Genomic DNA, 72,089 nt, shown 5'->3' with positions numbered 1-72,089 from the left:
ATTTTTATCTATATTTAATTATTTTTTAATTATCACTACAAGAAATTCATTAAATAATAACCAAATTTAAAGACAAAAATAGTTAGTTAATATATTAATTAAATTATATATTATTTTAGAAATTAAAAACTTATTATATCTAAATTAATTTCTATTATTAATAAAAATTTATGAAATGATTTATAAATTGATATATAAATTAGCTATCAAGGTTTTTTAGCTATTATTATTTTAGATTCTTAGTCTTAATTAACTTTTTAAAGACTAATTTAAAATTTAAAATATTAATAACTTTAATAGCTAATAGTTAGATACTAATTTAAAAACTATTTTATATAAATTTTTATTAATAATAGAAACTACTTTTGATACTAATAACTTTTTTAGTCTATGAAATTATCTCTAATTTAATTCAATAATAACTAATTATTTTAATCTCTAAAATTAGTTCCAATTTGATGATTATTTTTGTAATTGATATAATATTTATAATTTTTACATTATTTTTTTTTAAGCATTTGAATCTCGGAAGTTTTCGAATCTTTATCATGTTATTCAATAATAGTAATTTGAATATCCTTAACTTATATGATTCACTAAAGAGAGCACATTCTGAAATTACGAAATTTAAAAACCTACATTAACAGAATATTCACTAAATAAATGTGCTATACTCATTAGAAAAAAAAAATATCAAAATACTTAATAGAATGATTTTAGGTGTACAAAATTAATTTCTTATACAAGAGATTACTTTCATTGAAAAAAAGGTAAATACCTAAACGAATTTAAAATGACTAAGCAAATTACATAAAAATATTCAATATTTTTTTCTACATAATTTTGACTAAACGAAATCAAATTGACTAAACAAAGGGAATACATTCTAAATCTGAACTTGAAAAAAACCAACTATATTTTTTATAGAAAGTGTTAGAAAATACTCTAAAGATTACACAATACACTTAAATAAATACTTGTTTTAGAAGTTTTCTTTCATAAATAATTAGTCACTCAATGCATAAATTATGCCATTGTTAAAAATAATTATTCCCCTATATAAATTAAAATAATTATTTAAATAAAAGTACTTTTAGAAGTTATTATTCAACAAAAGTGTTTCTATGGTATTTTCTTTAATAAAAGTGTTTTTGAAAAGACTTCTTAACTTTTTCGTGACCTTCAATCTATTCATTATATTTTGATTTTTTTAAATTTTAATATATTTTAAATTTTATTATTAATTAATGTATTATTAAATCAACTTTAATTAATATGAGAAGTGGTGGGACTTGTGTGTTCAATCAATTAGTTCAAGATTTGAATCTTGATCTTTTAAGGAGTAAATAAATCAATTAGTTCAAAATATTTATATATTCTAAAATATTTTTTTATAAAAGCTTTCATGTTAAATATCACTATCCAACTTGATATCTCAGCTAGGCTGATACCAAAAGTAACAACAATCAGTCATCACATGAAAAAAGAAAAAAAGATATGGAGGACTAGACCAAAACCCATATATTAACAAAAATGATACATAGGTAAACTATACCTATTCATAAATAATTTCTAAGAACAAAAGGGATGGAAAGCTATTATACTAATGAAATGATTCTCTATGAATAAATCCTAAATTAGTCAACTTATCAACACACATATTCTCTTCACGAAAAATATGAGTAACCCTAAACCTGATTTTCACATAGTAATTAAGACAACTATTTCATTGATTATGAAACACAAATCAAGGCAGAATCACATTCAAGCCAGACATTAGTAAACCTCATCTTTTAAGCTTCTTGCATAGCATGTATAACTCCATAAAACTCAGCAACCTTAGCAGTCTGAACTCCAAGAAACACAAAGAAAGCACCAATAAACTCCCTCATACTCCCACGAAAAATACCTCCACAAGTAGCAAGATCAGGATACCCCTGACAACCCCATCAGTGTTAATTTTAACCCAGTCTGATGAAAAAACTCTCATCTAACAGGAAGAGCACAAAGAACTTTACCACTACGAGTATTAATACCAAAAAACTTAATCACGTTGAAATTAACATATCATTCTTCATTGAAGCTTTAGAAAAAATTTCCACTAGTTAAGTTAAATCTTTAATTACTAAAATAGTCCTAGAAACCTCAATCTTATCATGAAATCTAGCATAATTTCACATACGCCATATCATTCAAATAGAAAAAGTTATCACAACAAGCTTAATCAATTTAACCAAAGGACTATCATCACTCTTACTAAAAAAAATAAAAAAAAATCCTTATTAGAGAAATGAGAAGTAAGAAAAGTCTATCGAATCCAACTCCAAATATGAAAAACATTAGAACATTCAAAAAATAAATGTTGAATAGATTCTTCATGCTTTTCACAAAGCGCACACATAGAACATATATGCAAACCTTTATTATGAATATGTTGATCTGTAGGAAGTCGCCTTTGAAAATCTTTCCAGAGTACTAGAGTTTTGGAATGCGGAATAGATGAAGACCAAATGAATTTGCCCCAACCATAGGGAACTCCTGGTTCAAAGAAAAAAAGTCCTAGCCAGTTTAAGAGTGAAACAAGCATACTCATCTAGAATCCAACTAAGAATATCATGTTCCTCCCTAACCATGATATGATTAAAAAATGAGACATGTGTTGTAAAGATAAGGGAATATTTCAATCACAACATGTCCAAAACTGAGAGACTGTATCCGAAATGTTAACACCATTAGATAACATTGCAATATTTGCTAAAGAGGTAGTAGAACACCATTTATCATTCCAGAAATTAATAAAAGAACATGTACCAACAATCTAAGAAGTATAATCAAGTATAATAAAATAAAACTGCTTAATTCCAGACCAAAGAGATGAGAATCTATAAACCATTCTAAACTCATATTTTGATTTAAGAACCCATATATTCTAAAATATTTATTTATTATAAATATTTAAAACAACATAATGTAAGTATCCCTTTGAATCATCTTATTTTTTCTCTCTCACACAAATTATTACCATCATGTTTCACAAGAAATTTGACTCTATATGTGGAAGAAATCTTTAGTCCAATATACATATGTTTCTCCATTTATAGCTTGAGGGCACCACCCTTTTGTTGACCTTTTATGCATGTGATAAATCATCCGCAGTTTAAATTCACATTGTGTTAGTCATAATTTAAGAAAGAAGTTGTATAGTAAAGTTTAGAAGTTTAAGAAAAACAAGAAAACCACTCCATACTATAGTGGTATGAAAGAAAGAGATAAGTCATATTGTTAAAGACCATGTCTTAAATAGTTTGGAGGAATGTTAATGATAATTTTGTATGATAATATGTAGGATCAATTCTTAAATTTATACTATGTGTTTAAATATTTGTTAATGTTTAAAATGTATGTAAAAAAAATGAACGTTCTATATATAAATAGACAATCTACAATTGGTTACTGTGTCTACTTTGGTTCCCACATCATTTCATGATCATCCCACAAACAAAAGGTTATTTCTCGAAGTAGCATGGAGACTGAATATCGTGGGATCGCTGCAGTTCTCACTGATATCATTTGGCTTTAATCTTTACTCTCAAAGCTTCACATCTCCACTTCTATTCCCCAAATTCTAATAATCTTGGAGCTTTTTTCCCTATACAAATCCCTTTATACACTTCAAAACCAAACATTTTGAGTTGGACCTCCATTTCGTAGAGTGACCACGTTCAACATCAACATGCATGTCTCACTCACATTCCAGCACAGTTCCAACTTGCTGATATTTTAACTAAACCCACTTCTACGTCCAATTTTACTATGTTCATAGATCAACTTATGGTTTTGGATAATCCAAACCTAAGTTTAAGGAAGTATGTTAATCATACTTTTCACAACATAATCAAAACACATAAATAATTGTTTATTTAAAGGAGGAGTTGTTGATCATACTGAAGTATTTTTCCTGGCATAGGTTAAAGTTTGATCTTGGATCGATTCAAAGATATCATCAGTGAGTTTATCGTTCTCTAAATGATGTCTTAAACCCTTCGCATGTATATATTCGATTTAATGTTGTTTTATTGTTTTTCTTGGGAAAGACAGTAAGAGATTTTTTATGGATTTTAGATGTGAATGTGGAAAGTATCTTTTTTTAATTCTCTGTAAGAGGGTTGGATCACCCTTTGAGTGAGCCGATTTAATTTAATTTAATTTAATTGCTTATTGCTTATTGCTTATTGCTGATAAAAAACAAAATCTAAAAATACCAAAAGTAAAAGTAAATTTACATTTTTAAAAATAAAAAGATTTTATCCTTTGTAAAAACATAATAATCAATAAAGGTCATATTCCAAATAGAATTAGAGAATATAAAAAATTAATATTTTAATAAGAATATAAAGGAATTGGAAGACAAAACAAGACCTAAAAATACTAAAAATAATTCTTATAATCTAACTCATAGGCAAGTTAGCCATACATTATTTGAGTACAATGATAGAAAAGTGGAAACATACTAATGTTAGTATATAAGTTAGTAAATTTAGATTGATTATATCCTCTATTTTTGTTTTTACAAGTTTTCTTTTTCTGCACATACATGTTTTTATAAAAAAAATTAAAATCTTAACTTTTTTAATATTTTACTATCTTAATTTTGTTACAAGATTTTATCATAATTTATGTTTTGTTATTATATTATGCAATGAATAAATATGTATTTTTTTACTTAAGCTTTTATAAAGTTCAAACTATGGTAAAAGTGTAAATATAATTTTTAAAAAATATAAAACTATTAATTTTTTTTGGCAGTTGTTATGAAAATTTTGAGATAAAAAAAATATATCCAAAAAACATTAATAATTATTTTACAATGAATTTATAGTCATCTCTGTGATAAAAATACACAGTGACAAATAATAGACATCCATGACTAAGATTATATTATTTTATGACTCTTTTTTATAACAATTTCAGGGTAGTTTCTATCTCAAAAAACATAAGTGAAAGTTCATCCCATTTAATTAATGTTTATTGAACCAATTGAGTTATCTATCTTAATAATCTTATTTAATTAAAATTTGCAATGATTTTGTGTTTGGATAAACGCATTTTAATTTATAGTGGGAAATGCCCATTCTTTAAAAAAAATCTTAAATTTGAATTTACTTTTTAATTGTGCAAGACTTTACCTTTAAATTTATTAAATTTTAAAAAATAATAAACAATTACATATTTATTCTTAAATTTGAATATGAATGTTTTTTAGTCTATAAAAGTTTAGAATTCAACTTAAATAATTGTTCAGCAGTAAGTTTACCTTCTTTTACAGCAAAGTATATATAATTCAAAATAATATAGATTAATAAATTGATTTGTTTTAATTAACTTTATGCATTGTTTTATATATATATATATATATATATATATATATATATATATTGAAAATTATCTGTACACTTTATTGATCACAAATCAATATTTTTTTTTTATAATTTGAATTTTATACTTTTACATGGAGTTTATATTCTAAAAATTTATGTTTTATATGGTTTTCCTTAATTTTTATTATATTCTATTTTGTGGTATTCTTTGTATATTCCTGCAAGTTAATATAAATTTTATTACTCTTATTTATTATTCTATAATTAAATTGTTTTATAAGGTTTAAAAACTTAGAGAAAAAACTGTTTGAGCCAATAAAGACATTTCAGTTTAATCTTGTTAAACGTCAAGTAGATTAATCACATTATTTAATAATTAACAGTTTCAAATTTCAAATATTAATATTTATTACCATTCCATTAATAATTAATAATCACTGAGTGAAAACGCTTTAGGTTCTAGAACATGTATTTGGTGACTCACTTCAAAAAAATCTCCCTAAACTTTTTATCTTTTGGTCAACAATTTCCAGTTTCAACAGATTTCATGTGATACCAAAGATGTTACAGCAATATATATTTTTAATAAATTTAGCGTTTAATGATAACTGTACTAATTATATTAACTTATTATTTATACGGTTATCTAATTAAAGATTATAAATTATTAGTCGTTAAATAATTATTTAAAAACTTATGCCCTAGAAATATAAGTTTTTTTGTGGAGAATTCCTAGCAAAATATCTTTAACCTTTGCATTTCTTCATTAAGTTACAAACTTAATCTTAATTAACTTAACTGTAATTTTTTTTTAACATACCAAAACATCTTATAAACCATGTGCATGTGTTAGGGTCTGAAGGTATAAACATATGTTCCAAAGATAAAACTGAGAAAACATCATTGAATTTAACCTTAGTACATAACCAACATCTCAGAATACTCAAAATACAAATAAAGGAGAATCCATGCTACAAACTCAAACTCAAACTCAAACATAAACACAAACACAAGCAAACTTAAACTTACAAACACAAATGAAAGCACAACCAACATCCTCGTTTTCTGCAACAAATTAAAGACTCAACGAAACTAAATTACCACCTTCATTCTTATCCCAGTTACATATCAGAGTTTCTTCTAGGGATCAACTCGGTGGAAGATGCACTGCTGCTGTTCTTCCTTCCAACATTCTTCCTCTTCATTCTGATGTACATGCCAAACACATAAGAGCAGAAACCCCAAATGCACAAAACGGTTGAAACGGCCTTGAAACCTCCAAAGGGATCTTTATAAACCGCCACCCCACCCAACACGTTTATGGACAACAACGCCGTGGAACAAATCCCACCGGTAAGAGAAGATGTCAGAAAAACCATTCCTGCAGTTCCCATAAAGCAACACTGCCACGTCACCACAGTAGACACAATGGTTACCCAATAAACGGTGGTGCCCTTATCGAAACCTCCCTCGGCCTCTCTCTTCATGTCAGAAAACCCTTTGTCGCACGCCATGCCCACAGTGGCCAATACAGTTGCTGCAATCTCCATTATGAGCTGCATCTCCATCACCATCTGGTAGCAGTTCACGCTCTGGTAGATCTTCTCCATCACTGGCAAATACAAAGAAAACAACAAACCTGCACCGATGGTGGAAGAGAACCCTATGAAGTACTCTCTGTCTGTGAGACCCTGTGGCTTCTCGTGGCTAGAATCCAAGGCTAGAATGATGGAGCTAATGGTGATGAGGATCACACAATTTAGGTTTGAAAAGGTTATTTTTTGTTTGACAATGATGGAGGAGAGAATGAGAGTGAAAACTAACTGGGAGGACAAGAGAAGTGCTGAGGTTGAAACTGGAAGGTATGCAACTCCCCATGATATCAAAAGGTTGTTAAACCCTAACATAAGGCCAACCAAAACTGAAAACCAAAACAGCTTTTGACCAAAACCAGTGAAAGGTTTTCTCTTTGTGTAGTTAAGGAGGACAGGGAGAAAAATGGGAAAGAGTAGGAGGGGAAAACCTGCACTCTGAACCCAAGTAGACACCCATTTGCTAGAGCCTTTGTGAATAAAGTAGTATTTTGAAAGCAAACTTGCTGAGAGTGACCCAACAAAAAGTAGAACGTAGTTAAGAACTAGAAGAGGCAAGTACCTCTTGTTGGTGGTGGATTTTTGATCCTCAGCATTGTTCTCTTCTTTGTGGTTGTTCTCCATGAATGAGTTGAGATTTGGAAGAGTTTCCTCCACAAAAACTATCTCACTCTCAGCATCAACATCGTTTGTGCCGTTCTGGTTAGGGCTTGCCAGAAACTGGCGATGCAATGCTGCTGCTGTGGATGGCGATGTGGTTGCCATGGATGCTGCTAGATTGAGAAGAGAAAGATTTTTTTTTGTTTCTTTGATCAACAAAGATAGAGAATTGGTTTGGAATAGGTAGAACCAGCTCTTCTCTTATATAGAGTAATGAACAGCTTTTATTGTGTATATTCATTTATGGTTAATTAATAAACTAGCATTTATGAATTTATGAATTAAACATTTCACTGCATAAAGACAGAAAATATGACAGCTAATAACATGCGTTAAAGTTTATTCTATAAAGTTATACTTGATGGATTGATACGTTTGAGTTATGCTATTACTATGTATTAAGTTTTTAAATAATTTTAAAAAATATTATATTAAATGTTTAGGGGTTTAGGGTTCTAAAAAGTATCAATTGATTCTTCAAATTGTAAATTTTTTGCAAACTTGATCTATTTTCATAATTTTAAGGTGTGGTTTTATTAAATTTGATTTTTTTTATGTCCAAAGAGCTCATGGAAATATTGTAACTAAATTTAAGAAGATTAACATAATTAAATTATCTCTTCTTTCCAACTATCTTATCTTTAATATGTATTTATTATATTATAATAAAAGCAATTTAATATGTCAATAGAATTAATGTTATGCATAAACTTGTATCACACATTAAACTAATAACAATGATATTTATTAGCATTCCCAGATAGGCATCATCAAATGTGGTATATTCATATTTTGATTTTCATCTAATAAAAGTTTACAAATTTATAACACTTCTACATGTGAAATATTTTAATTTGTGTTAATAAATAATAAATCATAGTTTGAATTTTTTTTGAAAAATCTGAAAAGGAATGGAATGGTATGTTAAGAAAAATATAGTTTGCAACAATTTATATACCTGCATTATTTGTACATATTTGTGCATGTATTTTTATGGGCAAAAATTTATACTTTTTAATAATAGTTTTGTTATAATTTTGAAAATTTGGCCTTGTATAAATTTTTGAAAAAATGCATGTGGTAAGATACATGAGAATGAACAAAAAAATGAGAGTGATTATTACACAATTCCAAAACAGATGTGGCAGTAAAATTGGTATGAAAAAGCTGAACCAGTAATTGAATTACAATTAGCAGGAAGCTATTGGTGTTTGGATCATGCATGCGAGGTGTTCGGTCAATGTTGAAAGCAATCACTCCAAATTCTTATCTGTCTCTTCAACTTTAACGTGGGTGCGCAAAAAAATTTATTTCTTCACGTGAGTTTCATTACCATTAGGTTTAATTTTCTTGATAAGTCCAAAAACAAAATTAAAAGTTTTATGCAATTATTTAATAAAAAATATTTATCTATATCTTAGTTGGCAATAAAACTACTTTGTTTTTAATGTAAAGCCTGCTCTTCAATTATAGGTTGTGAGATTTTGCAGATAAATATTTAATTACGTGTCGTTTTCATTAAAAACTTGATTTTTTTTACTTACACTATATGTAATTTTAACAAAATTTTACATTTATCAAATCATACCCATATATATGTTAATTTAATTATTCAGAAGAAAAGGAAGTCATATGATGGATTTTAATGATTTTGGGATTGATTTTGAATGTTACTGTTATTAAAATTTATGTAATGCTTATATGATAAAAAATCAACTCAGTTATAAATCTTTACAGTAAAATATGAATGGTAAACGAATGAATAACTAAGTACACAAATTTATATTTAATGTTTGAATAGCATTGGGTGAAATTTGGAGAGATAAGAATAATTGTTTATTTAAAGTTGGTGTGATTGATTATTCTGAAGTTTTTTTCCTAACATAACTTAAAGTTTGGTTCTGGATTGTTTCAAAAATACATCTTTTGTTATCTGACTGGTGTCTAGAACCCTATTCGATTGAATGTTCTTTCTTCAAATGGTAGTGTAGGGGAATGTTTTTGTTTATTCTTACTCTATATGAGGGTTGGACCATCCCTTAAGTGAGCCGATTTAATTTAGTTGTTTCTTTATGATAAAATAAAAAAAATTGATTGAGCATATAAATTATATAAATTAAAATATTATGTAATAAAATATTGAGAGATAGTTTATAACATATATGAAACACATGTAATAAACCTGGATATATGTCTAGTCTGATATTTCCTTTGGAAACAATAATAATCTATATGATTTTTTTTAGAGGTTAAGTTTCAAGTTCTAGGGTTGGTATGTTTTCAATAAAGTGATCTTTTATAAGAGTTATTCCTTCAGTTGGGTTGTTTCTTGCTCTTTTTGCCCTTGTTGTGGTTGCAAAGAGATTGTATTGGGTTTGGGTTTGGGTTTGAGTTTGTACGGATTATATTTGAATTTGTACGGGTTAGTTTTGAATTTGTACGAGTTAGTATAAAAAAAAAAGTTTCAAGTTCTAGGGTTTAATATTAAGATTTTGGAGAAGGTTCTAGAGTATAATATGAATGTATGTGTTATGTTGAAAATGTTTAATTTTGTTCTTGTGTATGATGTGTGAATTGGAGGTCAAAAGTTTGTTATGGTTTATTAATTATGGTTGTTCATGAGTATTAAGAAAAAGTGTATGTTATAACATCAATTATGTAGCTTCACAAATGGTATAAGTTACATTGAATAAAACATCTAATTTTTTTTTATCAGCAAAAAAAGAATAAATAATGGAGATATTTCAGGGATACATCAACCCTTATACAAAAACCTCAAACCACTCACAGAACCTCAAGAATAGCATCATACTCTTAACTAACCTGAATTTTTAATAACAAACTTCATGCACACTAGTGTTTCGAGACACCAATCAGAATCAGAATAAGAAAAACATGCTAGTCTAACCTCTGCAGTTACCATGACCAAACTTTCAGCTGAACCATCAGGAAGATTTTACCATGATCTATAGTACCGTTCCTAAAAAATCTTTTCGTTCCATTGTTTCCAAAATTCTCCAACGACAGTTATCCATACACAAAACCATATGTTATTGATGACTTCACTTTCCTTGGTCAACCTAAACTGGGTGAAGTGCTTGGTCAATCAGAATAAAACATCTAGTGGTAAGAAGTTCAATGAGGTTTGTTGTTTCATTAGATTCACATGTTTTGGAGTCTAAATAAAAACACATGTTGAAGTTTGTGTGAGAATATACTTTGATTCATGTAGTCGAGATTGTGTACCTTAGGAGCTAAAATGAGTCAGGTGTTAAATTTCTAGTGGTGAATGCTTAATATGGATATTCCAAAAGATGTCAATAGACATTACTTGATGAATATACTAAGTATGTGGATCCATGAGTGATCTGTAAGTATGCATGCATGTGTATGATGAATAAAAACATGAATTGTGTGTGTGATTATCTGTTCCAACATTATTAGAATAAACTTAGACGGTATGGATTTTATTTAGTTCATTTTTTTTAGCTTATCTTTGCATTATTTCCTATGTGATGATTAGTTAGGAATGAATAGGTATAAATACCTTTTTGGTCCCAACATTTAGGTTAATATTTAATTTACTATAATGGTTTTTAAAAAAAATCATTTTCTCCACGTCAGAGTCTCGTCATCATCCTCAACCCTAAACCCTCTTTTTTTCCCTCTCTCTCAACCCTAATCATCTTCCTTTGCAAATGCAACCTTTCTCCGGCCTCACATTACCCTAGGGCTTCCGTTAATCACTTTAATAAAAGGTTGTTGTTCGGTGCAGTGGAAACACACAAGGTTGCTTTTTCACTGGAGTTTCTCAACTATTCAAAAGATTTCAATTCTCTTTGTCGTGATCTACATGTTTTAATTTTCCTTCCATGTTAGAATTAAGTCTTTTGTAAAGATTAGATTAGAGGTAATATGGTCAGCTTTAGGTAATATGTGAGGATTAGGGTTGTGTTTGAGAATGGGCAGGTAGATCTAGTGGAGGTTTTTACTGTGGTACAAAGGAAGACTTGGTCTTGGGTCACAGTAAAAGAAAAATTGGTTGTTTTCTCCAACTCAAACTGGTGTTTGGAACCTCATTGTTGTGTCAGGTATTTGAAAGATTGATTGTTTGGTTTTATTAACTAATGTTTTTGCCCAGACTTGGAAGTGGTGGCATGTTTTGTGCAGGTTTCATCGGGTCCTCCCACCTGGTAAGGTTGGATTGAGGTTTGGAAGGTATAATGTGTTTGTGCAGGTTTTTTTTTTGTCTTTCCTACTTGGCAGGGTAGGGTTGATTATTTTGATCTGGTGGTGGAATCTTTATGGTGTTTGAACTTTGGGAGATTGATATGTTGCGTTTTTGGTACTGATATGTCCAGTTTTGGGAAGGTGTTGTGTGCTTTTTATAGGATATATCTGGTTTATGTATCCTCATCATAGGATCGGTTTGTTGATGTTGGCGTACTTCAGCCTGCTGCAAAGTTATTGTTTAGTTGTTGGATGTATGTCCTATATTGAGGGTGTGATCTCTTTGGTGGGTATATGTTGGGTTTCTATATCTTGAACTGGTTTTTTATTTTGGTTTGTAGTGTAATGTTTGTTGGATCCTTAGTTGGTAGGGTGCTAGGAAACTTGTTTTGGGTGTTTTGTATAAGGGTTGTGACACTCCTGAAGTGTCTCATTTTATTTTATTTATTCTGATAAAAAAAAGGTAATATGTGAGGATACAAGCTATGAGGTAATAGCTTTGGTACCTAGGTAGGCTTCAAGTAAGTTGTTTTTGTGTCTTTCTTCACATCTAATAACATTTCTTGTATAAGGTTAAAACATCCTTTCAACTCTCTTATTTATTTATTTATAAAAATATACATCAAGACATCTATAAAATTTTATTTGGATTAATCATAAAATAAATACAATCAATCATAAAATAAATACAATATACAGTGGAATGGAAAGATACATTTTGGGAACATGACCTATTGAAGATTAATAATATCTAACACATTTTAAGTACTTTAAGTTTCTAAACTCAACTCCATGAATTTATTGCACAAGAGTGTATATCAATTTTATGTTCTATGACTTAAACCTTAATTGAAGTAAGAATATATTTTTTTGGTAATAGGTTATGTGATTAATACTTCAAATAAACAACATATCATCATATTATTTCAAACATGTAATTTCAAACTATTGGAATCAACATTCATAATCTTTTATATATATATATATATATATATATATATATATATATATAATACCATACAAAATTCAACACTGTGCACGATCATATCTACTAAATTTAGAATCATTACATGTAAACATGAGTACATAGGAATTTGTACAAGAATTCACTATAAATTTTGTTGAGTGAAATTTATTTATTTTTTAAATAAGTCATTTTTTTCTCATTCTAATTAGTTCAAAAGTTACTAACTACAGAGACAATTTCTCTAGTCTCCCAAACCAGCAGATAGAACATACAGATCTACCACAAAAAATCCGTACAGCCCGTACAATTTCAAAAATCAACCCGTACAAAATCAAAATTAACCTGTACAAAATCAAACCTAACCCGTACAAACCCAAATAGACTCAAGACCAAACCCAATACAATCTCTTTGCACCCACAACAAGGGACAAAAAGAACGACAGAAGCTTAGAACAACAAATAGCCCAACCGAAGGAGTAACTCTTATAAAAGCTCACTTTATTGAAAACATACAAGTTTTAGGATCAATGCACCACTCAGAGTAAGTAAAACTAGCAGAAACAGTTTTAGAAGTTACCCAAGACCAAGCCTTTAATTGTGCCAAAGTGAACGCTTCCGAAGGATCGATCACCCCTCCTTGAAATATATGTTTATTCCTGTGCTTCCATAATTCACTAACTATAGCAATCCAAACACAATTCCATACTACATTAACCAATTAATTTGCTTTCAAAGTTGTATATCTATACATGCTACCAAATAATTAATAAAAAAAGTTATAATTCTATCTATTATAGAACAACATCCTCAAGTAACCTGTCCATTTCAATATACTTTAAAAATAATTATTATTTTTATATAAAATTTACTTGTAATCAAAGTAACAAACTAACCTAGCAGAAAACTTTCACTCCTAGTCACTTGAAAATCTAATATAAAACAATGTAAGAATTTAAACAGTAAAGGGATTAGGTTGAAAGAGACTGAGATAAAAAATAAAAATAAAAGGTAAAAAAAAAAAAACGAGAGGAGGGAAAAGAATGTGCTTTGGACCAGTGTACAACTTCTCACAACTATAATCTCTAAATTTTTTTAACTTTTACATTTAAAATAATTTGTATTAAATTAAATAATTTAATTATAATTGTTCAAAATATTTTTAATTCTAGAATGATCTATTTAATATAATATTTTAATGTTACAAAATGTATTTTAATTAAATGTAAACAAATTCTCATAATTGTCATTAATTATTTGTATTGTATTTATTATTATTTGAAAACAATTTTCAAAGTTTTGTACTTTTTTATTGTAATGTGTTATATAACTAAATATGAACTTACTAGTTATTTTATAAAATACATTAATTTTTTTAACACGAAGAAAATTAATATTTTAGTCAGATTTTCAACTGGTTCTGTAAAATAAAAATAAATTAAAAATATTTTATTATTTAAAGATAAAGTCTTATGTGATTAAAAAATTTAATGATCACTTAACTCTTTTATTATATATATTGTATATGTAAATTGAACCGAGTAGTTCTTACTCTTAAATTTAAAGTTATCTTCTCGATTCCTAGATTATTAATTTATTTTGACTTCATAGTCTATCAGATATTGATAAAGACAATCTTCGTGATGTTGACCATAAATGGTTTAAGATGAGCGTGATAAGACTAAAATCAAATATGGATTACTTGTTAATTAATGATAAGTTAACGAAAAAAAGACTTGAACCTATTATTATAAATAGTATAAAGAGATGGCCCAATAAAACTAAAAAAATTCATTATCTAATAATATAAATAAGTGATGAAGTGAACAAGTAGGTGAATTTCATTTATGACATATTTAATACTGAAACTAACTTAGATCATCAAGTAGTCATGATGAATAGAAGTTGAAGACTTGAAGGAGAATTAATTGTTGTCATCTTCAAATAAGTCCCATAAAAATAAAAACACAAACAATAAAACTATAAAATAACTAAATTTTTCAATTAATTTTCAATTACTTTTACCAAACACATAAGTTAATACTAATAGTTAATTTATCATTATTTTACAACCTTTCTTTGACAAAAAAATTATTTTTTATTTTTATTATTTTAATAGTGAATTGAGTTCGTGTTGAAATTAATATGGTAGAGGGATAATTTGCCAGTCATTTGTACCTTTTGCTTTCATAGTACAAAATATTTGTGAGCTCTGACTTTGGGTGTAAGATTTTGTTCTCTTTTTAATGAATATGTGGATAATTTTTTTTGTATTGAAGAAATATGCATGATAGTGGAGTTTGACATAGGGAAAATACTAAAGTTAGTGTCTTAGAATGAAATTAGAGAGAATCTAAATAAAAAAGTAACTCTTTAATTTGAGCATGTTTACGGAGGAGAAAATAAAATAAACTATATATAAACTAAAAATAAAAATTTAGAAAATTATACACTTGAGTATCTATAAGATAGTTTATATATAAACTAATTTTAACTTACAACATCATAAATAGCATTTGTTTACAATATTTGCTTATAAACAAAATTATTATTTTAATGAATCTCACGTATATAGGTATATAGGTGGATTAAAATTAAAGAGAGTGAAATTTATATTAAAATAATATTTTTATTCATATTGAAATACTTATTTCTCACAATATAGGTTGTGAGATTTTGCAGTTCAGATAATCTAATAATCTTATATTTGAATTTTAAAATATACAAATATATAAAAATAAATATTTAATTACTTCTACCGTATGTGTTGTTTTTTTTTTCTTAAAACACTATTTATTTATTTACTTTCCAGAATATGTGATTCTAACAAAATTTTATATTTATAAAATCATATCCATATATATGTTAATTTATATTCAGTAAAGGAAGTGATATGATGAATTTTAGTGATATTGAGATTGATTTTTAATGTTACTGTTATTAAAAAATTTATGTAGTGTTTATATACACAATTTTTACCTTTAATCTCTCCTCTTAAAAATATTATAAGCTGAATTAAACCAAAACTCAAGAGATTCATCACTTTGTCAAGTCTATTTATCATTAAAAGTCGAAATCGGCCTCGAACCTTGCACTACCTCCAGAAGTTGACACACCTGAAGCCTCTCCCACTCAAAGAGACCCCTTCTCCAAAAAAAATTTCATCTTCAAACATTGTTACTCAAAACCCCACAAAGACTCAACGAAATATCTTTATCAACGCTAAGAAAGTAAAATCTCGAAAATTTACTCTTCAAAGTAACATTATCCACCCATTTGTCTGTCTTCTTAGAAAGAAATACCATTCCCGCTACCAACTTCCCACTTAAAGCAGTCTTCAAAACTCCTACCCCATTCTTCCAACTTCCAAATCTCCTTCAAGTCCCTCCACCAGAGATATTCACAACTATTCATCCTAGGTTGTTTCAGAAATATCCAACCTCCATACTTAGACTCTACAATCTCATTCCATAAACCACCCTTGGACGAACCTATGCCAAATCCATTTTTCAACAAGGTTGTGTTAAAGACCTTAATATCAATAATGTCAAGATCTCCAACATCACGAGACTCAAACTCCCAACCCCAAAGAAAGTCCCTCTAATTTTTTTCGATCTTCTTTAATACAACTGAAGGAATTCTGAATAAGAATAAGAAACTAAACCCTTGATTATTTTAACTACCAATTATTTAGTTTCTAAATTTGGTAGCAAAAATCTTGATTGCTAATTAGATACCGATTTAAAAACTTTAACAATAATAGAAATTAATTTAGAAACCATTTTTCTTTTAGTTTTTAAAATGGTTTCTAATTTAGTTAGTATTGCAACTAATTATTTTAGTCTATAAAAATTAGTTTCTATTTCATGATTTTCTTGTAATGATAAGTTACATACACCAAATTGGAACTCAGACTCATAGGTCCCTAGCAAGATTGGCACATGAATATGGTCCACTCGTGTATCTGCAGCTTGGAGAGCTAGGGTGCATGGTGGTACCTTCACCAGAAATGGCCAAAGAAGTGATGAAAACACATGATGTCATCTTTGCAAATAGGCTTCGTGTGCTTGTTGTTGATGCTATCACTTATGGCTCTAAGGGCATGACCTTCAGCTCTTATTGGAGGCATATGAGAAATATTTGCACCATGGAACTGCTAGCACCAAAGCATGTTGACTCCTTCAGATCAATCAAGCAGCAAGAGTTGTCAAATTTTGTCAAGAAGATATCTTTGAGTGAAGGGTCACCTATTAATCTCACTGAGAAGATTAGTTTTTTGTCATATGGACTTATATCTCAGATTCTTTTTGGTACAAAATCCCAAGACCAAGAGGCTTACGTGGAACATATGAAGGGTGTTGTTGAGACAATTGCAGGGTTCTCTGTGGCTGATCTGTATCCTTCTATTGGAATTCTTCAAGTTATTATTGGGATTAGGATCCATCAGGTACTTCAGAACATTGTCAAGGATCACAGAGACAAAACTTTGGACACACTGGCTTTTGGTGAAGAAGATAGGGAAGATCTAGTTGATGTTCTCTTAAGGCTTTAGAAAAATGGTGATCTCGAACACCCCTATCAGACAACTCTGCAAAATAAATACAAAATGGCCATGAACACCCCCTATCAAAGCAACCTTTTGGTATGTTTCAGTTATCTCTGCAAAATTGTCTATATAAAACTAATACTTTGTATGTATGATGTTTTTTGCTCGTTTGGTTGATGATTGATAGAGTCCAAGTAGATCGATAATACAAGTTTATGGATATGACAGAAACACATTTTTTATTATTGATTGAAATTTATTAAAAATAAATACTTATCAGATAAAATTTAATGAAAATCACTGAAATATCAGTAAAAGCATGTTGTTAGCCGTTTTTAAGTTATTTACATTAACTGATAGATTTGACTGTGATGAACTTTTTGGTGATTATTGAACTTGTTAGAAGTGTAACACACCCTGATATTTCTTTCAGGACATATTCAGTGCTGCAAGCACACTTCATCCACAATCTTGGAGGGTTAATTGATGTGTTTTTATATCTTGTTGTGGTATGTTAATGTGGCTGATGTGTTCTAATGTTTGTTGGATTCCCAGTTTATTGGATGACAAGAAGCTTATGTTAAGATATTAGTATAAGAATTAAGATACTTTTGAAATACCTCATTTTATTTTAGTATAAGAATTAAGATACTTTTGAAATACCTCATTTTATTTTATTTATTCTTTAATGATAAATAAAACTTCATCAATAATTATGGATAATGTCAGAATTAGTGAAGAACCCTGGGGTGATGTTGAAAGTGCAAACTGAGGTAAGAAAGAACTTTGATGGAAAAGGATATGTGGATGAAACAAGTATTCATGAGCTGAAATACTTGAGATCGGTTATCAAAGAAACATTGCGTGTGCATCCACCTGCTCCATTGCTGCTTCCAAAGGAATGCAGTGAGAAATGGGAGATTAATGGGTATGAGATACCAGCCAAAAGCAAAGTGATTGTTAATGCATGAGCATTTGAGAAGGATCATAATCACTGGATTGAAGCAGAGAAATTTGATCCTGAAAGGTTCCATGATAGCTCAATTGATTACAAAGGTGGTAAGTTTCAGTTTATCCCATTTGGCATCAGTCTTGGCATTGTGAATGTTTAATTCTCACTTGCAAATTTGCTTTTCCATTTTGATTGGAAGTTGCCTTAAGGGAATAGAACTCAAGAAAACATGATTTGGTGTGGATTCCTATCACTCACTACTCACCTCTTTGAACACTCTAATGCATATTTTATCAAGTGCTTATATGTTGAAACTATGCACCATATTATAATTAGAAAAAAAAAGCAACTTTTTTGTTAAAATAGAATATTTTTGAAGATTATATTGCATATTTCATCTAGCGTTGTTGAAAATCATGTTTTAGATTACAACCGAAAAAAAAACAATTTTTTTACTAAAATTAAGTAATTTTAAAATTATATTAACCAAATCGTAATTATAAATTAGAGTAATTCAATTTGTAGTTAAATTAATATTTTCTTACTTCATCATGTTGAACTTATTTATTTATATGTTACATGTAGTAGTAGTGTTGTAAAACCATATAATAACTTCTTCCTACTTGAAATTGAGTTGATTACCTATCTTAATCACATCACATCAAACAAACATATTTTAACCTTTTCTTCTTCTGCATTAGAGCATATTAATTATACATTCAAATTGTTTATTACAACCTTACACATACGAATTTATAAACATGTATAATGACAAATCTTAATAATGTACATGTAAATTCTACTAAAAAAATATATCTTCTATATTAACATTTGGTTTCCATTTTGTCATTTTTATTATATGAATGATAACTTCATATCAATATGCATGCATTACATGTGTTGCGAAACTGTATAAAATGGTTTTTAATATTTTTACACACAAAATAATGCTAATAAAATATTTAAAAATACTTCATGAGAATGAAATTTTCATTTGAAAATTATGTTTAAAACTAGTTATAAATAAAATAATATATTTGAGGTTTAAAATTGTGCTACAAAATAATATTTTGTAAAACGGTTAAAAAATTATAAATAAACACATAATAAATATATTCAAATTTAATTTGATAAACATATTTAGACTAAAAAAACATGTACCCTCATAATTAAAAACATATATAAATGTTTTCAAAATTCCTATTCATTGCAAAAATATACCTTCACAATAATGTAATGTTTGAGGTTTTAAGTTTTTCAGAAAAATGTGAAAGTTGTATATATATCGAGGGAGAAAATATTCAAATTAAATGTTTTTTATATATTTGATAGAAGTATCATAATAGATATAATTAAGAAATTATTTTGTTTCATCTCATGAAAAAACTATGAGACTATAGAATTATACAAGATATAATTAGAATTTGAGTTCTCAAGTATATGACTTTTTTATTGCTATTTTAGATTTTAAAGTATGATTCATCTTATTTTTATATTTTTCAAAGGTAGCATTCGTAGTTGACTACCATGCAATGGCAATAACATGGTTGCACACGTTAAGGTAGTGTCATTCTTGGTAGGCAACCGATTCTTAAAAAGGCTTCTTCTTCCTGCACCCCTACATTTATCTTCCTGCACCCCCACAATTTTCTAAATTCCGAAATTAGGACACCATAGTTACCGAAAATAGGAATCTGGGAGTGTGCTACGGATTCAGCAATCCAAAACTGAATAATTTTTTTTTTCGGATGAGGGGGTATTCCAGAAGCAATTTTTGTATAAATTATTGATTTCCGGATTTCCAGATTGCTGAATCCATAAGTCTAATTTTATTATGGATTTTTGGATCCAGAATTCTTTTTTTTTTTAAATTACAGATTTTTTGAATCCGGAATGCATATTTCTGTTACGGATTGGTGGATCCATAATGCTTTTTTTGAATGATGCATATTTTAAATTACGGATTGGTGGATCCGAAATTTTACTGGGAATGCCAATCCAAAATTTTTCTGGATTCCGTAATCCATAATGCAAAAAATAAATACAATTCAAGTGCATTTTATGATCTTTAAAGAATAATAGGGACAATTTAATCTTTGCATATAATTGTGGGGGTGCAGGAAGAAAAATGTAAGGGTGTAGCTTAAAAATTGCATCTGAAATATCCGCCCTGCCATGTGTGCCACAATGTCCCTGCAAACTGTTTCTTCCTGCACCTCCATACCTTCTTCTCTCACCTCCATATATTTTTAAATTTCCAAAAATACCCCTCTATAATATTTTGGGTTACATAATTCGAAAATTATTTTTCAAATTTATAATTAACTTTCAAATTATGTAATCCGGAAGCCTTTTTTCAGATGCATTATTACTTTTCGAATTACATAATCTAAAAGTCAAATTACATAATCCGAAAGTCTTATTTAGCTTCCAGATAATGTAATCCAGAAGTCTTTTTTCAAATGTATTTCGGATTACATAATTCAGAAACTAGTTTATGGGATTATTACTTTTCAAATTACATAATCTAAAAGTCAAATTACATAATCCGAAAGTCTTATTTAGCTTTCAGATTATGTAATCCAGAAGTCTTTTTTCAAATGTATTTCGAATTACATAATTCAGAAACTAGTTTATGGGGCAACAAAAAGGATAAAAATGTATTTTCGTATTGTGTATGGAGGTGGCAAAAGAAGATATGGAGGTGCAGGAAGAAACCGTCGTCCTGCATTTGCACAAATAAAGTGGACCGTTTGGGACTTTGTGATCCCCAAGACCTACACACGAATACCTTTTAGTAAGTAGGCAACATAGGGACTAACCGAGCATGGTCACCCAAGGCACAAGGTGGGAGTGAGAAGGATGCATGAATGCACACGACATGGAGCCAACCAACAAAAGCATCCTCGTTACAACTCACTCACCCTCACATTCGCTAAACACCACACCACAAAATGGTCCACCCTTCACTCGCCATTGACTAAACCTTTTTGGTTGATTTCTTTATAGTTTTTCATTGAGTTATGAGATTTTGATCAATAAAAGTTTCATTTTTCAATTCTTTATAGGAGTTGTTTTTATCTTCTTATCTCTTGAATAACTGAATTTTGTGAAAAGTTGTACTATAACGTATGATTGAGAGTTTTCCTTATCTTAAAGTTTAGTTTTTTAGTTAGTTCATATTTATCTAATTAATTTCTTGGACAGATGATTCAAGAGAAAGAAGATAAGTATTTTCATTGAATATACGCATACTTTACTAGTGAGCTTCAGTTGAATCAGATTGACACATGTTCAATCTGGTTTAGTTGCGTTTGAGGATTGAGAAAGTAATAATCTTTAGAGAACCTGTAATAAATTCATTGGTGGAAGAACTTAGGAGTCAATTTGCCTTCTTTACTAATCTAAATCATCATTTATATTTTTCTGTTTAGCGATCACAACCCCTTTTGCTTCAGTGTTATTGCTAGTTTTCATTGTTTGCAAATAGGTTTTGAATTATGTTCACGAAATCATTATTGGATTCGTTGAAAAATGACTTGTAATCATATGACCACTTCTATACTATCCTCTCTCTAGCGTTAGAGAAATTTGACAGAAAAACGACAACTATTAACCTCCGCATAGAATCCTAGATGGGAACACTTCTTTTAAGCTACACAAATATCGTTTAGTAAGCAACAAGGTGGGAAAGAAAAGATGCATGTCTAACCGTTCAATGCACAAGGCATGGAACCAACCAACAAAAACATCCTCGTTACAACTCACTCACCCTCAAGTTCGCAAGAAACTGCGTGAATTTGCGATCCCCTAAGACCTCCACATAGAATCCTAGACGAAAACATTTCTTCTCAGCGACACATATATCGTTCAATAGGTAGGCAACATAGGGACTAACGAGCATGGAGCCAACAAACAAAAACATCCTCACTGCAACTCACTCACCCTTAAGACACCACACCACGACATGGTCCACCCCTCACTCACCATTGGCAAGTAAGCAAATGGAAACACCGTTCACATCATTAGATTGGAAATGAACAATCTACATGCATAGCCCAACTTCTCGTGATCACGAAGCCAAAGTTTCAACCTGTCTCATCCTAGCATCCTTGTGGCTAGTACCCCAACACCATCCAATTAGATCAAATGATGTTGCCTAGTATCCTTCAGTTTCGAGAGGCAACAAAATTGGACCCTACTTTTTACTGATTTCATGAAGATGGTATTGAAGAAGACATGCCAATGAAGTCAGGCCTTCCCTCAAGTGATCACCAAAGATAAAACTCTTCTTCATTCGTGCGGTTACTCCCAACACCATCTATGTGGATCAAATGATATCGCCTAATGTCCTTAAAATTTGAGAGGCAACAAAATTTGACCTTATTTAACACCAAATCTGCGAAGATGGTGTTGAAGAAGCCACGCCAATGAAGTGAAGCCTCTCCACAGATGGTCACAACCTTTCTCATAGGTACGATTACTCCCGCAAAACCATATATGCAGATCAAATGATGTCGTCTAGTACCCTTCAAATTCGAGACACAATAAAATTGAGTCCTATTTGACACCAATTTCACAAAGGGGTGTTGAAGGAGAAACAACACAAATGAAGCCAGGTCATACCCCTGATGGTCACAAAAATCACCCATGACGAAAAACAGTGTCACCTAAGGTCCTTAGAAAATCAAGAGACAACAAAATTAACCCCAATTTGGCACCATTCATCCATTACAAATGTTAAAATAAGCCACACGATGAATCCCACAAAGTTTCTAAATTGAATATGGCAAGTTCCAACTTTGGGTCACAAGTCGAACGATTTTCTAAACAACGATTTTTTGAATGTTTTTTCTCAATCCATCACATAATAATATCAAGAAGATGCCCACCATATTTCATTAAGATTGGCCAAGATTTTGAATTTCGTGATTTTTTTTTCAAAACTGTCAAATTTCCAAAAATTCAAAAAACTTCAAGATGGCTTGATTTTCCCAAACCTTCCCAACATCATTTTGAGTCTCATTTGTGGTTGATTCCCACCAAGAAGGTTAACAAACCATGAAGTTAAAATTTCATGACTTTTGATACCAAAATCTCACTAGTCACCAAAACCTCAATACATGACTAAGTACAAATCAAACCAAGATAGATGACTTGGTTTTGCCCCTAAAACTTGCCAACGTCATTTTGGGTCCACTTGTGCTTGATTCCAACCAAGAGGACCAAAAAACCATGAGGTCAAAATTTCACGACTCTTGGCACCAAACATTTGACAAACACTAACATATTTCAAAAAACTCATACCTACCCTGGTCAAACAACAATTAAGGGAAGAGATAGCTAGACTAAAACAAGCACATAACACAATGATATTTTTTCAAACTTTACATACTCTGAATAATAAAAGTTGGAACCTCAGAAGAAATTAGGCAATCATGAGCTGCCGTCTCAATTAACACTGGATGTACTTGTATATCTTATAACTTCAATGATCATAAATAGTGAATGGAAATGGAATAAAACCTAAAGCATCACATTAAGTCTTCACTGCAACAGATAATCAAATCATCAGGGTCATTCCAAATATTCCAAATTCTGTTGTTTCTCATTCCCATATTGGAGATAGAACTAAATAGAGCTTTCATATACTCTCATTCTCATATTAGAGAGAAAACTGAACAGTGCTCTCATATTGGAGATAGAACTAAATACACCTTCATGTTGGAGATCATTATCATATTGTAAGATAGAAGAGATCATATCAGATCAAGGATGTGGTTGGGACATATTCAGAATGTAACCCAAAACTACTAAAAACAATAAAATGCAAGATTATTTCGCAGCAAACAAAACAATACAAAATCAAATTGTCCAATGCTCTTGATAATTTAGTAAATGAAGTAATAACTAAAAAAATGACCTTTCAAATTTGCTACACCTAAACAAATCCAAAACTAATCCGGTACTATACTAAAGATCAATAATGATCTATTTTCAATACTTTCAATTGCACCATGTAAAAGGATCAAATTCCACAAATGAAGACATAAGAAATATAAGGGTCACAAAACCTAAAGGTTCACATATCCCTGGCTAGTGTTTCCACATCCTACCTCACATATCAGTCTAAATATGTTCAATGTACAAAGTTTCAAATAAAAGGGAGACATCTTCACCAAGCACTGTATTATTGTCAACCTTTAGTGTTCTGAAAAGGAATCAACATAATCACAAATCAAATAGCTAGATTTGATGGATTTCAATAATCAAACAAGAACTATATTCAAATCTATGTTTTTTAATCCTCAACCAGAATCCTGCTTAAACTCTTATGCCTGTTACAATTAGGCATGAAATCCCACCCTGCACGATTATCCAAAGAATAATAACTAGAAAGAAAATAATGAATGCAAAAGATTAAGAAAACCTTAAGTTTCACATGAACAACATGTTTCCCAAACATATAACTAACACACATCCATGATCTCCCTGTAAAGGACGAGCGGAAGCCAGGAGAATTAAATCGAGAAAACTAATCTCTATCTTAAGAGATTACATGCAGTGCAGGAAAATTACAAGAAACAATTCCAAGTACTGATGGAGAGAAACAGGTTGACAATTCAACCTTTATGTCAAGAAAAATTACATGATAAGAACAAATTAACAAGCTTCTGAGATTGAACAAGATCAGGAAGGGATTAAAATTGAGATTAAAATTGAGAAATATAGCAATCAATAAGATGATCAGACCAGTAAAGAGTATAAGATCATATCCGGAATTCACAAAGACAGCCACTGCTTCAACAACCAACCACATAGTAAAAGACAAATCCTCCCCCAAATTCAAGTGCCTCTAGTACTCTTATAAACCCAAAACGCATCCCAAGCCTATGAGAAACACAAATGTGTAGGAAAAGTAAGAAAGTTGTTTGATAGCAATGAACACAAACAAATGCAAGTCGAAGGGAATGGAACTCAGTCCTCGAATGAATAACCACGACACTTACAAATAACACATCCAAGAATGCAGTGAAACTAAATAACCTAGCTGAGAAGTAAGAAGAAAGAAGCAAAGGTTGTTTTGACAAAAAAGAAAATGGAAGGAAACGAAACTCTTTGCTATTAAATGACTTCATTTCTGAAAGAAATGTCTCAGGGGACTAGAAAGAGAAAATAAAATGGCTGACATAGACGTTTATAGTGTCTGTCATAAAGAGGTAATCCCCAGTCCACAAGTTTATCCATGAATAGTAGCAGCAAAGAAAATAATAAAAGCAACGAATAAAACCTATGTTTTATGTGTGAAACAAAAAACATGAACTCCAAAGCCCATTGAACAAGGCTGCTGCAGAGATTGGAGATATAAATCCTTACTACCTCCCTAGGCTTCCACCAGATGGCAGATGAAGAGGATATCCCGTTTGAAAAAAATATCTGCAAAGCATCAAAGCAATTAAGACCATAATAAATTAATTCAGGGAAGTGAAACCATAATAATTATAATTAGTCCCTTAGAGAAAAAAACAAGAGACATTTGCAGTATCTTCATGTTCTCTTGTGTATACAGTCTCACACTCTTGATATCAGTCAATATATCATACTTGCATCCCGTCCCGTTTACATTGTCTTGTCTGGTACCTATCATATTTTCTTTTCATACTATTTGCAACTATACAGACTAGTAAAGTTAAAGTCTTAGAAAGCAACAGACAAAATTTCATGTGTCCATATTAATAACAGGGTCACTAAACAAGTTAGCTAGAAATTAGTACAATACTAAAAATATGCCAAAATGAAGATTAAATGCCATTCACCTTCAATTTTGAGAACTGATCAGCCAACAACAGATCCTATGAACCAAGTCAATCAATCTAAAGAAAGATAAACAAAATATAGAGTATCAAAAAGATTGAAATTTTGTAATTTAACTTTTAAGTTTAGGACATCCATGTAAGTATGTTTGAAACAAACCACAGTTATATCAAGCTTAGCATGATTAATTATGAAATCCATATGCCACATAGGCATTTTAGTGCAGTTGGATATGCATTAACTTGTCAATAATCAATGTCCACATTTACAATCAAATGACTAGGACAATATGTCTGGCAAAAATGATTTATTGTTAGGCACCAAAAATAAATTAAGAAAAAAATAGGAAGTACACTGAGAAGTAAAAAGGAGTGGTAAAAAAAATAATGTTTTTCCGCCAGTGGCAAAGCCCATTGAACAAGACTCAAATAAAATAGAACATTAGGAGCAAAAGAGTGGAATTATTATAACTAAATCTTGTCAAATATTAAAAGTTATCTAATAATTCCTGAAAGTTGAGTAAAATTCAATTAAATCTGACTCTACAAACTAGAGTAAAATAAATAAATTCAAAATGCATGTAAAACAGATATTGTACTTGCCAACTAAAGTTTAAATGCCTCTTAAAAAGAATCATGCTTCTAGACTAGCTTCAAAATATTTCATAAATTAAAAAAGATTAAGAACCTTAGAAGGAACTTTAGAGTATGAATATCCAGTGACTTGATATAAAAAAGACAAAGGCCAAACTTTCAGTAAAACTCTTTATAGTAAAAGTATTTTCTACGTTTTTTTCTGAAGCTTCATTTAGCATTCCTTTATTACTTTTGATTGAATTATCTTCCCCTTGAATTATCTTTTATTTCTTGATATAGCTTATATTGTGCTTCTCATATGTCCAATCATAATCTTCTCAATAGGAGATAATTCAACTTTCTCCGAAATATATTTGTTCTTAATTTTATCTTTTCTCATGTCTAACCATCTCATCTCTGCTACACTTACTTATCACTGCTTAATATTAACTAGCATAGAGCATTGACCATCTTATACATGTATTGTAGAGTGTTTGACAGACATTTGATTTCACGAATTGTGCTATAAACATTTTTAGCCAACAGATATTGCTGATCTAGACATGCAAAATGACTATTGATTAAGATTCAATCTGTTACATTAATTCGTTAACTCAATCACTATGATTCTGCCATGAGGAGATAATTCAACTTTCTCCGAAATATATTTGTTCTTAATTTTATCTTTTCTCATGTCTAACCATCTCATCTCTGCTACACTTACTTATCACTGCTTAATATTAACTAGCATAGTGCATTTTATACATGTATTGTAGAGTGTTTGACAGACATTTGATTTCACGAATTGTGCTATAAACATTTTTAGCCAACAGATATTGCTGATCTAGACATGCAAAATGACTATTGATTAAGATTCAATCTGTTACATTAATTCGTTAACTCAATCACTATGATTCTGCCATGAGCAAAGCAAGTTGTTCTTGCTCCTGTGGAATCTCAACCACAACTTCCTACCCCTGCTAATCTTCCTCAATCAATTCCCGTTTTCCTCCCCCTAATGCTTCTCCTAAACCTCCCCCACAGCAGGGTTTACCACATGCACCTCCAGTTCAACTTCCAAACAAATTCTCTCCAAACCACCTCAACCAACACCTCATCCCCAATATCAGACAACAATATCAGCAGACCCCAAATCCCACTACATACGATAGAGCATAATCCAATGCAGGGAAAGCTAATTAAGCTAACAATAACAGCAGAATGGAAAGTCTCTAGGAAACTAAGGCTAAAATAACCAAATGATCAACAAATAACAAAAAAAAATTATGAAAGAAAAATAAAAGAAAGGGCAAATCACCATGATGTTACAGAGAATATGGTGAGAGAGAAGACTACATACCACGTGAAGCTTAGGGTTATGTCGCTTCAGATCTGAAACAGAACACGAACGAGTCAGTGAGTGAGTGACAGTAAGGCAAAAACCCCTACCAAGAGTAATTCTCCAAATTGCTAAGTAACAGTTTTCTAAAGCTACTCCAATGCCTTTATGATAGGAACAATTCCTGATATGAAACAGAAGAAAACAACCAAAGAACAAAACCCACAAAAGAAAATAGCAAGTTCAGAATGAAGATATAATAGAGATCACGGCTAGAACAAATAAATAGAAAGGAAACTCATAAAAAATTAGGTTATCCCAAGTTGCAAGTCGTTCTAATCTTATGATTTTTAATACAAAGTCAGAAAATGCTGAAAAGGAATGAATGCTTTAATACTCAGTCAGAAAATGCTTACAGTTATGTCGCTTCAGATCTAAAACAGAACACCAAAGAGTCAGTGAGCGAGTGAGTGACAGTTTTTGCCTACCCCTACCAAGAGTAATTCTCCAAAATTGCCAAGTAACAGTTTTCACATGCTACTCCAATGCCTTCAAGATAGGAACAATTCCTGATACGAAAAAGAAGAAAACAACCAAAGAACAAAACCCAGAGAAGAAAATAGCAAATTCAGAATGAAGATATAATAGAGATCTCGGCTAGCACAAATAAGTAGAAAGGAAACTCAAAAAAATTAGGTGATCCCAAGTTGTAAGTCGTTTTAATCTAATGATTTTTATTACCAAGTCAGAAAATGCTGAAAAGGAATGAATGCTTTAATACTCAGTCAGAAAATGCTTACGGTTATGTTGCCAGCCCATACCCCTAGTGGTCACAAAAATCACCCATGACGAAAAACAGTGTCGCTTTAATTTTCAGAAATAAAATAACAATTCCAACAAGAATAATGAATTGAAAGGTTTAGAAAACAATAAAAGAGCCAAAGACCTATATTAGAGTATTATCCGAGAAGGCATCAAAATTGAGTAGTGAACTTTAAAAACCAAGAAGCCAACCATCAAATCAAAGAGTAAAAGCCAACCGCACATGTCCCATGCTCATCCCACAAAATGCCTCTTATGAACCATAAGCCATCAAAATACAACAAAGATTATAATCAAACCGTCAAAGAAATATTTAGCTTCACAGATAACAGAATTTCCACAACTCAATCCTTGAAGATAAGTAGAGAAAATAATTCAAACATCGAACACCATTCAATCCAACAATAGAGGCGAAACTCATCCAGAAATTAGAATATCCTGAGTTGCAGAGTTGCAGCAGTTTTAAACTATAGGATTTAGGGTCAGAAACTCGAATTGCTGAACTGTGGCAACAAACCTTCTCATCCGTGCGGCTACTCCCGCAACACCATCTATGCAGATCAAATAATGTCGTCTAGTGTCCTTCAAATTCGAGAGGCAACAAAATTGGATCCTATTTGGCACTGATTCCGTGAAGATGGTGTTGAAGATGAAGCCACACAAATAAAGCCAGACCATACCCCTGGTGGTCTAAAAAATCACCCATGACGAAAAACAGTGTCACTTTGATTTTCAGAAATAAAATAACAATTCCAACAAGAATGATGAATTGAAAAGTTTGGAAAACTAATAAAAGAGCCAAAGACCTATATTAGAGGATTATCCGAGAAGGAATCAAAACTGAGTAGTGAACTTTTCAAACCAAGAAGCAAACCATCAAATCAAAGAGTAAAAGCCAACAACACTTGTCCCATGCTCATCCCACAAAATGCCTCTTACGAACCATCAAACCATCAAAGAAATATTTAGCTTCACGGATAACAGAATTTCCACAACTCAATCCTTGGAGATCAAGTAGAGAAAATAATTCAAACATCGAACACCATTCAATCCAACAATAGAGGCGAAACTCATCAAGAAATTAGATTATCCTGAGTTGCAGCAGTTTTAAACTCTATAGCATTTAGGGTCAGAAACTCGAATTGCTGAACTGTGGCAACAAACCTTCTCATCCGTGCAGCTACTCCCGCAACGCCATCTATGCAGACCAAATAATGTGGTCTAGTTTCCTCCAAATTCGAGAGGCAACAAAATTGGATCCTATTTGGCACAGATTCCGCGAAGATGGTGTTGAAGATGAAGCAACACAAATGAAGCCAGGCCATACCCTGGTGGTCTAAAAAATCACCCATTACGAAAAACAGTGTCACTTTAATTTTCAGAAATAAAATAACAATTCTAACAAAAATGGTGAATGGAAAGGTTTGGAAAACAATAAAAGAGCCAAAGACCTATATTAGAGAATTATTAGAGAAGGCATCAAAATTGAGTAGTGAACTCTTCAAACCAATAAGCCAATCATCAAATCAAAGAGTAAAGGCCAACCGCACTTGTCCCATGCTCATCCCACAAAATGCCTCTTATGAACCATAAACCATCAAAATACGACAAAGATTGTAATCAAACCATCAAAGAAATATTTAGCTTCACAAATAACAGAATTTACAGAACTCAATCCTTGGAGATCAAGTAGAGAAAATAATTCAAACATCGAACACCATTCAATCAAACAATAAAGCAGAAACTCATCAAGAAATTAGAATATCCTGAGTTGCAGCAGTTTTAAACTCTATAGGATTTAGGGTCAGAAACTCGAATTGCTGAACTCTGGCAACAAACCCTCTCATCCGCGCAGCTACTCCCGCAACGCCATCTATGCAGATAAAATAATGTGGTCTAGTGTCCTCAAATTCGAGAGGCAACAAAATTGGATCCTATTTGGCACTGATTTCGCAAAGATGGTGTTGAAGATGAAGCCACACCATACCCCTAGTGGTCTAAAAAATCACCCATGACGAAAAACAGTGTCACTTTAATTTTCAGAAATAAAATAACAATTCCAACAAGAATGGTGAATGGAAAGGTTTGGAAAACAATAAAAGAGCCAAAGACCTATATTAGAGTATTATCCGAGAAGGGATCAATATTGAGTAGCGAACTTTTCAAACCAATAAGCCAACCATCAAATTAAAGAGTAAAGGCCAACCGCACTTGTCCCATGCTCATCCCACAAAATGCCTCTTATGAACCATAAACCATCAAAATACAACAGAGATTATATTCAAACCATCAATGAAATATTTAGCTTCACAAATAACAGAATTTCCACAACTCAATCCTTGGAGATCAAGTAGAGAAAATAAAACAAACATCAAACAGCATTCAATCCAACAATAGAGGCGAAATTCATCAAGAAATTAAGATATCCTGAGTTGCAGCAGTTTTAAACTCTATAGGATTTAGGATCAGAAACTCAAATTGCTGAACTGTGGGCACAACCTTTCTCATCCGTGCGGCTACTCCCGCAACACCATCCACGCGGATCAAATAATTTCGTCTATGGTCCTTCAAATTCGAGAGGCAACAAAATTGGATCCTATTTGGCACTGATTCAACAAGATGGTGTTGAAGATGAAGCCACACAAATGAAGCCAGACCATACCCCTGGTGGTCTAAAAAATCACCCATGACGAAAAACAGTGTCACTTTAATTTTCAGAAATAAAATAACAATTCCAACAAGAATGATGAATTGAAAAGTTTGGAAAACTAATAAAAGAGACAAAGACCTATATTAGAGGATTATCCGAGAAGGCATCAAAACTGAGTAGTGAACTTTTCAAACCAAGAAGAAAACCATCAAATCAAAGAGTTAAAGCCAACCACACTTGTCCCATTCTCATCCCACAAAATGCCTCTTATGAACCATAAACCATCAAAATACAAAAAAGATTATAATCAAACCATCAAAGAAATGTTTAGCTTCACAGATAATAGAATTTCCACAACTCAATCCTTGAAGAACAAGTAGAGAAAATAATTCAACATCGAACACCATTCAATCCAACAATAGAGGCGAAACTCATCAAGAAATTAGAATATCCTGAGTTGCAGCAGTTTTAAACTCTAGGATTTAGGTTCAGAAACTCGAATTGCTGAACTGTGGCAACAAACCTTCTCATCCGTGCGGCTACTCCCGCTACACCATCTATGCAGATCAAATAATGTCGTCTAGTGTCCTTCAAATTCGAGAGGCAACAATATTGGTTCCTATTTGGCACTGATTCCGCGAAGATGGTGTTGAAGATGAAACAACACAAATGAAGCCAGGCCATACCCGTGGTGGTCTAAAAAATCACCCATGATGAAAAACAGTGTCACTTTAATTTACAGAAATAAAATAACAATTCCAACAAGAATGAGGAATGGAAAGGTTTGGAAAACAATAAAAGAGCCAAAGACCTATATTAGAGTATTATTCGAGAAGGCCTCAAAATTGAGTAGTGAACTTTTGAAACCAATAAGCCAACCATCAAATCAAAGAGTAAAGGCCAACCGTACTTGTCCCATGCTCATCCCACAAAATGCCTCTTATGAACCATAAACCATCAAAATACAACAAAGATTATATTCAAACCATCAATGAAATATTTAGCTTCACAAATAACAGAATTTCCACAACTCAATCCTTGGAGATCAAGTAGAGAAAATAATACAAACATCAAACACCATTCAATCCAACAATAGAGGCGAAACTCATCAAGAAATTAGGATATCCTGAGTTGCAGCAGTTTTAAACTCTATAGGATTTAGGGTCAGAAACTCGAATTGCTGAACTGTGGGCGCAACCCTTCTCATCCGTGCGGCTACTCCCACAACACCATCTACGCGGATCAAATAATTTCATCTAGTGTCCTTCAAATTCGAGAGGCAACAAAATTGGATTCTATTTGGCACTGATTCCGCAAAGATGGTGTTGAAGATGAAGCCACACAAATGAAGCCAGACCATACCCCTGGTGGTCCAAAAAATCACCCATGACGAAAAACAGTGTTACTTTAATTTTCAGAAATAAAATAACAATTTTAACAAGAATGGTGAATGGAAAGGTTTGGAAAACAATAAAAGAACCAAAGACCTATATTAGAGTATTATCCGAGAAGGCATCAAAATTGAGTAGTGAACTTTTCCAACCAATAAGCCAACCATCAAATCAAAGAGTAAAGGCCAGTCGCACTTGTCCCATGCTCATCCCACAAAATGCCTCTTGTGAACCATAAACCATCAAAATACAACAAAGATTATAATCAAACCATCAAACAATTATTTAGCTTCACAGATAACAGAATTTCCACAACTCAATCCTTGGAGATCAAGTAGAGAAAATAATACAAACATCAAACACCATTCAATCCAACAATAGAGGCGAAACTCAACAAGAAATTAGGATATCCTGAGTTGCAGCAGTTTTAAACTCTTTAGGATTTAGGGTCAGAAACTCAAATTGCTGAACTGTGGCCACAGCCCTTCTCATCCGCGGCTACTCCCGCAACACCATCTACGCGGATCAAATAATTTCGTCTAGTGTCCTTCAAATTCGAGAGGCAACAAAATTGGATCCTATTTGGCACTGATTCCGCGAAGATGGTGTTGAAGATGAAGCCACACAAATGAAGCCAGCCCATACCCCTAGTGGTCACAAAAATCATCGTGACAAAAAACAGTGTCGCTTTAATTTTCAGAAATAAAATAACAATTCCAACAAGAATGATGAATTGAAAGGTTTGGAAAACTAATAAAAGAGCCAAAGACCTATATTAGAGGATTATCCGAGAAGGCATCAAAATTGAGTAGTGAACTTTTCAAACCAAGAAGCAAACCATCAAATCAAAGAGTAAAAGCCAACCACACTTGTCCCATGCTCATCCCACAAAATGCCTCTTATGAACCATAAACCATCAAAATACAACCAAGATTATATAATCAAACCATCAAAGAAATATTTAGTTTCACAGATAACAGAATTTCCACAACTCAATCCTTGGAGATCAAGTAGAGAAAATAATTCAAACATCGAACACCATTCAATCCAACAATAGAGACGAAAATCATCAAGAAATTAGGATATCCTGACTTTTCCCAAACCCTACCCTCTCAAAACAACAATCAAGAATCAGGGGAAATGATAACTACACTAAAGAATTCAGGTTACCAAAACCTAGCCACGAGAATCCAATAAAAAACAGAAAATCCAAACAAGTTTAGCCAGTCACGAATAAATGCACAACAAAATTCAAAAGCTTCATTGGATAAAGAGCTAGAGTTTAGGGTTACATTTTACCTCGCACAGTCGTTGCTTTAGTTGCTCAAAAAGACGAAGTATACAAACAATAACACAAATTCAAAACGAAGAATGATATATCATGAAAAATAATGCAAACACCATTGCAGAGAAACAAATGACTACGGAATCCTTATGTTTGGTGATCAAATCCGAAAAAATCAAATAGAGGAAATTCTAAACAGAATAACAGAATTTCCACAATTTAATCCTCAACCAATCTTTTTATTTTGACAGACTGCATTCAAATAGCTAAGGCTTCAAATAATCACCAACCTTGTCCTCACACGGCTAGGGTTTCGTCTTGGCTGCGTTCTTGGTGTGATCGTGTTTTTAGGTGGCGTTGTGGAGTAGCACAAGTGGTTCTTCATCTTCAGATTCAGCGTTGGGGTGCAAGGCAGTGACGCGGCTCCTACGTTCTTGTTGGAGTGCGCGTCGCGGGCACAATCGAGTAGCGCCTCTTGGCGCAGTGTTCAAAATGTTTCTAAATCTAGAATGATCTCTTTAATATAATAGTTTAATGTTACGAAACCTATTTTAATTAAATGTAAAAAAGTTCTCATAATTATTTGTATTATATTTATTATTTGAAAAAAAAAATCAAAGCTCTGTACCTATTTTTTTATTGTAATAATGTAAAAAAGTTCTCATAATTATTTGTATTATATTTATTATTTATTATTATTTAAAAAAAAAATCAAAATTTTGTACCTATTTCTTTTATTGTAAAGAGCGGGAACACAAGCACTCACGTGGCTGTGTATCCGTATTTTTTATTTTTATATAATTATGTTTAATAGTAAAATTAAATAAATAATATTATTATTTACACATTATTAGTAAAAGTGAAAACAAAATACAAAATAATTCAGAGCAAACATCATTCACCTTTTTCACCCTCTCTTTCAACATTACTATTAATTTTATTACTTCCATTCTCATTGCTAACATGAATCAATATTTTAGAATGAAGTTCCATTTAACCAAAAGTTTGGTCTTCTCATCTTCTTCATTATTTCCAATGGGCAAATGCACACTCATCACCATGTGATTGTAAAATAATAATCCCAAAATATATAGGAACACACAATTCTCCAAAGGAGACTCAAGGCAAAACCCCTTTAATGGAAAAAAACAATCCCCAAAGAATCATTATTGTTGTTGCTTTGTTGAGTTTCTTTACACCACAGACTCCTAAAAGTATCTACCTTTTTCGACCGTGTAACTCTTGCACCCTGTGAAGGCAAAATGGGAGCACTTCAATTCTGAAAACACAAGCGTCCTCATCTGGAGTAAAGTGTCACCATTCATTGGTTTATGATTTTTCCACATTCCCATTAGTCTTTGACCTTGGTCTTTGTAACATGGATAGGAAAAGTTGAATGTGGGGAGATAAGATAGTGAAACACCAATGATTAATTTGAGAGAGTTATAAATGTTCACGAAACAAAAAATGGAGAATCTTGTTAATGGAATGGTTTTGGTAATTATTATAAGAAACACAAAACAATAATTATATACATACTTACAAAGAGTCAACTATGTAGAAGCCATTGAAAAACACTACTTACTGGTTGATTTGATTTCGTGGTTCTTGAAACAAAATTACGACTAATATTTTGAATAAGAAAATAGAAAACGAAAAAGATATTTGATGGGTTTATAAAGTCTTCAGTTTAGATTTAAATTTAAAATTTTGAAAATTTAAAAAATTTTAAAATTCAAAATTTCGAAATTTGAAAATTTTGAAATATGAATATTTCGAAATTTTAAAATTTAAAGATTTTTTGGGTTTAAAAAATTTAAATTTTTTGAAAATTCAAGAATTTTTAAATTTTAAATTTTAAATTTTTTGAAGTGTTTTAATTTAGGGTTTGAAATTTTGAAAAATTGAAATTTTTTGAAATTTAAAAATTTCGCAAATTTAAAATTCACCATTTTGGTTTATGAGAATTTATGAAAATCACAAAATAGGTCATATTGTTTAGCACAAAAACCTTGAGAAAGAATGAGATTTGGGTTGTCCATAGTGGTTGGTAGGGCAATGGTGCATCCCACAATAGCTTGCAAATCTCAGGCCATAACGCATGAAAGTTCTTCAAACTGCAAATCGCATATAATAAAATTAAAAGAGATTAAGGAAGAAAAGAGATACAAAGAATAGAGAGAAAAGGTAATGAGACCAAAAGATTAATTTGAGAGAGTTATAAATGTTCACAAAACAAAAAATGGAGAATCTTGTTAATGGAATGGTTTTGGTAATTATTATAAGAAACACAAAACAATAATTATATACATACTTACGAATTTGCAAGAGTCAACCGTGTAAAAGCCATTGAAAAACACTATTGATTTGATTTCGTGGTCTTGAAACAAAATTACAACTAATATTTTGAATAAGAAAATAGAAAACAAAAAAAATATTTGATGGGTTTATAAAGCCTTCGGTTTAGATTTAAATTTAAAATTTTAAAAATTTTAAAATTCAAAATTTCGAAATTTCGAAATTTGAAAATTCTGAAATATGAAAATTTTGAAATTTTAAAATTTAAAGATTTTTTTGGGTTTAAAAAATTTTAAATTTTTGAAAATTTAAAAATTTTTAAATTTTAAATTTTAAATTTTTTGAAGTGTTTTAATTTAGAGTTTGAAATTTTGAAAAATTGAAATTTTTTGAAATTTAAAAATTTCGCAAATTTAAAAATTTTGAAAATTTAAAATTTAAAATTTTGAAAAGTTTCAAATTTAAAAAGTTTGAAAAATTTTGAAACCTGAAGGATTTTACACAGTGACACAGTGACAGCAGTTTCTAAATGGAATCCTTGTAATTGGAAACCAACTACCATTATGAATCCACTCTGCCACAATTCTACACCTGTGGCCCATCGAACAACTCTCTCCTTGCCTATGTCTGCAGTGAGTCAATCAAAATCGCCGACTTCGTTACTAACCGTCATCCGTTCCACACTCGATGTTGAGTCGGAATCCATTACCGCCATGGCACTGAACCTGACAATTGCAGCGGTACGTTCTTTCCCTTTCAATGTTTTATGTATTAGCACAATAAGAATAATATTATTATCAATAAATAAAACATAAAAAATAAAAGTAAATTCATACCATGCAATTTCATCTTCTATTTTATAATTGAAAGATTACTGGTTGGGTTCCTGGTCGTGGAACGTAAGAAAGACTTCTCATATTTTGAATATGAATTTGAATATGAAGATGAAAAGATAGTTTGATGAGAGAAAATAATGAGAGAAAAATATATGTTTAGTTTTGATTTTTAAAAATAATGTCATCTCTTCTGTTATATATTTCTGTTATACATTTAAAACTGTTAAAAAAATGAAATAATATATTTTTAAATTTTCAAAATAGTGAAATAAAATATAAATCTAAGAATAAAATTGAAATAATATTATATGACAGTTAGAAGGGGAATCCCCTTTATATGACAGTTAAAAGATAGATAGATATATTATATATATATAATATATATATTATATATAATATTTATATATATAGGTATAGATATGTTACATAACAAAATATGGACGTACTAGTTATTTTATAAAATACACGAATTTTTTATTTTAGTCAGATTTTCAACTGGTTCTGCAAAATAAAAATAAATTAAAAAATATTTTATTATTTAAAGATGAGGTGTTATTGATTAAAAGAAATAGTAACCAATAAACTCCTTTATTATATTCTAGTGGGAACAGAGGCATTGCCTGTGTATCCACATTTTTTATTTTTGTTTCTTTAGTATTTTTTTATTTTTCAAAAACAATTTATCTTAATAAAATTAAAATGAGAAGTTAAAGAGTAGTGTGTATCCATATTTTTTATTTCTCTTTTTTTAGTATCTTTTTATTCTTCAAAAACAATTTCTCTTAATAACATTAAAATGAGAAGCTAAAGAGTAGGTTAATAAAATAGTAGAGCGGTCATTAAAAGTTACATATGACAAAGAGAATGAATGAATTTATTTATTTACATGAGAAGTATGGTAGAAAGTGGGGAGTAGGTACGTATACACGAGAGAGAAAGTGGAAAGTAGGATACATGGGTTATGTGTAGTGGAGAATCATAAAATCCGTTTCTTAAATCAATTTTAAAATTCTACAATTTTAATAAAAGAGAATATCAGTTTAAATAAAAAAAGTAACGTAACAAATATTCACTCTCCCACTAAAGTGATCCACAAAATATTACAAATATATTTAATTTTTTATTTAATAGAGAAGAAGATACTAATCATTCTCTCCACTCTCCAGTTAAATAATAACAAATAAAATAAATTTTAAAATTATTTTATTAATTTTTTAAATTATAAAATGTCCAAATAACCAAAATAAATTAATACAATAAATTATTAAGTAAGGATAAAATGGAAAAAAAATTAAGAGCAGTTAAAAGGAGAATAAGAAATGACACAATGACCATAATACAATAATAAAATTAAATATTAATATAATGATAAAATAGGAAAAAAATTAAGAACAGTTAAGAGGGGAATTTCCTTTATATATAGGTATATATTCTATATACAAATATTATAATTAAATATTACTTATAGGATATTGATAAAAAGATGGGTTTTTTTTATGTTTACTATAAATGGTTTAAGATTAGCATAATAACACTAAAATAAAATATGGATTACTTGTTAATTAATAATAAGTTAACAAATAAAATATTGAGTTTGTTAATATAAATATTATAATAAATGACCTAATAAGACTAACAAAGTCCATTATCTAATAATATAAATAAGTGATGAAGTGAAAAGATAGGTGAATTTTATTTATGATACAATTAATACTGAAACTAACTTAGATCATTAAGCAGTCGTAAAATCATGATAAATAAAGGAGAATTAATTATTGTCATCTCGAAATAAGTCTCATAAAAGTTAGTCGAAAGGTAAACAAGCTTTCAAACAATATATTATCAATTTTTACCAAGTTAGAAGTCAAAAGAAAGTTAAAAGGTAAACAATCTATCAAATAATATTTTATCGATTTTTGCCAAGTTAGAAGCCGAAAGAAAGACCGAAAGGTTGACAAGATTTCAATCAACATTTTATTGATTTTCAACAAGTTATACACTAAAAGGTTGGGCGAAAGAAAAATCGAAAGGTTGATAAACTTTCAACCAATATTTTATTGTGTTTTCAACAAATTATAGGTCGAAAGGTTGGCCGAAAGGTTGATAAGCTTTTAACCAATATTTTATTGATTTTCAACAAGTTATTATGAAAACCTACAAGGCCGAAAGGTTGAAAGTTTCAAGCACATTTTAAAGTTGGTTAGAGTTTGAGTTATTTTATCATAAGTTGAGAACTTTCATAAGTTTGAAAATAATAAAGATAGCATAAAAAAACAACTTTTAACACTTAACACTTTGAAATTTCAACATTTTGGAAGATAACCTAGCAATCTCATCCTTCAATGATTCTTTTGCACTTTCATGTTCAACCGACAACTCTTTGATTTGAGCGGTTAGTGATAAATTAGCCTCAAGAGTGGATTCAAGACTCTTGCTGAATTCAACCAACTCATCTTCATTTTTCTGAATTCAGAAGAAGAAATACCTTTCATAATTTATTCTCTAATCATCTTAGCAATGAGAAACGAGTGGGTCGCAAGCTCAATAGTCGAATTTATCAAAGAAGAAACATTGGTTGTTCTAAACGTTTCACGAGAAGGACCATCAAGATTGTCGTGCACAAATTTTGAAAAAACGAGATGAAGCGTCGAAAATGGTTTCGGGGAGGGGTTGAGAGGAGCTTATAGATGCATGACGATGGCGCCTGGGAGAAGAATGTGACCACCTACCACTATTCTCTTGTTTCCTTTTCTTAACACGTTCATTAGTAACGTTTTCGACATCAAGAGTCTGAACCAAAACTTCAACCCGAGAAATGGGTTGAATGGCTTCAACCTCTCTTTCAGACCGAACTTCCATTTCATATTGAACTTCTCTTTCATGTTGAGGAGTGAAACGACGAGATTTGCCAAACAACTTCGAAAAGTAAGTTCGAACTTTCAAATTAGTAGCATACATTAAACCTGAAAGTCAATACACAAAGTTAAAATTCTCTTGTTAAAAAAAAAAATTGAAAAAGATACATACCGATAGCATTAGGAGAATAAATCGAAATTGTAAAAAGAAAACTTTGAAGGATTAAAGAATAGCGATACCGAAAAAAATATTCTTGAACATTGGGATTAACCCAATCATAGCCGAGACGAAGACTCCAATTTTCTTCTGCCTTCTCGACTTTTTCTTCAAATTCAAAGATCTACATCTTCTTCACTTGAACTCATATCACTACTAGCTTTATTCTTCACAACAAAAATGGTGGTAGATGAAGCAACCGAATGAATATCCTTATTCATCTCAATCACTTTCTTGATAGCCCCGTTACTCGCGCCCGAAAACTCATTAGAAATGGAAATAGAGCTTGAAGAAGACATAATACCTTTTAAGAATATTCACCTAAATTCTCTCAGTCAAACACTCGTTTAGATCTCTCGGATGCAAGAATACAAAAGTAATAAAAGCAATAGGGTATACCATTTCCAAGCAAGTATTTATAGTATTCTTAAAACTCTTATACACGAAACGTCATAATATCGTGATCGTCAAATTGAAACACATCCAAACTATTAGGGGTTGATGAGTTTTCACGTCAAACGACACAGTAAAAGCAACACACGTGAAACGATGCAATTTCTTCTTACGCAAGCACATTTAATAGGCAGAATCTCATTAATGCGAAAATCAAATATATTCCCAAGAAATCTCTACTCTGATTTTCAAATTCCTCATGCCTAGGGGGGCTAGTGTACTGTCTACGACCGAGAGGTTGACTGATAAGAAAACCGAAAGGTGAAAATTAAATAAATAAATAAATATTTATTGTGGCAAAACTCATCTAAAGGGTCCAAAACATAAAGGGTGTGTTTAAAGAAGATCGGGTGCAAAGCGTAAAAACCCAATTGGGTTTTAAGCCCAATAAGAAAGTGTTATAAATAGGTGATCAACTCAAGATGTAAGTAGAGTGAATTTATCTGATAATTAAGTAGTACCCATTTTGATTTTAACATCAGATCACCTTTTAAGTACACACATCATCCGTGAGAGAAGATCGAGACCAAGAACCGAGAGATCCAGTTGACCTAACCCAGAGAAGTGAGAGTCTACAAGTCATATCCAGGTCCAAGCTGAAAGCCCAAATCGAAAACTTGCATCGAGAAAGAAAACCAAGAAGTCAACAACTTTATAAGAAATAAGATTGTTTCTAAACCCTTGCAAGAACAAATTATTTTTTCTTTTCATCGAGTTTATTTAATTTATATCTTTTACTATCTTTATAATAAAATAAAGTATCACTTTAAATTTACTGAAATTGTCAAGTTTACTATTATCGTACACCAAGAATTCTATCATTTAAGAATTGAAATCAATAATAAATAATAGTTTATAAATAATCTCTTATTTCAATCTATTATTAGTTTTCTTGGTATCAAAACCAAGTCATTAAACATTAAAATGAATAATAGCTTAAATGTTTTATTTTAACAATACCAAAGAATTTGAAATTGAAATAAAAAAATATTATAGAATATTTATTTTAAAAAATTATATGGAAATTAGTCACATAAAAATTTAAAAGTAAAATATTTGTTTACTAAAAAGATATTTGTTATTACATAAGTTTCAACTTATTCTACATTATTTTTCAATAACAAAAAGAAATTTAAAACATATCGTACAATAAAAAAAAGTCAGTAAAAAATAATAAAAAACTAATACTTAAATAGATAAGAAATTATAGATATAAATAAGTTAATTAAAAATAATAATAATATAGCATTTTTTTTAAAATTACGAATACAATGAAGTCAATAAATAAAAAAAATTATATGGACAAATAGCAGTTGTAGTTCGTGGATGTCATGACCTTGATTGCACTGGTCAATCATGGACAGGAAAACTCTATTCAAAAGATGAAGAAATCTCAACCTTTTAACATCATTCATCATAAAAAATTAAAAAATATTTTAAAAATTAAGTTATATTAATAAAACTAATTTTAATTTGACATATACTGATTTAATATATAAATGAATATATATATATATATATTAATAAAATAATTTATAATATTTCTACTATTATTTCATTGGAAAATTATTAAATAAAAATTAATTATAGAGAATAAAAATATGTTATATTAATTAAATTAAATAATATTTTAGAGAAAAAAATTATTAATTTTTAAATTAATTTTTATTATTAACAAATTGTTTCTAAATTGTTATGTAATTAATTACTAAAATTTTAATTACCAATTATTTAGATTCTATAAATTTGATAATAAATTTTTTGATAATTAATTAGATATCAATTTATAAATATTTACCTATAATAAAAATTAATTTAAAAATCAATAATTTTTTAATTTACATAATATCTAATTTAATAAATATAATAATTAATTATATTTATTTCTAAAATTGATTTTTATTTAATAATTTTTTTTAGTGTTTTTATAATATAATTATTATTTTATGAAAAGGAGTTTGTTAATATGTGCTAAACGAACCAAATAAAACAACTTAGTTGAATTTAGGTTACAATTTCTTTTACTTAATATAATCACTTTTATGTATTTTTCAGGTTCATTCGATTTAACAGTTATATTTATCATAATTAATCATTTAAAAAAGTATTATATCCAATTATTTATATTTGTTTTTTCCCTATGAGATTATGAAATATCTCACCCTATAACCACAATATCTATAGATATCTTTCACTTTTTCTAGATTAACCTAAATCTTTCTCTTTCAACTAGCTACACTTTTTTTTTTTACAAAATCTTCCATAATGGTGATTTTTTTTAACAATTTATTAAATGAATATTAATTAATTGTTTCTTATTTTAATAGTTTTTTTAGGATGGTAAAATGGATTGGCCAACAGATGAAATTAATTGTTTCAACTACCTTGACTTATGCTTCTCTTTAAAAAATTAAGAGTCTTATAAATGTATTATGCTTTGACATGTCACTTTTTTTTCAATTAATGCCACCACGTATAAAATTTAATTTGAAATATAACCTATTCATAAGTGACTTTGATAATATAATTTAATTTTAATTGTCAACAACTCCAATCTTCTAAGTTTTTTTTTTTAAGTTAATATGAAGTCATTTGTTATATTCTACAAAATAAAAATCAGTAACCCAAAATAAATTTAGCTTCAAATTTCATCTGCAATTTCAATATTTATACATTTTGCTTTCGTACTAAACACAATATTTGGATAAATTTTTAGTATGTGGATAATTTTTTTGTATTGAAGCAAAAATGCATGATAGTGGAGTTTTTTACATAGGGAAAATACTAAAGTTAGTGTCTTAGATTGAAATTAGAGAGAAACTAAATAAAAAAGTTACTCTTTAATTTGAGCACGTTTACGGAGGAGAAAATAAAATAAACTATATATAAACTAAAATTAAAAATTTAGAAAATTATACAATACAAAAACGTAAACTGAAGACAAATGATATAAGAATGAATATCTCTTTTTTATTGTTATTGAAATCAAAACAAATTGTCTGAATATATACAAGTAGTACACTCATTCTAGGTTTAACTAAAGAGGAAAAGAATCATAACACACAAACAACTGATAATTAGAAAACCCAATTATTCTCCTCTATAAAGAGAAACAACTGATAATTAGAAAAGACACTCAATTAATATTAGGATCCTACTATAACTCGGCTGGTATTCGTATCCTTTAATACCCGCCACAAGCTGGGGAGCAAATATTGATGAGATATTGATGAGACCTAGCTTGGAACAAATATTATTAAAAGATTGAAGACTTAAAGCTTTGATATAAATATCAATCAGTTGCTCTTTTGTGGAAATGGGAAACAAATGGATTAGACTCTTCTTTAATTTTTCCCGGACCACGTGACAATCTATTTCTATATGTTTTGTACGCTCGTGAAACACTGGATTTGCTACAATGTATCTTGCTGAGTTTGTCACAGTATAAAAGGGATGGTTGCTCAAAAGGAACTTTGAAATCTTGGAGAAGATAAGTTTTGAATTTCACATGTAACCGTGGTCATTGCCATGTATTCAGCTTCAAAATAACTCTTTGATATTGTTCCTTGCTTCTTTAATTTCCAAGATATGAGATAATTTCCAAGATACACACTAAAACAGTCACTGATTGTCTTGAATCACTGCAAGTGCCCCAATCACTATCACAAAAGGCTTTGAGATGAACAGAGGTAGTGGAAGAGAAAAATAGACCAAGACTTGGAGCCCCTTTGATATATTTGAGAATTCTAATCGCTGGATTATAGTGAGCAATTGTAGGCTTAGCAAAAAACAGAGAAGGTTGTTGCATAGAAAATGTTATGTCAAGTCGGGTATTAATGAGATACATAAGCCTTCCAATCAATCTTCTGTAGGCTTGAATATCTGGGAAAGGAACACTTCCAGTAGAAGAGAATTTCTCATGATTATCAATAGGAGTGGGTGCAGGTTTGCAGACTAAAAGACCTGCATCCGTTAATAATTCCAATGCATATTTCCTTTGATTTACCATTATTCTTGTCTTACTTCTTGCTACTTCTAAACCAAGAAAATATCTTAAATTCCCAAGATCTTTAATCTTGAATGTTTGATTCAAGGCTTGTTTCACATATTTTTATACAGTCATTTAAAGATTCATCTTGATATATAAAAACATTTTATAAATATTTTAATTATTTGATGTTAATAAAAATAATACAAAATTTAGTTAACAAATTTATCGGTCCAAGAGTAAAGAAATAAGATAGCAGATATTTTGATATCATTTAGTTCTTAAAGTTTGTTTCACATATGAGAAAAAAAATAGATAAATTTTTATAAGAGTATATATCTAATGATTCATCTTGATATATAAAAACATTTTATAGGATTTGTTTGGATAAATATCTACATAAATATTTTTTAGAGAAAAACATCAAGGAAAAGAAAAATAAAATAAAATTTTCCTTAAACTAAAATCAAATTATGCATAAATTCAAAATAAGAATTTTAAAAAATTATATGAAATTACTTCTACATAGCTTAAAGTTAATTTTAGTTTATACATAAATTAATTTTAATTTAAGAAAAATATTTACTTATTGATTCATATACACTACAAGAAAATCATTAAATAAAAACTAATTTTAGAGACTAAAATAATTAATTATTATTTGATTAGATTAGAGATCATTTTATAAATTAAAAAGACTACTAGTATCTAAAGTAGTTTATATTATTAATTAAAATTTATAAAATAATTTTTAAATTGGTATCTAACTATTAACTACTTACTACTTTATATTCTAAATTAGTTTATATTAGTCTTTTAGAAACCAATCTAAAATCTAAAATATTAGTCACTAAAACTTAGGTTACTAATTTAGATACAAATTTAGAAATGATTTTATAATTTTTTATTAATAATAAAAACAATTTTAGATATGAATAATTTTTGAGTCTCTAAATTAGTATTTATTTTATTTAATATAGTGACTAATTATTTTTATTCTCTAAATTTGGTTAATATTTAATGATTTTTTTTTAATGACATATACAATCCATATATACTTTTGAAATTTTTTCTTCAGAAGATTATGAATTGATGAGATTTAAGAGTATGAATTCATGAGATTTAAGAAGAGAAATTGCTCTGTGTTTGTATCTAGTTTACTTAATTTAAAAAACATTGCATGTGCTATAAATTATACAACAAAAGACACAGTTGACTCTTATTATTATTATCAGTTTGTCAAAGTTCTTTGCTCCTTTACATAAAAAGTCAGCTGATACACATGAGAATAGGTTGAGAACATGGTCATCACGACTGATATGTTGATGAACATGCTGCCACGCCACACATTCTTTACATTCTAAGTCTAATCTTTATAAATAGAGAACTACCCTTTGGTTTTTCACAAGTCCTTGTTGAGTTTCTGACACAGAAATCCCTCTTGGAAGAAAAACATGGCCTATTTTCAAGTAGATCAAACCAAAATAGAAGGTGATGATTTCCTTTTAAGAGAGATTGAGAAACTCAAAAACTCAATCATGAAGAGCCTCCAAGATGAGAAGCAGATCATGGTGGATCCACTTTCATTACTAGATGCTCCTAATAAACAACATGTGCTTCCAACTATAATCACAACTTCATCATCCATCATTTTGCACCCTCCACCACTACAACCTCCAAAGCCTAGATTCTTGAGCATGAGTCTCCCAAATTCAGCCAACTCTTCACCTCGCTTTGCTTCCAAGAAGAAACCAAAAAGCCCTGAATCACAATGTCATGCTGCTAACTTGACTCACAAGCTTCAGCAGTTGCCTGAAGAGGTGCATTTAAAGAAGACCAATTCATGCAGTGAAGCAACAGCATATGCTGATGAATTTGATCGCTGGTTGAGTAAACTAAGTGCATTGGAGAATGACAAGTGGTACGATGAGAACTTGTTCAAAGCTGAAGTTGTCAAAGAAAGTCCAAAGAGTGTTAAGGTTAAGCACATGAAAACCACACATGATGGATTTAAATGCAGTGCTCTTTGCCTTTATCTACCAGGCTTTGGTGGTGGTAAAGAAAAGGCAGTTAAGACAAAGAGGGAAGAATCAGAAAAGGGTGGTAAAGTAATGTCTAGAACAGTTTCCTTGGAAAATTTTGAGTGTGGCTCTTGGTCTTCTGCAGCAATATCCAATGAGACTGAAGGAGACTACACCAACTCCTACTTTGATCTGCCAATAGACCTCATCAAATGCGGTTCCAGTGAAGTGTACTCTGCTGTTGCTTCATCTTTTGTTTTGGAAAGAGACCAAAAAGGGATTCTGAAGAATGGTTCCTCTAGAGGTAGTGTTAGAAAATCAGATGCATCACCTCGCCATGTTCGGTTTTCTACATCATCTTCTGCATCACAGCCTGTCTCTCCAGTATCCTGCATCTCTCCTCGTTTGAGAAAAGCTAGAGAAGATTTTAATGCCTTCTTAGCAGCAGCTCAAAGTGCATGATTTATCCTAGGCAAATATGTAATATGAAATAAAAATATATACTCAGAGAGCTTCATTTGTAGCTGCCTCTGTTGCCTTTCTATTCACCTGTTTATGTGGCCAATGTCTACAATATGCAAGTGCTAGCCAACATGTTAGCTAGTTATTTTTAAGGAAAAAATGGAGGGTATTTTTGTTTGTGATATAAATGATCATCTTTACTATTCATCATTCATAATCTATTAAACTAAACTCAAGTATGTTATCTAACTATATGATGTTAGGAATGTGAAATTGAGAATATGTATGACAAATTTATTTTCTACAGAAAAAGGATTTAAATTTCCATAAAAGTAAAAGAAAATTGCATATGTCCTTCCAAATCAATCTCGTAGACATATAAGTACAATCATACCAGCACTAATGGACCAGATTCCATCAGAATTTTGCAATTAAACGTATTTGTATGAGAGTAGTATTAGAATGGGTCACCTCGCGCGAAGTCAGTATGTTACACCACTTTTCAAAAAAGAAATCTCCTAGACATCAACTCTATACTTGAATTCCACTCAAAATATATAAAGAAAAGACTAGAAGAAGACATGTTACAACATTCAAGACATGTCACAAGGCAAAGGCGAAAATTCGACCATCTACAGCTTTGAGAGTTGGCTTAAGTCTCCCTACAGTACATGTACACCTAGCTAAATAATATTAGTAGAACAAATAGAATATCAGAATCAAAGTTTCTCCAAGCATAGTATGTTGGGAGGTATCAACTAAAATCCTACCAACTTCTGCAAAAATTCTGACAAATTCAACAAAAAATAAACATGTTAATTAGCAACAGCAAGACTTATAAATAGAAGAGTTTTTTTTCAATCTAACGAACAACGTATATACTGCATGCAGTGTTGTTAGATGATTCAAAAAGCTTATTTTTGTAAGTGTTAGAGTATTTGATAGACTATAGTAGAAATTGATCATTATTTGTAAATAATTTGCTAACAGTGGCTTTTCTCAGTCAAACACTATAAGACAGGGCTCAGTTGAAACCTGTTTATGAAGAGTCACTAGCAATTGTGATGGCAGTACAAAATTGGAGACACTATCTAATGGGCAGACCCACTTTATTATTCATATGGATAAGAAAAGTCTCAGATTTCTAAATGATGAAACGGGTTACGGTAGAGAATAAATAAAATAAAATAAAATAAGACACCTCAGGATATTTTAACCTTTATACCGACACTTCAGAGATGTCTCAACCCTTATACAGAAAGTGACAAGGTCAACCACCAAACCAATCCTCAATTGAAAGGCATGGTAGACCACGTCAACAGAAATCACCATCTACGCTATCGGAGTTCTTATAACCAATCTTTAGTAAACATCCCCTAATACAACCAAAAACACACAAACACATTTACAAAACAAAATCCCTCAACCACAAACAAACTCTACAAAAACCACTCCAAATTGAAAACCAGGTTGTGAAAATGGAGCTGCAAATACTCTATCCAGGAAAATGACATATGCAGGCATCTCCACTGTTACCGTCTGAATTTCATAATTTAGCACTTTGAAGTTGTAAATTGGGTATATCTAAACTTACAGCCTTACAGATTGAAATTCTTAGCAAAGAAAAGGAATGAGAAGTTGAGTCCAAAATTTTATGGTCCTTATCAGATTGTCAAGAACGTGGGGCAGGTTTCTTATCAACTACAATTACCTAATGAAAACAGAATCACAATCCACCCTTTCTTTTCTTTTATGCATGAAGAGACAATTTTTTTATGTTTCTATATTATATTTGCTTCTGTATTTCATGTAATATTGGATTTTCATAAATTTTCTTTTGAAGATTTGAATAGTTCAGATACATGCATACGGTAGTATCCAAAAGTGTCCTGTCGAATACACATATAGATCATGAGTTAAAGTGTAAACTTATCTTTTTGAACAATGATACTATTAGCATATAGCTACAATGATTGATTCTTATATCATATGGCTACTGACATAATGAATTGCATGATGTCTGTCCATTTTGTTATAAGATGTATATCACGAGTAAAAGGTGTCTCTATTAAGGTTTTTATGTTTTTGCAAGTAGGTTAGAGGGAAAGAGTTTCTGGTAAATATTTTGTATACGAGTTGAGATATCTCTGACATACCTTTTATTTATTCATTCTTTTTTGCTGATAAAAAAAAAATTAGCCTACAAGCATTAGTAATTTTTTCTTTTTTTGGCATACATTATGTTGATTACATCTAGTGCCTTTGAACACTGACACTTCAGTTACTAGTAGATTATAGGACATCTATGCGCAAAATCTACTGTGCAAAATCTACTGTGCAAAATCTACTGATAATTAGTGGTGATCAATAATTCAAATACAAGTGTGTTTGTGATCATATAAACTTTTTTGTTTTGAGGAAATGGAAAAAGGAGTTATAATCATTAAAGATAAAATCAAGATGTAAGTATAAACTCACCAGACTCGGCCATGTAGTAGGAGATTTTTATAACATGTATAAAGTCCTATATTCTAACTTTGGAATCACCATTGTAAATGAAACAATAAAGTATATATTTAAACAACTTCTAGGTTCGTTAATTTGTAGTCAATGGTATGAACTCCTTAATTTTTTCTCAGCATATTAGATGGTTTGATATCGAGTGATCTGATAAGATCAACAAACACTTGTTAGGTCAAAATAGTTTTAATACCATATTAAGGAATGAACTTTAAGGTTAACTCAACTTTATAAAACCAGCTTATAATGTGATATTTGCATCTACTAATCTACTAATATACTATGAAATCTCTTTATCTCAGGTAGACTGAGATTTACAGGACAATGTTCCTATGAAAATGTAATTAGAGCAGTTTGTTGTTCTATCTTGCTAGCAAAATAGTGATGCCATAGTCATTCCTCGTCTTTTGTCCAAGATTCTGTGATTCGTCTGCTTCTGAGTATGAATTAGCACGTTACACGATTTATTTGATTTACTTAGCCACTTATTTAAGAATGTCGTGCATGCATCATCATATATTCCACAATCACTATATCAGAAAAAAGTCAAACAACCTTCACAATCAATACAAATACAAATATAAAATTCAGAAAATAGTAATGTTGCCGGCTTCTTCATTCATCTCTCTCAGGTCTCAATCATCCAATCCAAGCACAAAGCCGGCCAGGAATCTACACTGTGAATGTCTAAAAAGTCAACTGATTCTTGGAGTCAAAAGCACATGATGCCATGGAGGAAAACAACACCAACACCACTCTAAGCCTCTTTTTCTATCAATAAACCAGTTCTCTTGATATAAATACACAACTTTATAGGATCCTTCAAGTTTCTAACACAACACCACTTGAAACCAGTTTGAAGGCAAGCTGAAGCAGAGAAATTTCTTTCCCTTGTGGCAATGATGGAAAAGTCCAACATGAGGTTGCACAAAGACATGCATAGTGAGAAGAATGAGAATCTTCAATGGATGAACATGTCACATAGCCAACATGCAATGGAACTGGAGTATGAAAAAGGGCATCAAGGAAGCTTCTCCAAAAGTGAAGCAATAACCAAAGACAGTGGGAAGAGAATGAAGAATGAAGGATCCAAATGCAGTGCTCTTTGCATGTGTCTTCCAGGCTTTGGCTTTGGTAAAGCAAAAAAAGCAAGAAACAACAAAAGGGATCATTCGGTGAATCATGTAATGTCTAGCACATTTTCTTTGGAACACTTTGAACTTAATTCGGGGGTTGCACATGGCAAAGGGATAATAATACAGGAAAATAGTCATGAAGATGAATCCTTCAGTTCCTACTTTGACTTGCCTTCTATAATTCTTAAATGCAGTGGTGATGATGCTTAATTTCCTATTGCAGAACCCTTATCTTTAGCAGGAATTGGAGGGATCAATTGTTTCTGCAGGCACTGTGGATAGTTTTTCTGTTTTTGTTAATTTGGTGAGAAAATATTGAAAACACAGTCTCTGCACATGTATGTGATTGTTTAAAACATTGTTTTAATAAAAGATAAAGTGGCTCATTTCATATAGAAAGTGAGAGAAAAAAATTCTGTTAAACAGGTTCAAATAACCTGATTTGAACCTTAATTTTTTTTTTAATAAAAGTCATTATTTTAATTTTTCTTCTTCTTATTTTTAGTTTATTGTAAAACATTTTAAGATAAATAGAAATTCCAGTTAAATAATTTTCTTAAAAAATATTGATAAAAAGGGTAAATTTTGAATAAACTTCTTGATCAATACTTATAACAAAACTAATAAGTAAAATAAACCATATTAGTTTTATATTAAAATCACTTTATAGATGTTCTTTGAAAGCTATCTCATCCAACTTTTCTAAAATTTAGACCCACAAGCTAATTTTGAAAAAAAAAAGATACAACTTAGTTTATGTTTAATTTTCATTTTTATAGGTATTTGTCGAAAAGTTTATCTAAATTAACCTTTCTACCACTTAAATTAATCATTAAATGCACGCCTTTTTATTGCTAAATAACATTAATGGCGATCTATGCTTTAAAATTTATGCGAACTTAAATTAAAATAATAATAATTGAAATATTAAAATCAAATTTAGCTGTATAAAAACTTTCATGTTAAATATCATTATGCAACTTGACATTTTAGTTAGACTGACACCTCAAACAACAATCATTTGTCATCACATGAAAAAAAATATTATTAAAAAAATAAAAAAAATATGGGAAGACTAGACCAAAACCTATATGTTAACAAGAAAGATACATAAATAGACTATACTTATTCATAAATAATTCTAAGAACATACTTGATGAAAACCTATTATACCAATGAAATGATTCTCTATGAATAAATCTTAAATTAGTTAACTTATTAGCACATGCATTTTCTTTACGAAAAATATGAGTAACTCTAAACATTACTCTATCAGTAAACGCAACACAAACCAAGACAGAAACACATTCAAACCAGATATTAGTAAGCCCCATCTTTTGAGCTTCCTCCATAGTATGTATAACTCCATAAAACTCAACAACAATAGCAATATGAACTTCAAGAAATAACAATTAATTATTTTTGTCTCTAAAATTAGTTTTTATTTAATGATTTTCTTGTAGTGATTGGATCAAGGTGTTTGATCTTAAGTGTTTAAATGTAACTTAATTATAAGTTTATTATTGGATAGGAATTAATAAAATTACTAATAAATAAGGAAAAATTACAAACTTATTACTTTTAAGATTTTAAGTTGAAAATGATATTTTGATTTTTGCATATAAATTTATTTATAATTCATTCAAATTAAATCCTCCAACCTACTAATAGTGTATTAACACTAAACAATATCATGCTTAAAATATTTCCAAACCAGGAAAGAGGTCCTTAGAAATTCAAATATAAGTTAAAAGTTTTATATTAAATAAAAATAACATAATTAATCACATATAAAGAAAAATATTCATAATATTATTTTTAAAGTTTTAAAGTGTAAATTCAGTTTTCATTTTTGAAAATATATATCAGAAAGCTAAAAATTTGATTTTATTTTTGTTGAATGATAGTGATTTTGTGTAGTTTTTCAGGGAAGGATCTAGTTTAACAGGTGCAATGAGTCAAACATAGACGTGGACCTAGCCCCAAAAAGATAGTATAAAAAAGGGCTTTTTCTCCCTGCACCCCAACAAATGGCTTCCTGCACCCCATCATTTTCAGAAAAAACCATTTTACCTTTCTTAAAAATGATTTCCAGATTACTCTTTTCAAAAAATTTCTGAACATACTTTCCATAACAAATTTTATGATTTCTGGATTCATCATTCTGGAAATTAAAAAAATGTGTTTCGGAATGGTTTTTTGCCTTTCAGATTTCTTATTCCAGAAATACACACTTTGCTTATGAAACCCCCATTCCACAAACACCTTTTGTTATGAAATTCTTTCAGAATCATCTAAAATTATCAAGGATAATTCTGGTATTTCAAAAAAATATGGATAGGCAGGAAGAAAAATGTAGGGGTACAGGAAAAAAATACCCGTGGAGGTCTAAGAGGAAAAAAGTTATTGTTAAATAGTAAGGGCCTTCACAGAAATCCACAAATATACTTCTTGAGTCCAAACCCACGCATGCATTGTAGGGCGACAAATTCTCCCTATATCTCTATATCTTCTCTCTACACCCCCATATATTTTAATTCCAATCCTACCCTTATAAATATATGTTACGATTTTCCATTAACTCTTTTTTTTAACACCCCCTAAACCAGAATGTAAAATTTGTAACACCCCTTACTATAATATAATATGTATTTCGGATTATACAATCCGAAAGGTAATTATAGATTTAGAATTATCTTCCAGATTATACCATCCAAAATATATTTTAAAATTACATTTTAGATTATATAATCTGGAAGATATTTTTCAGATTGCACAATCTAAAATACGTATTATAGTAAGATGATGTTGTGGATTGTACAACCCCAAATGCTATTGTAATCCACAATGAATGTTTTTTTTTATAGATTATATATATTCCAAATTGTAGAATCTGGGAGGTGTAAACAGAAAAAAATAGTACTTCCATACTGTGGAATCTAGAAGTATTTTGTAAGAACAAAATGGTCTTGGCAATTACTTACTGAACCATACCAAATTTGAAACTCCACTCAATTTCAATGTGAAATAACGAAAATGCCCTTAAATAAAATGGAGGTATGGATAAAAATACATTTTGAAATTTTTTTCTAGAATATATTTTGGATTCTGTTCCAATACGTATTTTTTGTGTTCCGAAATTACTTTTACGAAATGAAATTTTTATTTTTGAATTTTATTCTAAATTTTTATTTTCAAAACGCAATAATATCTTGTGAATCCACTTTTACGGAATGTATTGTTTTAAATTTTAAATTTTCATTTTCATTTTCATAATTAAACTTAACAACCTAAATTAATTTGAAACAATTTTAAATAGAAATATATTATAAATTAAAAATTATTTTTGAAGTAATATTATTTAAAATTAAAAGACAAAATTAAAAGCATCCACCAGTACCTTTAAATACCTCCAAGTATGAAATAGTTTGCAAGTACTTTTCAAGTGGTTATCCTACAAATGAAATACATTTTCTTAGACAAGACATATAATAAATATTTAATTTTTAAAACGTAAACACTTTAGTAATTAATATATATATATATATATTTTTAAATAAATCAAATCACCTTAAATTTTTTACCATTTACTTATTTTTATCTTTTCTTTCTAACTCAAATAATTTTATTTTTTTTTCACTTTCCAGTCCAATAAAATATATAAACTAAAATATAGTACAAGAGTTTCATGGGCACATTTTACGAGGAACATACAATGATGTGATTGGAGTCATAATATGTTATTATAAATCTTGTTGAGTTCCGTAACACTGTCTTATAGGCTCCGTTACGCATTAATTATCCCATCCCAATCCTTACTAATAATCACGTTATTCTTATACACTGCATTTGTGGAATAGTATATAACATTTTTTAATATAAAAAAATATAAAAACTAAATTTAACTATATTAAAAACAAATGAAATAATTTATTTATTTTTTATTTAAACTAATAATTTTAAATTTAAATGGACAGAAAAAAATATAAAAGATATTTAAAAAATATAATAAACTTTAATCACTAAATAATAATCAAATTTAGAGATTAAAACTAATTAGTTACTATATTTACTAAATTAGATACTATTTTGTAAACTAAAAAAATTAGTATTTAAAGTTATTTATATTATTAATATAAATTTATAAAATATTTTAAATTGGTATATAAAGAAATTACTAAAATTTTAACTATTTTAAATTTTAAATTAGTCTTTAAAAGATTAATAGAGACTAATTTAGAATAAAATAGTAAGTAGTTAAAATTTTAGTAGTCAATTATTAAATATCAATTTAAAAATTATTTTATAATTTTTTATTAATAATAAAAATTATTTTAAATACTGATATTTTTTTATTTTATAAAATAATATCTAAATTAATCAGTAATTAATTATTTTAATTTCTAAAACTAATTTCTATTTAAATATTTTCTTATAGTCTATCATGTTTTAATATGTGTTAGATTAGTTTGAATATATTTTTTATAAATTATGTTATAAAACATATTTTAATCATTAATGAAAAGTTCATTAAATTTATCTTATATAAATAATAAATTTCCAAATTTGATTTTGTCAATAGTAATAAACTATATTATTAATCATAATTTATATAAAGATTTCTAAATAAATAAATTTAGTAATTATTAATATTAATAATGGTTAATTTTCTATAATCATAAAATTATTGAAAATAATAATGTGTTAGTTAATAATTAAGTATTTGAATACTTTATTAATAGATGGTATAAACACTTTCCATTTAATATTTCTCAAATTATTTTACTTTTTTCTATAAAAACACACCTCCTTTTAAAAAATATCTTGGTCATCAGAATTTGAATTATCAAAAACTTTATATATATATTCTTGCAATTGTTTTATTTATAGATTTTTTTTCTGAGAAAGGTAAATTAGTTAGAAAAAAGAAATTCAGATGGAAATAAAATATATAAAAAAATGAAAGAAACTTAAATTGTAATTCCAATCTATTATTATTTCTTGTAAGTTGTAACTATCTTACCTATTATAGTGAACTAAAACATTTTGACGTTGTTCTGTTTGGACCATGCATTACGATTTATTCACGATGATTGGTTAGAGATTCCCATGCATAATAAAATAAGAGGTTTTGAAGGGAACTTTGAAAGCAAAATAAGAACCACCCTTCAAATGAATTTCAGAAACCAACCACTTCTATTATTGTGCCTACCAAAGGAAGGTGTGTTAAAATACGCACTTTATAGCAGACAAAATGGAAAAAGATAGGATTATATATGCTACCTCACTGCAATTATTCATTCCATTAATCAACAAAACCTTCTCTTATTGCTATCAAATTCTCTCCACAAAATTATATTCATTTTTATACTTTCCAATCACAATAATAAAACCCTCCTATAAGCATACTCCTATCTTCTTTGCTTCAATCATTCAACTTTGAAGGTTAGTGTTTTAACTTTACTTAATGCAATGCCATTTCATAAGGCTAATATATATTATTCTCACTCTTTTGTCACCTTCTATTACATACCACAAAAAGAATTTAGAAGAATGTCATTTATTTATTTTAGCTTTCCCCATATTTTGAAAAATACACAAAAATGTGATACCAATTCAAACTTTAGATTGAGACCCATATTAACCAAAAATAAAAAATTCAATGACATCGAGAAGAATAGTGTTAACGTATTTAGTTTTTCTGTTTTAAGTTATTAAACTTTGTTTATTTACAATTTAAGCCAATTTATATCTGAGTGTTGGAGATCTCACATTAGAGTCTTTCATAATATATAAGTGTGTGCAAACCTCACTTCATTGAACCGGTTTTATGGAGTTGAAAAAACTAACAATCATTTCATTTATAAAATAACTTATTTCAATCATTTTCATACTAAGTAGGGGTGGCAATGCGGGCTGGCCCGCCCCGCATAGAATTTGCGGGCTGATTTTTCCAACCAGCCCCGCATAAGGGTTGGCCTGCGGGCCAGCCCGCATAAGAAATATTTATTAAAAAAAATAATTTTTTAAATAAAAATTTAGATTTTTTTTATTTAGATGCATTAGGTAGATGATCTCATAATATTATTTCCATGAAAGATGCGTAGTAAGATGTTATTAAAAATTTTGGGATGTAAAATATAAGGCTACATGAAGAAAATATAGGGGTGTGAAAAAAATTATACATTTTAAACTTATAAGGGTTATGCGGGTCAACCCGCCCCGCCCCGCACTTGGTCCGCGTGAGCTGTGGGACAGGCCTAAGCGGGCCAGCGAGTTGAAATAAGCAACCCGCCCCGCGTTTTTTTCAGCGGACTGCAAGTCGGCCCGCTCCACTTTGCCACCCCTAATACTAAGTGGATAGTATAAAGTTTGGACTAAAGACAAAAATCAATTTCATGATAACACAAACTCATAAACAATATAAAAAAAAATCATAAACTCAAACAATATAAAAAAAATCATTGGCATGAAGTTACATAAGTACAAACTATTGATCGAAGTGGACAGCTAGAACTCTGATGAGAACCACAGAATTAAATTTTTGTACATAAACCGTAGATGCTATGAACAGTTTCCCGTAGAATTGGACCAACATAGTGCAGTAGGTAGAACCTCATTGATTTTCTTCTTACCCTTAAGAAAGATAAAGAAAGAATGAGTTTCATTAACCATGTAGCAGTGGCACATCTAAAGTGTGGACCATTAAATTTTCACAGCTCTCATCTTAACTCAACATTAAATGGTGTGATGTCAGAGCCATTTACTCCTCTATCCACATGAACCCAAACAAATGGGAGGTTTATAGCAAAAAGTCAGTAGCTGGAATTTGGTTGCAGATTAAAGTAAAAGTGTGTGTGAAGTACTGATATGAGGCAGCAGCAGTAATAAAATATTGCTGCAATGAAAACGGTGCATTATTTAATGCTTTGATGCAGAATGGTGTACATAAATATGAAGCTGATTAAGTAGTAAGTTGTTGTACTTTTTGTGAGAAAAAAAATTGAATTTCATATGACAGGGACCGTCAAATCTAGCACCCACTTCAACCAAAATTTTATTAACTACTCTTGAGTACAGTGTGTGTGATAGGTTGGTGAATAAAAAAGGCAAGAGATGCCCCACAGGGCCATTAATCAAAGTGAGGAATCAAAATAAGGAAGGAATACAATTAATAATAGCAGCATGTGATGTGGAATGGTGGATGGTTTGAGATGCTTAAGTAAACAAATATTTTGTTCTTGTGTTGAATTGAGTGATGATGAACAAGTGCAGGGTGAAGATGATAATTTTAAATGATGGAAGTTTCCCATCATTCATTAATTGGTTCTTGAATGTCCCTTTCTTTTCTTTGGGTGTGTGGACTATGAAGTATCTGGTGTTTTACTTTTTTGGTTCTTGGGAAGACATGGATGAGAGAAGCATTGGATGTATTATGGAATAAGTATTGATTTGTTAAATGGTTCCTCCATTTCAAATTTGCCAGCTCTGCCACCACTGCAACTTAGGGTCCATTCATTTGTCCCCTTCCCTCTAATCTTGTCTTCTTCTGCTATTTTCTTCCTTTCCTGAAAACAACCCTAAACTAACCAATGCTGCAACCTTTACTTTGTTACTCATTGCATTGGAAGAACCTTTCAATTACACAAATTTTGTAGCACTAACTACATAGCACGAGGCTTAATTTTTAGTTTAGGTGAGATTTTCAACTATAATCTCACATCAAGACTATCAACTCGTGTGTGAGACTATATATATGAATTGTCCGCTAGTGATTTAATAACAGATGATATGAATTTTATAAGACCAATTCATAAAATTAGGTTTGCAGTCACTTATATATCATTTTTTTTATCAGCAATAAGGATTGAATAACAGGAATGTGAGATTTTCAACTATTCTCTCACATCAAGACTATCAACTCGTGTGTGAGACTATATATATGAATTGTCCGCTAGTGGTTCAATAACGGATGATATGAATCTTATAAGACCAATTCATAAAATTAGGTTTGCACTCACTTATATATCATTTTTTTTTATGAGCAATAAGGATTGAATAAAAGGAACTACTTAAGAGATGGTTCAACCCTTATACATATCTATATAACTCATTTATATATCATGAAATGTTTTAATCTTACTTGTAACCAACAAAATTGATCTAATTCATTCACATCATGCTCCAATTATAGAGTAACATGAGTTTAAAGTGATGTGTGATTGTGGTGAGTTGTAAATATCCTTGAAGAATAGATAGATAGAAGTAGTGGAGTAATGCAATGATGGAGGAAGGTAAAAAGAGGAAGAGTGTAGTTGAAGTGTAGCATGATGAAAAAGGTAGTGAAGGAAGGAACAAAGATGTTGACTAATTTTGAAGGGTGATTTTGGATAGTATGTGTATACATTATGTGCATGTGTGTCGGCTGCCTCAGAATGAGATATTGGATACCCTACAACCTGCCCTTCAACATACTCACACCAACACTTTCCAACCACAAAATAAAGCATGCCAATACCCTTTGTAGGACCCTCTGCCCCAAAACCATCCTCATGTGGACCACATTATCATTTACCACACCATGCTTTTCATTTTACTCTCTTTCAACATCTATCTCAATTTTTCTGTTTTATGTTAATCAAATCTTGGAAATAACTAATTACCATTTTCTTCTCCAATTTTTACACCCTTCCAACCCACCGACAACACAACAATAATGCACACATTTATTTTTTTATTTAAAACAAACGAATGTGTTTAATAAATACTTAAATAATTCTAATAATTATAGTATATTTTTGGAATTATTATTAGTCTATTCAATTCTCCATGATGCTAGTCCACTAATCAAGTACCATTATAATACGTTTTCCTATAAATCTTCTTGATTTTTTTATAAAATACTCATACTCTATATCATAAAAATATTTTATACTTACCCCATTAAATAAACAAAATAAGTTGTAGGAAAGTATTTATAAACAAAATATTTTATAAATTAATTTTCATAATTATGACTTCTATTGTTATTTATAAATTTATTTGGATTATTATTATTTATGATTTTTAACTATTATTATTATTTTATGCAAAAAACAAACACAATTTAAGTCTATCATATTCAAAGGAAGTTTTGTGTTTCTTCTACTTACCTTTCAGTTTCTATTACACTTTCCTATGTTTCCATCTCTCTCAGTTCCTTAATTTTTGGTACATCTTTTTTAACTTATTGACTTCAGATGCAGAATTTAAGTATGAATATTTGAAACTTGTTCGTAAAAACCTTTGACTTATTAGGAACTGCATAATACCTATTACATCATTTTAATATGTAAATGCATTAGAAAAAAAAATCAAATTTATAACATTTTTAAATTTTATATTTCCTATATTCACATGCTGTAGTTTTTTAATAAATTTTAATTCGTATCTGTGTGTATATACTAATGGTTAAATTTTATTTTTCTTATATTAATAATCAATGAAATATGTAGACAAAAACCCTTAAAATTGACAATTCTCAATCCAATTCTTCTCTAGTAATGGAAGAGTTCGACGAAGGCACAATAACATCTTCTGGTTTAGAAAAATATATTCTATTTTATCTAAGCTTAAGTTACGTAATTAATTACTAAAAAGTAATTTAAAATATTGTTAGTCTATTTACATATTGTTTAATAATATATTACCATATCGTTTAACAAATTAAGTATTCTAATAATCAAATCCATAAAGTAAAAAAAATGTATTAATTCAATTGTGTACTACCAAATATTAAAATAATAGAAATTTATAATACATCATTATTAATGGATGAAAATCACTAAAATAATTATGATAAATAACTTTATAATTCGACAATAACTATCCACGTTTAAAAAGTATATGAGTCTATAAATATCTTAATTCTCTCACGAAATAAATTTATCTTATTATTTATTTAATAACTGTTAAGAAGTGGGCTTGTTAAGAAGTGAGCTTTAAGTCTAACTCAACCCCATAAAACCAGCTCATGAGGTGAGGTTTGCACCCCACTTATATACAATGAAATGTCCTAATCTCTAGTCGATGTGGGATCTCCAACACACCCCCTCACGCCGAGGCTACCAACTCGTGCGTGGAGATATATGTTATGGGTGGTCCGATAACAGCCCGATAGAGGGTGACCTGCTAAACCCAACAAATACTCGCTAGGATAGATTCAAAATGACTCTGATACCATGTTAAGAAATGGCTCGCTAGGATAAAGCCCACTTCTTAACACTAACTTACAAAATCATATAAAATTATATGCTGAGATCAGAAAATCTTCTACCGATGCACCACTAATTAGTAGAGCAACTCAAAATTTACATTATTCACGTAAACTTCAAAAGAAAGACGATTTATCTAAATAAGAACAGATTGAATGGAATGATGATAATGCATTATAGAATGAAAATATAAAGTTTACGAAGAATAATGCATCGAATCAAAATCGAGTCCAATAATAGTGTTAGAACGCTGCCGAAAAAAAAATAGTGTTAAAACGCGCTTTCTTAATTTTAACCGCGTTTTTAAAAGTCTATTTATTTTCTTCAGATTATCGTCGTGTGTTGTTTCCCGTCAAAACAGCGTAGAATTTTTTTTGCGTCCAAATGAATGAAAAACGCGGAAGCTACAAAGAAAACGTGAAATTGTTTGGCACGTACATCCAAACATATAAATCTGGAATTCCCATTGCTGCTAATTTCTACTTTATTTTATGGAAAAGAGTGTTTCATTTCCTCAAGTTTTACCCTTTTTTTTTTTCAAAATAAGGTTCCTGAATTTATTTTTGTCCTAATTCATCTTTAAACTTTATATTCTTTGCAAGTAAAATACCTTGACTTCAACTTCATCTTAATTAGTTATTACATTTTTTTTCATCTCTTTTATAAATAGTTTCTTATTTTACATTAGGGTTAAATTACTAAAATATCTCTCGACTTTTTTGTTTTGAATCTTAGTAGATTATTGATTTTATTTTATAAAATCACCTTTCAATAATTAAATATAAGAAAAGTAAAGATTCAAAAATAAATACATAATTTGATTTTTATCATTTTAGGTGTTTATTTATAAATATATTGATGTTTGAGAATATACTAAAATAAAAATAAAGCTAATGAAATATATTTGCAAATGAGATAAATTTGGGTTAATATTTTAAGGCAATGTCTTACTTAGTGCAATCTACTTAATGAGAAATACCTTATAATTTGTCAGTATGAATATAAGATAAAATATAATTTAAAATTTGATTACGTTAGAAATCATCGATAAGTTTGACTTGTTAAATCATATATGAATAAATTTTGTAAAATATTTTTTTATCAAAATGAAGGCATTATCATAGTTTTGAGAAATATAAATGTGATAAAAATAGAAGTATATTTTGAAGTTTTTCAAATATTTTCATTCCTCGTAGAATTTTACTCAAATAAATAATAATAACAAATTGACTAATTTTGTTTGATCTTTATTAAAAAAAATCACTAAGTTAGAATTTACTTGAAAGAATTTAGTTAATTTTAATATAATATTGTTTAACAAAAGATTTTTTTTATAATTGGTTAAAAATATTTTCATTCAAATCATGAAGGTATCTCACTCAAGCAACATCTTGTTTGAACAATATCTTGATAAAGATAAATGAATGTTTTAAAACGTCACTTGAGAAATAATGACTCAATCAAGTGATAAAAGTTTGCTCAAACGATATTCTTTTTAATTAAATATTTTTTTTCTTTCTTTAAGTTTCTTTTAAAGTTCCAAAATGTTATATGATTATATATGTAGTATTTTATTCCATATAAATTAATTATGTTGTTACTATATTAACTTATTTTAAAGTTTTTAAATGGTACATTATTATATCTAATGTTTTATTTCATATAAATTATGTTATTATTTTGTCTTTACAATATGTGATAAACTCATGTGTAGCATTTGAATAAGAGATAATAATCATTCATATGATTTGTATGAGATATAGCTAAATATAACCTTATCTAAATATATTATAAATATTGAGTTATGAATATGTTAATGGAATATCAATATAATATTTGAGTGATAATCTAAAATATATATTATGGTAAAAACTTGATAATCAAAACTCAATGGATATATAAAAGATTTATTCTGTTATATATGAATTTCAATTGGAAACATTATATGAGACAATTTAATAATCATATATACCATGAAAGATATAAAATGTGATAATCTTAGAAGTTTAAACTCAAATTATCGTTTTATTCTAGTAAGGATTAGCATTAGAGATTTTATATTTAAACTAATGTATTTTTTTATGTACATATATTATATTTATTTATTTTATGTTATTTAACTTTATCGTAGTAACAATAGGGAGGAAGGTTTATATCACACATCTTATTTTCTGAAGTCATCTTTTATGCAAGAGAAGTTTTTATCGTGCCACATTAATTTTTAGACCTTCTTGTAAGTTTTGTTTCAATAAAAAAAAATCTTACAACAGTTTTATCATTTTTATTTGTAATTCAATTTTTTACAACTTAAAAATAATTTACTACATTCTAATAAGATTAAAAAAAATTACCTTAAAACTCGAAGTCTTGTTTAACACTCTTTCAATGCCACATTAATTAACATGCTCTGATCAGAATTTCTTATATGATTATAGTTTTAAACTTAAGAACATGCTTATTACCCTTGAATTTGAAATGTATCCAAATTCTAGCAATATAAACACTACAACTCTAATTTGAAAAATTAGAACAAATTATTAATAAATAAACTTTAAGTTTAATCTAATTTTATAAAAGAAAATCTAAAAAAAAGACTAATATCACAAAGTTAACACTATATTTAACTCTAATTTTAATTACTAAAATTAATATAAAAATGTGGTAAATAACTTATGTGTCCCGTTTAATATTTTATTTATTATTTCAGTGATTGGAAATCACTGACAGGTGGATTGATTGCGCTTTCGTCTTATTTGAAATCAGTTTTTTTTAAATTTAGAATAAATAGTTTTTAAAAAAACTTATATAAGAAATAGATAGATTTTATTTACTAAAACCAGAAAATTACTTAGTTTATTGAAAAACACTTTTTTAAAAGGAAAATAAAAATATACTGACCCTTTATCTCGTGTAATTATTACTATTTGGGCATATTCTCTCATTTTTTTTATCGCTGCTGAACTTTCTTAAATTTGCGTAAAATTAAAAAGATATTATAAAGCTGAATTTTCTATAAAATTAGGTATTTCCAAGACAGAATTATGATCTGTTAAATGATAATTATTTAGCGAAGACTAGTGGTTGAATGATGCTCTTTTGACTTTTCCAAAAGCTGGTTCATGAATCATTCCTCCCAAACAAAACACTCAGAATTTTCAAGTTTCATATAAAAGTCCATCGACTCCACAAATATGCTTGGAATTAGAATTATGTAGCTTTCTTTCTCTGCAACAGGGACGTTTACGAACTTTCTTAAAGAACAATTATCATTATTCGTATTTTCTTATAATAACAATTTTAACACTTTTTTAATATAATTTTTAAAAAAATACGTTAATTTTTTATACATATTTTAGTGTTTATATATTATATATATTTTTATATATTTGTGTAGTAATACATATTTTTGTATTCGTGTCGTTTTGGGGTAATCGTAGTAATATATGTTCGTGTCGTCTTTGGGGTAGCCTACACTCCATAGAAACTATTTACCTGTGTCGTCTTTGGGGGTAATCGTAGTAATATATGTTCGTGTCGTCTTTGGGGTAGCCTACACTCCATAGAAACTATTTACCTGAGACTGTCCCCCAGTCTGTAGATTTTGACACAAGGTTAGAATTTTATCTCTTCTAGAGTGATATCTCACCGATGGTTCTACTGTCCCCCAGTCTGTAGATTTTGACACAAGGTTAGAATTTTATCTCTTCTAGAGTGATATCTCACCGATAATTCTACCTCTCTTCTTCGAGGGTCTTCAGGGCTATATACTCGTATTAGTGTTTGTGCTACATCTCCTTTAATCCATCCATGTATTCTAAAGACAAAATTTGATCATATCGTTTAATAAAAATCAAAGTTAAAAAAATTAAAATTAAAAGATAATTTAAATACATAGTTTTAAAACAAGTGACATAACATAACTTCTAAAAAACAGACAAATAAGTGATGCTAAAATCACATTTAAAGAGTAATTAACAAAAATGAATGGTACTAAAAATGGAGTGAACCAACTTCTATATCACTTTAGAGATGAGGAATCTGAAGTAGAATAATATAAAGAAAATAATAAAAAAAAGGATGGAATGAATACCAGCAAAGCAACAGGAGCAAATTAGGCAGCCTCCATATGGTGGCACTGTAGGTGGGGATGCCATCATGCCCCACACCGACAACATAATTGAACCATTCATCTTTATTCATTGTTTTTTACAAAATGTAAAAAGGAAAAGAAAAAAAAAAACATGGAACACAAAAGAACTATTAAAAATGAAACAAAAGATCATATACCCATCTGTAAATATACCACATAAAAAATTGAAAAGAAAGAACTGCTCAATGAATTCCTATTTTCTAATACAAGTTAAATTATTATGATATAGTTCAAAAAATAAAAAATAAAAATAAAAAGTTGGCAGTGTCATTGCCGTGTCTTCTGTAGCCTATTTCCAATCATCTTGAGCTCAAATTTCTTGATCACACCAGCAATGTCTCTCATGGTGGTGTCCAACACATAGGGGGTCTTGTCATATGTGATTTCTGTTGAATTTATAAGCATTTTGCAAGATTCTCTTCTTTCTGCTATGGTTCCATGGTAGTGGTAGTACATTATTTTACCCTCAGTTTTGTGAGTTGTCTTCCCTGCAAGGTTCTGTGACATGTGAACCCCAGTTGCAAACAAACTCCTTGGTTGCACTGCATATTTTCTATCCCTTCTGATCCCTTTCTTTGAATCTTTATACACCAGCTTCTCAAACCCCCATTTCCTGCAATGCAAATTCACACAACACCATGTGAGACACCACACACCCAACAATGCTTATATGCTTGACAACTGTGTGGGAAATGTAGTTGTCAACACAACTGTAAAGCCAACAACAAGACATTCCTTCACACACCATAAACCACCTTTCTTCTACATTCAAAGTATGGTAGAAAAAGCCAGCCATAACATAAACACTTATATTAGACAAAACAACTGGATCTAACTGTTGTTGAGGGAGTGTGAAATTGTGAAATGGGAAATTTTCATGAATGCACCCCAACAAATCCGTCGCAATCAAAGGTCTTGTGGACCATGCAACACGGGTCTTGTTCCAAAACCAGAATCAATATTCAGTAAAATAATAATCATCATCATCATCACTTGTTAGCACGCACCGGAATTAACATGATATGGACAATTGCCACAAAAGCAAAGTTAAGCTACTAACAAAAGGACATGTTTGTGATTGAATTGAAGAACCCTTTTGAATTCTGAGAGTCTTATTAAAATACTCTTGAACAGACAACACCAGCTTACTATTTTTAATGCTTGAAACTAACCAGCTAATAAATATGAATAATAAATCAGTCTCCTAGAAAGTTCAGAGGCACCACCACACCTCTTCACCTGTCCACATAGGAATGGGCTAATTCACTCTTGCACAGTACGAACCAAACCAATCCCCACCTTCCACGCTAGGGAATGAAACACCACGCAACCACCCAAGATCTGGGACATTATCAAGCACCGAAACAAAACAGGGAAAAACCAATGACATCACATTTGTTCCTCCAAAGGAACCACCACATTAAATACTCATTAAACTCCACACAACCATCCAGCATTCACTTACCCCTAAACTAAAACCCCCCCACTTCAAAAACCTCCACAGATCCACCTCCCAATTGTTCGATCCACCAAAATCCACAGCCGACACACACATAATCAATTTTCGCAACACCCAAATTAGCCAACCCAGAACATCATAAATAAGCAAGTAAAACTAAAACATCAAACATGGAAAAATCAAAACTTCTGTCATGCCCGTTTGATGTTACTGCTACAAGACTACCAAGATTCTTTCTTTGACACAATCTTTCTCGAGTCAGCTAAAAATATCATCTTTAAACTTCACTGATTAACTTGGCAAAACCCAATTAGAAAAAAATAACAATAATGAAAAGGGCAAGAAGTTTGAGGAGAATGTACCTATAGGTTTTGCCGTAATCAGAAGTGAGGCAGAGCTTGCTACTCATTGGCATCTGTTCAATGGTGAATTGAGAGTACTCGGAGAGTGAATCAAGCACAGACTTAATGGTGCTCTTGGGTGGCACAAAGATGTATTCATCCACATCAAAGAAGAACATCCACTTAGTCATGAACTTGTACCGATGTAAGCAATCATTCACCACCATGAACTGGTTATGGTAGTACCCATCAAACCGCTCCTGCTCCGTTATATCCTGCAACGTCACATACCCCAAATCAATCCACGGCTGGAGCACCTCCCGCACCTGCGCGTGCACTCCACCCGCGTCGTGAATCACGAAATGCGACCTCGGCCCGAAGAACTTCACATGGTAAGCGATCCACTCTCTCACGCGCTGCGCGTTCAGGTTGCCGTAGAGAGAGGAACCGCAGTATAGGTAATCGTACTTCGGCTTCGCCGTGAACAACGCGGTGTCGAGAGTACCAGGTTGTTCCGTGATAGCTTCTATGGTGTCGGTGATGTTGAAGCTGGCGTCGCCGCCGCCGGAGGTGGAGGCGGAGAGGACGAGCTTCCCGCCGGCGTTGTCAGCATTGAGCGGAGCCGGGAAGGTGCAGTTCACTATAACGACGGTGTAGACGCGGCCGTAGCCCCAGTCGGGGAGGATCTTGTAGCCGACGGCGGTGGAGAGTTTCTCGCCGGCGAGTGAGTGCCACGCGCACTCGTACGTTGGTTTAGCGTATACGTGAAGAGGCTTGGACGCGAGGCCGATGATGGCAAACGTGTTGAGGCCACCACGGTAAGAGCCCATGGTGACGAAGTTGTAGGCTGCAGAGCCATAAGGGTTGAACACACGCTTGACGATGCCGCCGGGGAGGACTTTCTCCGACAGTGTCGGTGGAGGCGGCGGTGGCGGCGGTGGAGGCGGTGGTGGTGATGGTGGTGAAACATATGGTAATGATGCCTTAAGTGGGTATGACGAAGTAGCGTTCGTTGTGTTGGAAAGCACGGGTGTTGTTTGAGTGACACGCGAGATGCAGACACGGAGATCGGAGGCTGAGATGGTGAAGCGGGAAGGGAGAAACTGAAGGAGCGTGGCCACCGCGCAGAGGAGAAGCAGTGTTGTGAGGAGAAGCTTGAGTTCTGCAGCGTAGTTTCCGAGCACTGCCACGTAGAGCTTCTTCTCTCTCTCTTTGGCCATTGCTGAAGGAAAAACGAACAAGAGAAAGAAGAAGAAGATGTGAGAAGCTTTGGTGTGTGTGTGTGTGTGTTTGTGATTTATGTTATGAAGAGGTGTTTGAGTTTCCTTATAAACACTCTGTGTTTACGAGGAGGAATATTTATGTCATGATATATTAAAAATCGACGTATTATGGTGATTGTTGTTGATTGAGCCTTCTGTTTGAACGGTGAAACGATGCCGTTCATCTAAAGGGGATTTCTTTATTTTATTTTAATTTCAATTAGACAACCTTAACCTGCGTATTTAACTCTACACACTTTTAATTAGACAACCTTAATAATATAGTTTTTCTTTTGAAAATTCGCCGTCATTTTATTCTAATTGTGTGGAAGAAGAGCAATATTACAAGCACAAGTAACTTGCATTTTTAATATATACTAATGTTTTTCTTCTTGTTTTGCAGCTAGACTTCAGTTGCAATACTATTTTTGTCTCTATTTATATTTTCTTAGTTAAATAAATAAATAAATAAAAGTGAATGCAAAATAATGAAACCTCCTTGTGAGATGGTGTTCCTTTATTGTTCTACATTTTGGTTATGATTGGGGTAAAACCAAGGTGTTTTTTAATCTTCTTTTTTGGCTTTTGCTTTAATTGAGTTTAAAGGAGCATAATTAAAGGGGAAGAAGAGTAGAGAGAGGTGAGGGAGTGCATGGGGAAAAGGATTAATGAAAAAGGGAAGAAAGAATTTATGGTTGGGAAGAGAGAAAGGAGGGATTACACTATTCTTATTCTTATTATGAGAAAAGTTATAATTATTAGTGCCACAACCCTAAAAGATGGGTGGGACCAATTGGAGGGGCCTAGGTTAATGGAGATTTATTATTTTATTAATATTATTACACTTTGTAAATAAAATAAAGGGGGGAAATAAGAATTGAGGAGAGAGAAAATAAGGATATTGGAGAGAGAAAGAGTGTTTGTTTGGTTGGAAATGTTACCGTTGAGTTAATTTGTGGCTTAGGAGTAATAAGATGGGATAGAGTAGATCATGTCTAGGGTTTTGGGGTCAAGTGTTACCAAACATATCAACTCACCCCTTTAACCCTTGCTTGCAATTTACACTACTTTTAAAAAAAATTACCATATTTTTACAAGACTTTTACACTGTTTGAAAAAGATGATGCATACTAGTACAATTGTTTCCTACTGTGTAGGAGAAATATAATGTATTTTTTTTTATTATAGAATGATACAAACAAGTAGTGTTAAGAGGAAATGAACATTATGTGCCTAGTGTCTATCTCTTAAGATTTAACAATGTGAAAAATCTATGGGAATATTTGGTTGTATGAAGAAATCGGAAAGAAAAAAAAAAAGGAAAGGTGAGACAAGATAAAGGAGAATGCTAGGAAATGAAGAAAATTTTGCGAGATTCTTTTAAAATTGTTTTTTTTTTATTCATAAGTTAGAAAAATTGAAAAGTTATTTGTGCTAAGTTAATATATTTTATAATTATTATGGGGATTTTAGTTTATAAAAAGTATGTGGTTTGTGAAATAGTATTTTACTAGGTTAAAAGTGATGTGTGGAAATAATATTTAGAATAAAGTTAGTCATGAATGATCGAGGGTCAAAATAATTCTTAAGAGGTTAGAGATGAATGTTTACAAGTAAAAAAAAAATAATCTACGAGTCTAAATAATATTTGTATTATATTTTATAACATTAGTATGTTTAGTGAAATTTAATCTATTGATTAAAAATTGGATGTACACTACAAGAAAATCATGAAATAGAAACTAATTTTTAGAAACCAAAATAATTAGTTGCAATAGTAACTAAATTAGAGACCATTTTAGAAACTAAAAAGAAATTTGGTTTCTAAATTAGTTTCTATTATTTTCTATTATTGTTAAATAGTTTCTAAATTGGTATCTAATTAGCAATCAAGGTTTTAGAGACTAAATTTAGAAACTAAATAATTGGTATCTAAAACCTTAGTTGCATGATAAGATGAATCAATATAAAAATATTGTGTGTATTTATTCTTTCTATTTATCTTTTTATATTGCATTTTATTATTGTCTGGACAAACTTGCGAATGCGAGCTACTATTAGAATACGTGTTTAAAACATTTCAGTCAAGTGAATAAGTTAAACTATAAAGTTATATTTATTATACTTTATCTAATGCGAAAGTCTCTCCCTAATTATTTGTCATGCAAAACTATCGTTTGAATATTTACCATCAAATGATATTTGAGAGAAAAAATTAAAATTTAATTAAAACACAATTTAATATTATTTCTGTGTTTTTTCTACTTTCCATAAAGATCTTACCTTATATATTGGAAATGAACTATTTTCATTTCTTTTAGAGTTTTTAAAAGTTAAAGACAGTAATAAACTAAGATTGTATGCCTTCAAGTATAGGTTATTGTAGACACAACATAGACTAAGCTTAAAAACAAACAATCAAAGTTTCCTTCAAATGCTAGAATTTTCTATCACCAATAAAAATAAATCAAAAGAATTGATAATCGTCTCTCATGTAGTTAAGAATTTCTCTTGTGAAAATATAAAGTTCTCTACTTGAATCTTATCTTAAATCTCTTACCTTCAAGTGATTACTTATTTTGCAATTATCTTAATTCATCAAGTTGCATATTCATCATCTTTTAATCTCATAAATATTTTATTTTTCTTTGGTTATTTTTTCATCAAATGGTTACGAGGGTTAGAACTAATAAGATGAGTTACATACCTATTTTTATTGAAGAGATTTTATTTGTTAATTTATCTTCATGGTTACGAGGGTTAGAACTAATAATTTTTTCTAAGCACTGTTTAGCTATTTACGAGAAGAATTGATCCACAAATCAATTAATGTTTATAGATATTTTTCTTTATTTGTTTTGATGTTGATAAAAAATATTTGAATTCAATGACACGGTTTCCTTTTCTATATATTTTTAAATTACTAAAATAGTTAGTTTCTTTAAAATTATTACTAATATAAATTTTGTAAATAAATATTATTTAAAAAAAATAAAATTAATTAATTATTATATTAATTAAATTATATATTATTTTAGAGACAATCAAAATTATTGATGTGTATTCCATATTTTTTACTTTGATTATTATTATTATTGATATATTATTATATGTGTATTTTTATCTTTTAAATATAAATATCACTAAAAAAATAAAATAAAAAATATTTTCTTTCATTAGCTATGAGTTTCCACATACAATTTTAATAATTAAGTTACACTAAAAAATATATTAAATAAATACAAATTTATAATACAAATATCATAATTATATTAAAGCAATTACATCATCGATTTCATTCTCAATACTTATAAATCACTAATCTTGATTTGTTACTAATATAATTTTAAAAATAAAAAATATAATAATGAAAAGGAAAAGAAGAAGAAGAGGAAGAGAAACTCTAATAAGAAACCATAAGAAAATATTTATTTTCTAATCCCTTTTATCTTCCCTACAACAATGTCATATTCGGAATGCATTCATCATTCTTGTCGACGCTTACATCAACAATAACATCAAGATAATTTTGTACCTGTACAAAAATCTGAAGTTTTGTATTTAAGTAACAGTTTGAGATATTTTATTTTTCTATCATCTTTCTCTTCCAAATAAACTATTTACACGAATATTAATTTT

General features: G+C 30.0%; 5 protein-coding genes and 1 long non-coding RNA gene across 13 annotated transcripts; 2 read left to right on the top strand and 4 right to left on the bottom strand.

Moving 5' to 3' along the window:
• Positions 1 to 6,253: 6,253 nt before the first annotated feature.
• Positions 6,254 to 7,823, bottom strand: LOC137822713 (probable purine permease 4). The gene has a single exon (XM_068627660.1). It carries the CDS (start codon positions 7,733 to 7,735, stop codon positions 6,500 to 6,502), a length of 1,236 nt encoding a protein of 411 aa, XP_068483761.1. The 5' UTR covers positions 7,736 to 7,823; the 3' UTR covers positions 6,254 to 6,499.
• An 8,944-nt stretch (positions 7,824 to 16,767) lies between these two features.
• LOC137821653 (cytochrome P450 71D10-like) lies at positions 16,768 to 17,394 on the top strand. Its single transcript, XM_068626353.1, has one exon. The coding sequence runs from the start codon at positions 16,813 to 16,815 to the stop codon at positions 17,374 to 17,376; it is 564 nt and encodes a 187-aa protein (XP_068482454.1). The 5' UTR covers positions 16,768 to 16,812; the 3' UTR covers positions 17,377 to 17,394.
• An 8,028-nt stretch (positions 17,395 to 25,422) lies between these two features.
• Positions 25,423 to 34,712, bottom strand: LOC137820865 (uncharacterized). 8 transcript variants are annotated; one of them, XR_011082705.1, is made up of 7 exons: positions 34,490 to 34,712; positions 32,335 to 32,462; positions 32,047 to 32,219; positions 28,468 to 30,209; positions 28,073 to 28,104; positions 26,140 to 26,196; positions 25,423 to 25,759 (listed from the first exon to the last, which is right to left on the bottom strand). It is a non-coding gene; the product is annotated as an uncharacterized lncRNA (long non-coding RNA). The 8 variants fall into 8 exon arrangements; XR_011082703.1 differs by lacking the exon at positions 32,335 to 32,462 and having other exon boundaries at positions 28,468 to 28,620; positions 29,391 to 30,209; XR_011082702.1 differs by lacking the exon at positions 32,335 to 32,462 and having other exon boundaries at positions 28,468 to 29,563; positions 29,680 to 30,209.
• A 9,720-nt stretch (positions 34,713 to 44,432) lies between these two features.
• Positions 44,433 to 44,867, bottom strand: LOC137822457 (uncharacterized mitochondrial protein AtMg00240-like). The gene has a single exon (XM_068627344.1). The coding sequence runs from the start codon at positions 44,865 to 44,867 to the stop codon at positions 44,433 to 44,435; it is 435 nt and encodes a 144-aa protein (XP_068483445.1).
• A 1,402-nt stretch (positions 44,868 to 46,269) lies between these two features.
• LOC137821473 (uncharacterized) lies at positions 46,270 to 47,411 on the top strand. The gene has a single exon (XM_068626080.1). It carries the CDS (start codon positions 46,301 to 46,303, stop codon positions 47,327 to 47,329), a length of 1,029 nt encoding a protein of 342 aa, XP_068482181.1. The 5' UTR covers positions 46,270 to 46,300; the 3' UTR covers positions 47,330 to 47,411.
• An 18,087-nt stretch (positions 47,412 to 65,498) lies between these two features.
• On the bottom strand, positions 65,499 to 68,609 carry LOC137820317 (galactan beta-1,4-galactosyltransferase GALS3-like). The gene is made up of 2 exons (XM_068624345.1): positions 67,210 to 68,609; positions 65,499 to 66,001 (listed from the first exon to the last, which is right to left on the bottom strand). The coding sequence occupies exons 1-2, from the start codon at positions 68,406 to 68,408 to the stop codon at positions 65,656 to 65,658; spliced, it is 1,545 nt and encodes a 514-aa protein (XP_068480446.1). The 5' UTR covers positions 68,409 to 68,609; the 3' UTR covers positions 65,499 to 65,655.
• Positions 68,610 to 72,089: the final 3,480 nt, after the last annotated feature.

Source organism: Phaseolus vulgaris, chromosome 9, assembly GCF_000499845.2.
Source record: "Phaseolus vulgaris cultivar G19833 chromosome 9, P. vulgaris v2.0, whole genome shotgun sequence".
NCBI classification, from domain to species: Eukaryota; Viridiplantae; Streptophyta; class Magnoliopsida; order Fabales; family Fabaceae; genus Phaseolus; species Phaseolus vulgaris.
Note: the sequence above shows the minus strand (reverse complement) of the source record. Positions and strands in the feature narration are given on the sequence as shown.

Bases quoted from the DNA above. Each gene is read 5' to 3' on its own strand.
- LOC137821473 (XM_068626080.1), top strand. From the start codon at position 46,301: ATGGCCTATTTTCAAGTAGATCAAACCAAAATAGAAGGTGATGATTTC.
- LOC137822713 (XM_068627660.1), bottom strand. From the start codon at position 7,735: ATGGCAACCACATCGCCATCCACAGCAGCAGCATTGCATCGCCAGTTT.
- LOC137821653 (XM_068626353.1), top strand. From the start codon at position 16,813: ATGGTGGTACCTTCACCAGAAATGGCCAAAGAAGTGATGAAAACACAT.
- LOC137820317 (XM_068624345.1), bottom strand. From the start codon at position 68,408: ATGGCCAAAGAGAGAGAGAAGAAGCTCTACGTGGCAGTGCTCGGAAAC. The intron at 66,002-67,209 runs GTACATTCTCCT...TTTGCATTGCAG, and splicing joins GATTACGGCAAAACCTATAG to GAAATGGGGGTTTGAGAAGC.
- LOC137822457 (XM_068627344.1), bottom strand. From the start codon at position 44,867: ATGGTAAATCAAAGGAAATATGCATTGGAATTATTAACGGATGCAGGT.